The sequence below is a fragment of the Schistocerca cancellata genome, chromosome 9, assembly GCF_023864275.1.
Source record: "Schistocerca cancellata isolate TAMUIC-IGC-003103 chromosome 9, iqSchCanc2.1, whole genome shotgun sequence".
NCBI classification, from domain to species: Eukaryota; Metazoa; Arthropoda; class Insecta; order Orthoptera; family Acrididae; genus Schistocerca; species Schistocerca cancellata.
Window position 1 is genome coordinate 459,336,026 of NC_064634.1, and position 72,089 is coordinate 459,408,114.

Here is a 72,089-nt window from a genome sequence, read left to right on the forward strand (position 1 = left end):
CTATTGCTGCCTCGGGCACCTTATGGTCGTTCTCCTGTGAGTCTAGATTATCGAATCGGATGCAAAACTGATAGTTAATTGTAACTTTCAGGGCCTCCTAATGACGATGGAACACTCAAATTGTGTCGAGATTCAATACATCGTCCTCCAGCCGACTTTTCTCCATGGGTCTGTTGCCGCCTCGGTCACCTTATGGTCGTTCTCCTGTGAGTCTAGAATATTGAATCGGATGCAAATCTGATAGTTAATTGTAACGTTCAGGGCTTCCTAATGACGATGGAACACTCAAATTGCGTCCCGATTCAATACATCGTCCTCCAGCCGACTTGTCTCCATGGGTCTACTGCTGCCTCGGACACCTTATGGTCGCTCTCCTGTGAGTCTTGATTATCGAATCGGACGCAAAACTGATAGTTAATTGAAACGCTCATATCCTCCTAATGACGATGGAACACTGAAATTGCGTCGAGATTCAATACACCGTCCTCCAGCCGTCTTGTCTCCATGGGTCTATTGCTGCCTCGGGCACCTTATGGTCGTTCTCCTGTGAGTCTAGATTTTCGAATCGGACGCAAAACTGATAGTTAATTGTAACATTCAGGGCCTCCTAATGACGATGGAACACTCAAATTGCGTCGAGATTCAATACATCGTCCTCCAGGCGACTTGTCTCCATGGGTCTATTGCTGCCTCGGGCACCTTATGGTCGTTCTCCTGTGAGTATAGATTATCGAATCGGACGCAAGACTAATAGTTAATTGTGACGCTCTGGGCCTCCTAATGACGATGGAACACTCAAATTGCGTCCCGATTCAATGCATCTTCCTCCAGGCGACTTGTCTCCATGTGTCTATTGCTGCCTCTGGCACCTTATGGTCGTTCTCCTGTGAGTCTAGATTATCGAATCGGACGCGAAACTGATAGTTAATTGTAGCGTTCAGAGCCTCCTAATGACGATGGAACACTCAAATTGCGTCGAGATTCAATACATCGTCATCCAGCCGACTTGTGTCCATGGGTCTATTGCTGCCTCGGGCAGCTTATGGTCGTTCTCCTGTGAGTCTAGATTATCGAATCGGACGCAAAACTGATAGTTAATTGTTACGTTCAGGGCCTCCTAATTACGATGGAACACTCAAATTGCGTCGAGATTCAATACATCGTCCTCCAGCCGACTTGTCTCCATGGGTCTATTGCAGCCTCGGGCACCTTATTGTCGTTCTCCTGTGAGTCTTGATTATCGAATCGGACGCAAAATTGATAGTTCATTGTGACGTTCAGGTTCTCCTAATGACGATGGAAGACTCAAATTGCGTCCCGATTCAATACATCTTCCTCCAGCCGACTTGTCTCCATGGGTCTATTGCTGCCTCGGGCACCTTATGGTCGTTCTCCTGTGAGTCTAGATTATGGAATCGGACGCAAAACAGATAGTTAATTGTAGCGCTCAGGGCCTCCTAATGACGATGGAACACTCAAATTGCGTTGAGATTCAATACATCGTCCTGCAGCCGACTTGTCTTCATGGGACTATTGCTGCTTCGGGCACCATATTGTCGTTCTCTGTGAGTCTAGATTTTCGAATCGGACGCAAAACTGATAGTTAATTGTAACGTTCAGGGCCTCCTAATGACGATGGAACACTAAAATTCCGTTGAGATTCAATACATCGTCCTCCAGCCGACTTGTCTCCATGAGTCTATTGCTGCCTCGGGCACCTTATGGTCGTTCTCCTGTGAGTCTAGATTATCGTATCGGACGCAAACTGATAGATAATTGTAACGTTCAGGGCCTCCTAATGACGATGGAACACTCAAATTGCGTCCAGATTCAATACATCGTCCTCCAGCCGACTTGTCTCCATGAGTCTATTGCTGCCTCGGGCACCTTATGGTCGTTCTCCTGTGAGTCTAGATTATCGTATCGGACGCAAAACTGATAGATAATTGTAACGTTCAGGGCCTCCCAATGACGATGGAACACTCAAATTGCGTCGAGATTTAATACATCGTCCTCCAGGCGACTTGTCTCCATGGGTCTATTGCTGCCTCGGGCACCTTATGGTCGTTCTCCTGTGAGTATAGATTATCGAATCGGACGCAAGACTGATAGTTAATTGTGACGCTCTGGGCCTCCTAATGACGATGGAACACTCAAATAGCGTTGAGATTCAATACATCGTCCTCCAGCCGTCTTGTCTCCATGGGTCTATTGCTGCCTCGTTCACCTTATGGTCGTTCTCCTGTGAGTCTAGATTATCGAATCGGACGCAAAACTGATAGTTAATTGTAACATTCAGGGCCTCCTAATGACGATGGAACACTCAAATTGCGTCGAGATTCAATACATCGTCCTCCAGGCGACTTGTCTCCATTTGTCTGTTGCTGCCTCGGGCACCTTATGGTCGTTCTCCTGTGAGTATAGATTATCGAATCGGACGCATGACTGATAGTTAATTGTGACGCTCTGGGCCTCCTAATGACGATGGAACACTCAAATTGCGTCCCGATTCAATGCATCTTCCTCCAGCCGACTTGTCTCCATGGGTCTATTGCTGCCTTGGGCACCTTATGGTCGTTCTCTTGTGAGTCTAGATTATCGAATCGGACGCGAAACTGATAGTTAATTGTAACGTTCAGGGCCCCCTAATGACGATGGAACACTCAAATTGCGTCGAGATTCAATACATCGTCATCCAGCCGACTTGTGTCCATGGGTCTATTGCTGCCTCGGGCACCTTATGGTCGTTCTCCTGTGAGTCTAGATTATCGAATCGGACGCAAAACTTATAGTTAATTGTAACGTTCAGGGCCTCCTAATGACGATTGAACACTCAAATTGCGTCGAGATTCAATACATCGTCCTTCAGCCGACTTGTCTCCATGGGTCTGTTGCTGCCTTGGGCACCTTATTGTCGTTCTCCTGTGAGTCTAGATTATCGAATCGGACGCAAAACTGATAGTTAATTGCAACGTTCAGGGCCTCCTAATGACGATGGAACACTCAAATTGCGTCCCGATTCAATACATCGTCCTCCAGCCGGCTTGTCTCCATGGGTCTATTGCTGCCTCGGGCACCTTATGGTCGTTCTCCTGTGAGTCTAGATTATCGAATCGGACGCAAAACAGATAGTTAATTGTAACGCTCAGGGCCTCCTAATGACGATGGAACACTCAAATTGCGTTGAGATTCAATACATCGTCCTGCAGCCGACTTGTCTTCATGGGTCTATTGCTGCTTCGGGCACCATATTGTCGTTCTCTGTGGGTCTAGATTTTCGAATCGGACGCAAAACTGATAGTTAATTGTAACGTTCAGGGCCTCTTAATGACGATGGAACACTCAAATTGCGTCGAGATTCAATACATCGTCCTTCAGCCGACTTGTCTCCATGGGTCTGTTGCTGCCTCGGGCACCTTATGCTCGTTCTCCTGTGAGTCTAGATTATCGAATCGGACGCAATACTGATAGTTAACTGTAACGTTCAGGGCCTCCTAATGACGATGGAACACTCAAATTGCGTCCCGATTCAATACATCGTCCTCCAGCCGGCTTGTCTCCATGGGTCTATTGCTGCCTCGGGCACCTTATGGTCGTTCTCCTGTGAGTCTAGTATATCGAATCGGACGCAAAACTGATAGTTAATTGAAACGCTCAGGGCCTCCAAATGACGATGGAACACTCAAATTGCGTTGAGATTCAATACATCGTCCTGCAGCCGACTTGTCTTCATGGGTCTATTGCTGCTTCGGGCACCATATTGTCGTTCTCTGTGAGTCTAGATTATCGAATCGGACGCAAAACTGATAGTTAATTGTAACGTTCAGGGCCTCCTAATGTCGATTGAACACTCAAATTGCGTCCCGATTCTATACATCGTCCTCCAGCCGGCTTGTCTCCATGGGTCTATTGCTGCATCGGGCACCTTATGGTCGTTCTCCTGTGAGTCTAGATTATATAATCGGGCGCAAAACTGTTAGTTAATTGTAACGCTCAGGGCCTCCTAATGACGATGGAACACTCAAATTGCGTTGAGATTTAATACATCGTCCTGCAGCCGACTTGTCTTCATTGGTCTATTGCTGCTTCGGGCACCATATTGTCGTTCTCTGTGAGTCTAGATTTTCGAATCGGACGCAAAACTGATAGTTAATTGTAACGTTCAGGGCCTCCTAATGACGATTGAACACTCAAATTGCGTCGAGATTTAATACATCGTCCTTAAGCCGACTTGTCTCCATGGGTCTGTTGCTGCCTTGGGCACCTTATGGTCGTTCTCCTGTGAGTCTAGAATATCGAATCGCCCGCAATACTGATAGTTAATTGTAACGTTCAGGGCCTCCTAATGACGATGGAACACTCAAATCCTCCCGATTCAATACATCGTCCTCCAGCCGACTTGTCTCCATGAGTCTATTGCTGCCTCGGGCACCTTATGTTCGTTCTCCTGTGAGTCTAGATTATCGTATCGGACGCAAAACTGATAGATAATTGTAATGTTCAGGGCCTCCTAATGACGATGGAACACTCAAATTGCGTCGAGATTCAATACATCGTCCTCCAGGCGACTTGTCTCCATGGGTCTATTGCTGCCTCGGGCACCTTATGGTCGTCCTCCTGTGAGTATAGATTATCGAATCGGACGCAAAACTCATAGTTAATTGTGACGCTCTGGGCCTCCTAATGACGATGGAACACTCAAATAGCGTTGAGATTCAATACATCGTCCTCCAGCCGTCTTGTCTCCATGGGTCTATTGCTGCCTCGGGCACCTTATGTTCGTTCTCCTGTGAGTCTAGATTTTCGAATCGGACGCAAAACTGATAGTTAATTGTAACATTCAGGGCCTCCAAATGACGATGGAACACTCAAATTGCGTCGAGATTCAATACATCGTCCTCCAGGCGACTTGTCTCCATGGGTCTATTGCTGCCTCGGGCACCTTATGGTCGTTCTCCTGTGAGTATAGATTATCGAATCGGACGCAAGACTGATAGTTAATTGTGACGCTCTGGGCCTCCTAATGACGATGGAACACTCAAATTGCGTCCCGATTCAATGCATCTTCTTCCAGCTGACTTGTCTCCATGGGTCTATTGCTGCCTCGGGCACCTTATGGTCGTTCTCCTGTGAGTCTAGATTATCGAATCGGACGCGAAACTGATAGTTAATTGTAACGTTCAGGGCCCCCTAATGACGATGGAACACTCAAATTGCGTCCCGATTCAATACATCGCCATCCAGCCGACTTGTGTCCATGGGTCTATTGCTGCCTCGGACACCTTATGGTCGAACTCCTGTGAGTCTAGATTATCGAATCGGACGCAAAACTGATAGTTAATTGTAACGTTCAGGGCCTCCTAATGACGATGGAACACTCAAATTGCGTCCTGATTCAATACACCGCCCTCCAGCCGACTTGTCTCCAAGGGTCTATTGCTGCCTCGGGCACCTTATGGTCGTTCCCCTGTGAGTCTAGATTATCGAATCGGACGCAATACTGATAGTTAATTGTAACGTTCAGGGCTTCCTAATGACGATGGAACACTCAAATTGCGTCCCGATTCAATACCTCGTCCTCCAGCCGGCTTGTCTCCATGGGTCTATTGCTGCCTCGGGCACCTTATGGTCGTTCTCCTGTGAGTAGATTATCGAATCGGACGCAAAACTGATAGTTAATTGTAACGTTCAGGGCCTCCTAATGACGATGGAACACTCAAATTGCGTTGAGATTCAATACATCGTCCTGCAGCCGACTTGTCTTCATGCGTCTATTGCTGCTTCGGGCACCATATTGTCGTTCTCTGTGAGTCTAGATTTTCGAATCGGACGCAAAACTGATAGTTAATTGTAACGTTCAGGGCCTCTTAATGACGATGGAACACTCAAATTGCGTCGAGATTCAATACATCGTCCTCCAGCCTACTTGTCTCCTTGGGTCTATTGCTGCCTCGGGCACCTTATGGTCGTTCTCCTGTGAGTCTAGATTATCGAATCGGACGCAAAACTGATAGTTAATTGTAACGTTCAGGGCCTCCTAATGACGATTGAACACTCAAATTGCGTCGAGATTCAATACATCGTCCTTCAGCCGACTTGTCTCCATGGGTCTGTTGCTGCCTTGGGAACCTTATGGTCGTTCTCCTGTGAGTCTAGAATATCAAATCGCCCGCAAAACTGATAGTTAATTGTAACGTTCACAGCCTCCTAATGACGATGGAACACTCTAATTGCGTCCCGATTCAATACATCGTTCTCCAGCCGACTTGTCTCCATGGGTCTATTGCTGCCTCGGACACCTTAAGGTCGTTCTCCTGTGAGTCTAGATTATCAAATCGGACGCAAAACTGATAGTTTATTGTAACATTCAGGGCCTACTAATGACGATGGAACACTCAAATGGCGTCCCGATTCAAAACATCGTCCTCCAGCCGACTTCTCTCCATGGGTCTATTGCTGCCTCGGGCACCTTATGGTCGTTCTCCTGTGAGTCATTTCGAATCGGACGCAAAACTAATAGTTAATTGTAACGTTCAGGGCCTCCTAAAGACGATGGAGCACTCAAATTGCGTCGAGATTCAATACATTATCCTCCATCCGACTTGTCTCCATGGGTCTATTGCTGCCTCGGGCACGTTATGGTCGTTCTCCTGTGGGTCTAGATTTTCGAATCGGACGCAAAACTGATAGTTAATTGTAACGTTCAGGGCCTCCTAATGACGATGGAACACTGAAATTGCGTCGAGATTCAATACATCGTCCTCCAGTCGACTTGTCTTCGTGGGTCTATTGCTGCCTCGGGCACCTTATGGTCGTTCTCCTGTGAGTCTAGATTATCGAATCGGACGCAAAACTGATATTTAATTGTAACGTTCAGGGCCTCCTGTTGACGATGGACCACCCATATTACGTCCCGACTCAATACATTGTCCTCCAGCCGACTTGTCTCCATGGGTCTAATGCTGCAACGGGCACCTTATGGTCGTTCTCCTGTGAGTCTAGATTATCGAATCGGACGCAAACCTGATAGTTAATTGTAACGTTCAGGGCCTCCTAATGACGATGGAACACCCAAATTGCGTCGAGATTCAAGACATCATCATCCAGCCTACTTGTGTCCATGGGTCTATTGCTGCCTCGGGCACCTTATGGTCGTTCTCCTGTGAGTCTAGACTATCGAGACGGACGCAAAACTGATAGTTAATTGTATCCTTCAGGGCCTCCTAATTACGATGGGACACTCAAATTGCGTCGAGATCCATACATCTTCCTCCAGCATACTTGTCGCCATGGGTCTATTGCTGCCTCGGGCACCTTATGGTCGTTCTCCTGTGAGTCCACATTTTTGAATCGGACGCAAAACTGATAGTTAATTGTAACGTTCAGGGCCTCCTAATGACGATGGAACAATCAAATTGCGTCCCGATTCAATACATCTTCCTCCAGCCGACTTGGCTCCATGGGTCTATTGCTGCCTCGGGCACCTTATGGTCGTTCTCCTGTGAGTCTAGATTATCTAATCGGACGCGAAACTGATAGTTAATTGTAACGTTCAGGGCCCCCTAATGACGATGGAACACTCAAATTGCGTCGAGATTCAATACATCGTCATCCAGCCGACTTGTGTCCATGGGTCTATTGCTGCCACGGACACCTTATGGTCGTTCTCCTGTGAGTCTATATTATCGAATCGGACGCAAAACTGAAAGTTAATTGTAACTTTCAGGGCCTCCTAATGACGATGGAACACTCAAATTGCGTCCTGATTCAATACACCGTCCTCCAGCCGACTTGTCTCCTAGGGTCTATTGCTGCCTCGGGCACCTTATGGTCGTTCTCCCGTGAGCCTAGATTATCGAATCGGACGCAATACTGATAGTTAATTGTAACGTTCAGGGCCCCCTAATGACGGTGGAACACTGAAATTGCGTCCCGATTCAATACATCGTCCTCCAGCCGGCTTGTCTCCATGGGTCTATTGCTGCCTCGGGCACCTTATGGTCGTTCTCCTGTGAGTCTACATTATTGAATCTGACGCAAAACTGATAGTTAATTTAACGTTCATGGCCTCCTAATGACGATGGAACACTCAAATTGCGTTGAGATTCAATATATCGTCCTCCAGCCGACTTGTCTTCAGGGGTCTATTGCTGCTTCGGGCACCTTATTGTCGTTTTCTGTGAGTCTAGATTTTCGAATCGGACGCAAAACTGATAGTTAATTGTAACGTTCAGGGCCTCTTAATGACGATGGAACACTCAAATTGCGTCGAGATTCAATTCATCGTCCTCCAGCCGACTTGTCTCCATGGGTCTATTGCTGCCTCGGCCACCTTATGTTCGTTCTCCTGTGAGTCTAGATTATCGAATCGGACGCAAAAGTGATAGTTAATTGTAACGTTCCGGGCCTCCTAATGACGATGGAACACTCACATTGCGTCCCGATTCAATACATCGTCCTCCATCCGACTTGTCTCCATGGGTCTACCGCTGCCTCGGGCACCTTATGTTCGTTCTCCTGTGAGTCTAGATTATCGAATCGGACGCAAAACTGACAGTTAATTGTAACGTTCAGGGCCTCCTAATGACGATTGAACACTCAAATTGCGTCGAGATTCAATACATCGTCCTCTAGCCGACTTGTCTCCAAGGGTCTATTGCTGCCTCGGACACCCTATGGTCGTTCTCCTTTGAGTCTAGATTATCGAATCGGACGCAAAACTGAAAGTTAATTGTAACTTTCAGGGCCTCCTAATGACGATGGAACACTCTAATTGCGTCCAGATTCAATACATCGTCCTCCAGCCGGCTTGTCTCCATGGGTCTATTGCTGTCTCGGGCACCTTATGATCGTTCTCCTGTGAGTCTAGATTATCGAAACGGACGCAAAACTGATAGTTAATTGTTACGTTCAGGGCCTCCTAATTACGATGGAACACTCAAATTGCGTCGAGATACAATACATCGTCCTCCAGCCGTTTTGTCTCCATGGGTCTATTTCTGCCTCGGGCACCTTATGGTCGTTCTCCTGTGAGTCTACTTTTTCGAATCGGACGCAAAACTGATAGTTAATTGTAACTTTCAGGGCCTCCTAATGACGATGGAACACTCAAATTGCGTCCTGATTCAAAACACCGTCCTCCAGCCGACTTGTCTCCAAGGGTCTATTGCAGCCTCGCGCACCTTATGGTCGTTCTCCTGTGAGTCTAGATTATCGAATCGGACGCAAAACTGATCGTTCATTGTGACGGTCAGGGCCTCCTAATGACGATGGAACACTCAAATTGCGTCCCGATTCAATACATCTTCCTCCAGCCGACTTGACTCCATGGGTCTATTGCTGCCTCGGTCACCTTATGGTCGTTCTCCTGTGAGTCTAGATTATCGAATCGGACGCGAAACCGTAAGTTAATTGTAACGTTCAGGGCCCCCTAATGACGATGGAACACTCAAATTGCGTCGAGAATCAATACATCGTTATCCAGCCGACTTGTGTCCATGGGTCTATTGCTGCCTCGGGCACCTTATGGTCGTTCTCCTGTGAGTCTAGATTATCGAATCGGACGCAAAACTCATATTTAATTGTAACTTTCAGGGCCTCCTAATGACGATGGACCACCCAAATTACGTCCCGACTCAATACATCGTCCTCCAGCCGACTTATCTCCATGGGTCTAATGCTGCCTCGGGCACCGTATGGTCGTCCTCCTGTGAGTCTAGATTATCGAATCGGACGCAAAACTGATAGTTAATTGTAACGTTCAGGGCCCCCTAATGACGATGGAACACTCAAATTGCGTCGAGAGTCAATACATCATCATCCAGCCGACTTTTGTCCATGGGTCTATTGCTGCCTCGGGCACCTTATGATCGTTCTCCTGTGAGTCTAGATTATCGAAACGGACGCAAAACTGATAGTTAATTGTTACGTTCAGGGCCTCCTAATTATGATGGAACACTCAAATTGCGTCGAGATACAATACATCGTCCTCCAGCCGACTTGTCTCCATGGGTCTATTTCTGCCTCGGGCACCTTATGGTCGTTCTCCTGTGAGTCTACTTTTTCGAATCGGACGCAAAACTGATAGTTAATTGTAACGTTCAGGGCCTCCTAATGACGATGGAACACTCAAATTGCGTCCTGATTCAATACACCGTCCTCCAGCAGACTTGTCTCCAAGGGTCTATTGCAGCCTCGGGCACCGTATGGTCGTTCTCCTGTGAGTCTAGATTATCGAATCGGACACAAAACTGATCGTTAATTGTGACGTTCAGGGCCTCCTAATGACGATGGAACACTAAAATTGCGTTGAGATTCAATACATCGTCCTCCAGCCGACTTGTCTTCAGGGGTCTATTGCTGCTTCGCGCACCTTATTGTCGTTTTCTGTGAGTCTAGATTTTCGAATCGGACGCAAAACTGATAGTTAATTGTAACGTTCAGGGACTCTTAATGACGATGGAACACTCAAATTGCGTCGAGATTCAATACATCGTCCTCCAGCCGACTTGTCTCCATGGGTCTATTGCTGCCTCGGGCACCTTAAGTTCGTTCTCCTGTGAGTCTAGATTATCGAATCGGACGCCGAAGTGATAGTTAATTGTAACGTTCAGGGCCTCCTAATGACGATGGAACTCTCAAATTGCGTCGAGATTCAATACATCGTCCTCCAGCCGACTTGTCTCCGTGGGTCTACCGCTGCCTCGGGCACCTTATGGTCGTTCTCCTGTGAGTCTAGATTTTCGAATCGGACGCAAAACTGACAGTTAATTGTAACGTTCAGGGCCTCCTAATGACGATTGAACACTCAAATTGCGTCGAGATTCAATACATCGTCCTCTAGCCGACTTGTCTCCAAGGGTCTATTGCTGCCTCGGACACTCTATGGTCGTTCTCCTGTGAGTCTAGATTATCGAATCGGACGCAAAACTGAAAGTTAATTGTAACTTTCAGGGCCTCCTAATGACGATGGAACACTCTAATTGCGTCCCGATTCAATACATCGTCCTCCAGCCGGCTTGTCTCCAAGGGTCTATTGCTGCCTCGGGCACCTTATGGTCGTTCTCCTGTGAGTCTAGATTATCGAATCGGACGCAATACTGATAGTTAATTGTAACGTTCAGGGCCTCTTAATGACGATGGAACACTCAAATTGCGTCCCGATGCAATACATCGTCCTCCAGCCGGCTTGTCTCCAAGGGTCTATTGCTGCCTCGGGCACCTTATGGTCGTTCTCCTGTGAGTCTAGATTATCGAATCGGACGCAAAACTGACAGTTAATTGTAACGTTCAGGGCCTCCTAATGACGATTGAACACTCAAATTGCGTCGAGATTCAATACATCGTCCTCTAGCCGACTTGTCTCCAAGGGTCTAATGCTGCCTCGGACACCCTATGGTCGTTCTCCTGTGAGTCTAGATTATCGAATCGGACGCAAAACTGAAATTTAATTGTAACTTTCAGGGCCTCCTAATTACGATGTAACACTCAAATTGCGTCGAGGTACAATACATCGTCCTCCAGCCGACTTGTCTCCATGGGTCTATTTCTGCCTCGGGCACCTTATGGTCGTTCTCCTGTGAGTCTACTTTTTCGAATCGGACGCAAAACTGATAGTTAATTGTAACGTTCAGGGCCTCCTAATGACGATGGAACACTCAAATTGCGTCCTGATTCAATACACCATCCTCCTGCCGACTTGTCTCCAAGGGTCTATTGCAGCCTCGCGCACCTTATGGTCGTTCTCCTGTGAGTCTAGATTATCGAATCGGACGCAAAACTGATCGTTCATTGTGACGTTCAGGGCCTCCTAATGACGATGGAACACTCAAATTGCGTCCCGATTCAATACATCTTCCTCCAGCCGACTTGTCTCCATGGGTCTATTTCTGCCTCGGGCACCTTATGGTCGTTCTCCTGTGAGTCTACTTTTTCGAATCGGACGCAAAACTGATAGTTAATTGTAACGTTCAGGGCCTCCTAATGACGATGGAACACTCAAATTGCGTCCCGATTCAATACATCGTCCTCCAGCCGGCTTGTTTCCATGGGTCTATTGCTGCCTCGGGCACCTTATGGTCGTTCTCCTGTGAGTCTAGATTATCGAATCGGACGCAAAACTGACAGTTAATTGTAACGTTCAGGGCCTCCTAATGACGATTGAACACTCAAATTGCGTCGAGATTCAATACATCGTCCTCTAGCCGACTTGTCTCCAAGGGTCTATTGCTGCCTCGGACACCCTATGGTCGTTCTCCTGTGAGTCTAGATTATCGAATCGGACGCAAAACTGAAAGTTAATTGTAACTTTCAGGGCCTCCTAATGACGATAGAACACTCTAATTGCGTCCAGATTCAATACATCGTCCTCCAGCCGGCTTGTCTCCATGGGTCTATTGCTGTCTCGGGCACCTTATGATCGTTCTCCTGTGAGTCTAGATTATCGAAACGGACGCAAAACTGATAGTTAATTGTTACGTTCAGGGCCTCCTAATTACGATGGAACACTCAAATTGCGTCGAGATACAATACATCGTCCTCCAGCCGACTTGTCTCCATGGGTCTATTTCTGCCTCGGGCACCTTATGGTCGTTCTCCTGTGAGTCTACTTTTTCGAATCGGACGCAAAACTGATAGTTAATTGTAACGTTCAGGGCCTCCTAATGACGATGGAACACTCAAATTGCGTCCTGATTCAATACACCGTCCTCCAGCCGACTTGTCTCCAAGGGTCTATTGCAGCCTCGCGCACCTTATGGTCGTTCTCCTGTGAGTCTAGATTATCGAATCGGACGCAAAACTGATCGTTCATTGTGACGTTCAGGGCCTCCTAATGACGATGGAACACTCAAATTGCGTCCCGATTCAATACATCTTCCTCCAGCCGACTTGTCTCCATGGGTCTATTGCTGCCTCGGGCACCTTATGGTCGTTCTCCTGTGAGTCTATATTAGCGAATCGGACGCGAAACCGATAGTTAATTGTAACGTTCAGGGCCCCCTAATGACGATGGAACACTCAAATTGCGTCGAGATTCAATACATCGTCATCCAGCCGACTTGTGTCCATGGGTCTATTGCTGCCTCGGACACCTTATGGTCGTTCTCCTGTGAGTCTAGATTATCAAATCGGACGCAAAACTGAAAGTTAATTGTAACTTTCAGGGCCTCCTAATGACGATGGAACACTCAAATTGCGTCCTGATTCAATACACCGTCCTCCAGCCGACTTGTCTCCAAGGGTCTATTGCAGCCTCGGGCACCTTATGGTCGTTCTCCTGTGAGTCTAGATTATCGAATCGGACACAAAACTGATCGTTAATTGTAACGTTCAGGGACTCTTAATGACGATGGAACACTCAAATTGCGTCGAGATTCAACACATCGTCCTCCCGCCGGCTTGTCTCCAAGGGTCTATTGCTGCCTCGGGCACCTTATGTTCGTTCTCCTGTGAGTCTAGATTATCGAATCGGACGCAATACTGATAGTTAATTGTAACGTTCAGGGCCTCCTAATGACGATGGAACACTCAAATTGCGTCCCGATTCAATACATCGTCCTCCAGCCGGCTTGTCTCCAAGGGTCTATTGCTGCCTCGGGCACCTTATGGTCGTTCTCCTGTGAGTCTAGATTATCGAATCGGACGCAAAACTGACAGTTAATTGTAACGTTCAGGGCCTCCTAATGACGATTGAACACTCAAATTGCGTCGAGATTCAATACATCGTCCTCTAGCCGACTTGTCTCCAAGGGTCTAATGCTGCCTCGGACACCCTATGGTCGTTCTCCTGTGAGTCTAGATTATCGAATCGGACGCAAAACTGAAAGTTAATTGTAACTTTCAGGGCCTCCTAATGACGATGGAACACTCTAATTGCGTCCAGATTCAATACATCGTCCTCCAGCCGGCTTGTCTCCATGGGTCTATTGCTGCCTCGGGCACCTTTTGATCGTTCTCCTGTGAGTCTAGTTTATCGAAACGGACGCAAAACTGATAGTTAATAGTTACGTTCAGGGCCTCCTAATTACGATGGAACACTCAAATTGCGTCGAGATACAATACATCGTCCTCCAGCCGACTTGTCTCCATGGGTCTATTGCTGCCTCGGGCACCTTATGGTCGTTCTCCTGTGAGTCTACTTTTACGAATCAGACGCAAAACTGATAGTTAATTGTAACGTTCAGGGCCTCCTAATGACGATGGAACACTCAAATTGCGTCCTGATTCAATACACCATCCTCCAGCCGACTTGTCTCCAAGGGTCTATTGCAGCCTCGCGCACCTTATGGTCGTTCTCCTGTGAGTCTAGATTATCGAATCAGACGCAAAACTGATCGTTCATTGTGACGTTCATGGCCTCCTAATGACGATGGAACACTCAAATTGCGTCCCGATTCAATATATCTTCCTCCAGCCGACTTGCCTCCATGGGTCTATTGCTGCCTCGGGCACCTTATGGTCGTTCTCCTGTGAGTCTAGATTATCGAATCGGACGCGAAACCGATAGTTAATTGTAACGTTCAGGGCCCCCTAATGACGATGGAACACTCAAATTGCGTCGATATTCAATACATCATCATCTAGCCGACTTGTCTCCATGGGTCTATTGCTGCCTCGGGCACCTTTTGATCGTTCTCCTGTGAGTCTAGTTTATCGAAACGGACGCAAAACTGATAGTTAATTGTTACGTTCAGGGCCTCCTAATTACGATGGAACACTCAAATTGCGTCGAGATACAATACATCGTCCTCCAGCCGACTTGTCTCCATGGGTCTATTTCTGCCTCGGGCACCTTATGGTCGTTCTCCTGTGAGTCTACTTTTTCGAATCGGACGCAAAACTGATAGTTAATTGTAACGTTCAGGGCCTCCTAATGACGATGGAACACTCAAATTGCGTCCTGACTCAATACACCATCCTCCAGCCGACTTGTCTCCAAGGGTCTATTGCAGCCTCGCGCACCTTATGGTCGTTCTCCTGTGAGTCTAGATTATCGAATCGGACGCAAAACTGATCGTTCATTGTGACGTTCAGGGCCTCCTAATGACGATGGAACACTCAAATTGCGTCCCGATTCAATACATCTTCTTCCAGCCGACTTGACTCCATGGGTCTATTGCTGCCTCGGGCACCTTATGGTCGTTCTCCTGTGAGTCTAGATTATCGAATCGGATGCGAAACCGATAGTTAATTGTAACGTTCAGGGCCCCCTAATGACGATGGAACACTCAAATTGCGTCGAGATTCAATACATCATCATCTAGCCAGCTTGTGTCCTCGGGTCTATTGCTGCCTCGGGCACCTTATGATCGTTCTCCTGTGAGTCTAGATTATCGAAACGGACGCAAAACTGATAGTTAATTGTTACGTTCAGGGCCTCCTAATTACGATGGAACACTCAAATTGCGTCGATATACAATACATCGTCCTCCAGCCGACTTGTCTCCATGGGTCTATTTCTGCCTCGGGCACCTTATGGTCGTTCTCCTGTGAGTCTACTTTTTCGAATCGGACGCAAAACTGATAGTTAATTGTAACGTTCAGGGCCTCCTAATGACGATGGAACACTCAAATTGCGTCCTGATTCAATACACCGTCCTCCAGCCGACTTGTCTCCAAGGGTCTATTGCAGCCTCGCGCACCTTATGGTCGTTCTCCTGTGAGTCTAGATTATCGAATCGGACGCAAAACTGATCGTTCATTGTGACGTTCAGGGCCTCCTAATGACGATGGAACACTCAAATTGCGTCCCGATTCAATACATCTTCCTCCAGCCGACTTGTCTCCATGGGTCTATTGCTGCCTCGGGCACCTTATGGTCGTTCTCCTGTGAGTCTAGATTATCGAATCGGACGCGAAACCGATAGTTAATTGTAACGTTCAGGGCCCCCTAATGACGATGGAACACTCAAATTGCGTCGAGATTCAATACATCGTCATCCAGCAGACTTGTGTCCATGGGTCTACCGCTGCCTCGGGCACCTTATGGTCGTTCTCCTGTGAGTCTAGATTTTCGAATCGGACGCAAAACTGACAGTTAATTGTAACGTTCAGGGCCTCCTAATGACGATTGAACACTCAAATTGCGTCGAGATTCAATACATCGTCCTCTAGCCGACTTGTCTCCAAGGGTCTATTGCTGCCTCGGACACTCTATGGTCGTTCTCCTGTGAGTCTAGATTATCGAATCGGACGCAAAACTGAAAGTTAATTGTAACTTTCAGGGCCTCCTAATGACGATGGAACACTCTAATTGCGTCCCGATTCAATACATCGTCCTCCAGCCGGCTTGTCTCCAAGGGTCTATTGCTGCCTCGGGCACCTTATGGTCGTTCTCCTGTGAGTCTAGATTATCGAATCGGACGCAATACTGATAGTTAATTGTAACGTTCAGGGCCTCCTAATGACGATGGAACACTCAAATTGCGTCCCGATTCAATACATCGTCCTCCAGCCGGCTTGTCTCCAAGGGTCTATTGCTGCCTCGGGCACCTTATGGTCGTTCTCCTGTGAGTCTAGATTATCGAATCGGACGCAAAACTGACAGTTAATTGTAACGTTCAGGGCCTCCTAATGACGATTGAACACTCAAATTGCGTCGAGATTCAATACATCGTCCTCTAGCCGACTTGTCTCCAAGGGTCTATTGCTGCCTCGGGCACCTTTTGATCGTTCTCCTGTGAGTCTAGTTTATCGAAACGGACGCAAAACTGATAGTTAATTGTTACGTTCAGGGCCTCCTAATTACGATGGAACACTCAAATTGCGTCGAGATACAATACATCGTCCTCCAGCCGACTTGTCTCCATGGGTCTATTTCTGCCTCGGGCACCTTATGGTCGTTCTCTTGTGAGTCTACTTTTTCGAATCGGACGCAAAACTGATAGTTAATTGTAACGTTCAGGGCCTCCTAATGACGATGGAACACTCAAATTGCGTCCTGATTCAATACACCATCCTCCAGCCGACTTGTCTCCAAGGGTCTATTGCAGCCTCGCGCACCTTATGGTCGTTCTCCTGTGAGTCTAGATTATCGAATCGGACGCAAAACTGATCGTTCATTGTGACGTTCAGGGCCTCCTAATGACGATGGAACACTCAAATTGCGTCCCGATTCAATACATCTTCCTCCAGCCGACTTGACTCCATGGGTCTATTGCTGCCTCGGGCACCTTATGGTCGTTCTCCTGTGAGTCTAGATTATCGAATCGGACGCGAAACCGATAGTTAATTGTAACGTTCAGGGCCCCCTAATGACGATGGAACACTCAAATTGCGTCGAGATTCAATACATCATCATCTAGCCGACTTGTCTCCATGGGTCTATTGCTGCCTCGGGCACCTTTTGATCGTTCTCCTGTGAGTCTAGTTTATCGAAACGGACGCAAAACTGATAGTTAATTGTTACGTTCAGGGCCTCCTAATTACGATGGAACACTCAAATTGCGTCGAGATACAATACATCGTCCTCCAGCCGACTTGTCTCCATGGGTCTATTTCTGCCTCGGGCACCTTATGGTCGTTCTCCTGTGAGTCTACTTTTTCGAATCGGACGCAAAACTGATAGTTAATTGTAACGTTCAGGGCCTCCTAATGACGATGGAACACTCAAATTGCGTCCTGATTCAATACACCATCCTCCAGCCGACTTGTCTCCAAGGGTCTATTGCAGCCTCGCGCACCTTATGGTCGTTCTCCTGTGAGTCTAGATTATCGAATCGGACGCAAAACTGATCGTTCATTGTGACGTTCAGGGCCTCCTAATGACGATGGAACACTCAAATTGCGTCCCGATTCAATACATCTTCCTCCAGCCGACTTGTCTCCATGGGTCTATTGCTGCCTCGGGCACCTTATGGTCGTTCTCCTGTGAGTCTAGATTATCGAATCGGACGCGAAACCGATAGTTAATTGTAACGTTCAGGGCCCCCTAATGACGATGGAACACTCAAATTGCGTCAAGATTCAATACATCGTCATCCAGCCGACTTGTGTCCATGGGTCTACCGCTGCCTCGGGCACCTTATGATCGTTCTCCTGTGAGTCTAGATTATCGAAACGGACGCAAAACTGATAGTTAATTGTTACGTTCAGGGCCTCCTAATTACGATGGAACACTCAAATTGCGTCGAGATACAATACATCGTCCTCCAGCCGACTTGTCTCCATGGGTCTATTTCTGCCTCGGGCACCTTATGGTCGTTCTCCTGTGAGTCTACTTTTTCGAATCGGACGCCAAACTGATAGTTAATTGTAACGTTCAGGGCCTCCTAATGACGATGGAACACTCAAATTGCGTCCTGATTCAATACACCGTCCTCCAGCCGACTTGTCTCCAAGGGTCTATTGCAGCCTCGCGCACCTTATGGTCGTTCTCCTGTGAGTCTAGATTATCGAATCGGACGCAAAACTGATCGTTCATTGTGACGTTCAGGGCCTCCTAATGACGATGGAACACTCAAATTGCGTCCCGATTCAATACATCTTCCTCCAGCCGACTTGTCTCCATGGGTCTATTGCTGCCTCGGGCACCTTATGGTCGTTCTCCTGTGAGTCTAGATTATCGAATCGGACGCGAAACCGATAGTTAATTGTAACGTTCAGGGCCCCCTAATGACGATGGAACACTCAAATTGCGTCGTGATTCAATACATCGTCATCCAGCCGACTTGTGTCCATGGGTCTACCGCTGCCTCGGGCACCTTATGATAGTTCTCCTGTGAGTCTAGATTATCGAAACGGACGCAAAACTGATAGTTAATTGTTACGTTCAGGGCCTCCTAATTACGATGGAACACTCAAATTGCGTCGAGATACAATACATCGTCCTCCAGCCGACTTGTCTCCATGGGTCTATTTCTGCCTCGGGCACCTTATGGTCGTTCTCCTGTGAGTCTACTTTTTCGAATCGGACGCAAAACTGATAGTTAATTGTAACGTTCAGGGCCTCCTAATGACGATGGAACACTCAATTTGCGTCCTGATTCAATACACCGTCCTCCAGCCGACTTGTCTCCAAGGGTCTATTGCAGCCTCGCGCACCTTATGGTCGTTCTCCTGTGAGTCTAGATTATCGAATCGGACGCAAAACTGATCGTTCATTGTGACGTTCAGGGCCTCCTAATGACGATGGAACACTCAAATTGCGTCCCGATTCAATACATCTTCCTCCAGCCGACTTGTCTCCATGGGTCTATTGCTGCCTCGGGCCCCTTATGGTCGTTCTCCTGTGAGTCTACTTTTTCGAATCGGACGCAAAACTGATAGTTAATTGTAACGTTCAGGGCCTCCTAATGACGATGGAAGACTCAAATTGCGTCCTGATTCAATACACCGTCCTCCAGCCGACTTGTCTCCAAGGGTCTATTGCAGCCTCGCGCACCTTATGGTCGTTCTCCTGTGAGTCTAGATTATCGAATCGGACGCAAAACTGATCGTTCATTGTGACGTTCAGGGCCTCCTAATGACGATGGAACACTCAAATTGCGTCCCGATTCAATACATCTTCCTCCAGCCGACTTGTCTCCATGGGTCTATTGCTGCCTCGGGCACCTTATGGTCGTTCTCCTGTGAGTCTAGATTATCGAATCGGACGCGAAACCGATAGTTAATTGTAACGTTCAGGGCCCCCTAATGACGATGGAACACTCAAATTGCGTCGAGATTCAATACATCGTCATCCAGCCGACTTGTGTCCATGGGTCTACCGCTGCCTCGGGCACCTTATGGTCGTTCTCCTGTGAGTCTAGATTTTCGAATCGGACGCAAAACTGACAGTTAATTGTAACGTTCAGGGCCTCCTAATGACGATTGAACACTCAAATTGCGTCGAGATTCAATACATCGTCCTCTAGCCGACTTGTCTCCAAGGGTCTATTGCTGCCTCGGACACTCTATGGTCGTTCTCCTGTGAGTCTAGATTATCGAATCGGACGCAAAACTGAAAGTTAATTGTAACTTTCAGGGCCTCCTAATGACGATGGAACACTCTAATTGCGTCCCGATTCAATACATCGTCCTCCAGCCGGCTTGTCTCCAAGGGTCTATTGCTGCCTCGGGCACCTTATGGTCGTTCTCCTGTGAGTCTAGATTATCGAATCGGACGCAATACTGATAGTTAATTGTAACGTTCAGGGCCTCCTAATGACGATGGAACACTCAAATTGCGTCCCGATTCAATACATCGTCCTCCAGCCGGCTTGTCTCCAAGGGTCTATTGCTGCCTCGGGCACCTTATGGTCGTTCTCCTGTGAGTCTAGATTATCGAATCGGACGCAAAACTGACAGTTAATTGTTACGTTCAGGGCCTCCTAATGACGATTGAACACTCAAATTGCGTCGAGATTCAATACATCGTCCTCTAGCCGACTTGTCTCCAAGGGTCTAATGCTGCCTCGGACACCCTATGGTCGTTCACCTGTGAGTCTATATTATCGAATCGGACGCAAAACTGAAAGTTAATTGTAACTTTCAGGGCCTCCTAATGACGATGGAACACTCTAATTGCGTCCAGATTCAATACATCGTCCTCCAGCCGGCTTGTCTCCATGGGTCTATTGCTGCCTCGGGCACCTTTTGATCGTTCTCCTGTGAGTCTAGTTTATCGAAACGGACGCAAAACTGATAGTTAATTGTTACGTTCAGGGCCTCCTAATTACGATGGAACACTCAAATTGCGTCGAGATACAATACATCGTCCTCCAGCCGACTTGTCTCCATGGGTCTATTTCTGCCTCGGGCACCTTATGGTCGTTCTCCTGTGAGTCTACTTTTTCGAATCGGACGCAAATCTGATAGTTAATTGTAACGTTCAGGGCCTCCTAATGACGATGGAACACTCAAATTGCGTCCTGATTCAATACACCATCCTCCAGCCGACTTGTCTCCAAGGGTCTATTGCAGCCTCGCGCACCTTATGGTCGTTCTCCTGTGAGTCTAGATTATCGAATCGGACGCAAAACTGATCGTTTATTGTGACGTTCAGGGCCTCCTAATGACGATGGAACACTCAAATTGCGTCCCGATTCAATACATCTTCCTCCAGCCGACTTGACTCCATGGGTCTATTGCTGCCTCGGGCACCTTATGGTCGTTCTCCTGTGAGTCTAGATTATCGAATCGGACGCGAAACCGATAATTAATTGTAACGTTCAGGGCCCCCTAATGACGACGGAACACTCAAATTGCGTCGAGATTCAATACATCGTCATCCAGCCGACTTGTGTCCATGGGTCTATTGCTGCCTCGGGCACCTTATGGTCGTTCTCCTGTGAGTCTAGATTATCGAATCGGACGCAAAACTGATATTTAATTGTAACGTTCAGGGCCTCCTAATGACGATGGACCACCCACATTACGTCCCGACTCAATACATCGTCCTCCAGCCGACTTATCTCCATGGGTCTAATGCTGCCTCGGGCACCGTATGGTCGTCCTCCTGTGAGTCTAGATTATCGAATCGGACGCAAAACTGATAGTTAATTGTAACGTTCAGGGCCCCCTAATGACGATGGAACACTCAAATTGCGTCGAGATTCAATACATCATCATCTAGCCGACTTGTGTCCTCGGGTCTATTGCTGCCTCGTGCACCTTATGGTCGTTCTCCTGTGAGTCTAGATTATCGAAACGGACGCAAAACTGATAGTTAATTGTTACGTTCAGGGCCTCCTAATTACGATGGCACACTCAAATTGCGTCGAGATACAATACATCGTCCTCCAGCCGGCTTGTCTCCATGGGTCTATTGCTGCCTCGGGCACCTTTTGATCGTTCTTCTGTGAGTCTAGATTATCGAAACGGACGCAAAACTGATAGTTAATTGTTACGTTCAGGGCCTCCTAATTACGATGGCACACTCAAATTGCGTCGAGATACAATACATCGTCCTCCAGCCGACTTGTCTCCATGGGTCTATTTCTGCCTCGGGCACCTTATGGTCGTTCTCCTGTGAGTCTACTTTTTCGAATCGGACGCAAAACTGATAGTTAATTGTAACGTTCAGGGCCTCCTAATGACGATGGAACACTCAAATTGCGTCCTGATTCAATACACCGTCCTCCAGCCGACTTGTCTCCAAGGGTCTATAGCAGCCTCGCGCACCTTATGGTCGTTCTCCTGTGAGTCTAGATTATCGAATCGGACGCAAAACTGATCGTTCATTGTGACGTTCAGGGCCTCCGAATGACGATGGAACACTCAAATTGCGTCCCGATTCAATACATCTTCCTCCAGCCGACTTGTCTCCATGGGTCTATTGCTGCCTCGGGCACCTTATGGTCGTTCTCCTGTGAGTCTAGATTATCGAATCGGACGCGAAACCGATAGTTAATTGTAACGTTCAAGGCCCCCTAATGACGATGGATAACTCAAATTGCGTCGAGATTCAATACATCGTCATCCAGCCGACTTGTGTCCATGGGTCTATTGCTGCCTCGGACACCTTATGGTCGTTCTCCTGTGAGTCTAGATTATCGAATCGGACGCAAAACTGAAAGTTAATTGTAACTTTCAGGGCCTCCTAATGACGATGGAACACTCTAATTGCGTCCTGATGCAATACACCGTCCTCCAGCCGACTTGTCTCCAAGGGTCTATTGCAGCCTCGGGCACCTTATGGTCGTTCTCCTGTGAGTCTAGATTATCGAATCGGACACAAAACTGATCGTTAATTGTGACGTTCAGGGCCTCCTAATGACGATGGAACACTCAAATTGCGTCCCGATTCAATACATCTTCCTCCAGCCGACTTGTCTCCATGGGTCTATTTCTGCCTCGGGCACCTTATGGTCGTTCTCCTGTGAGTCTACTTTTTCGAATCGGACGCAAAACTGATAGTTAATTGTAACGTTCAGGGCCTCCTAATGACGATGGAACACTCAAATTGCGTCCCGATTCAATACATCGTCCTCCAGCCGACTTGTCTTCAGGGGTCTATTGCTGCTTCGCGCACCATATTGTCGTTCTCTGTGAGTCTAGATTTTCGAATCGGACGCAAAACTGATAGTTAATTGTAACGTTCAGGGACTCTTAATGACGATGGAACACTCAAATTGCGTCGAGATTCAATACATCGTCCTCCAGCCGACTTGTCTCCATGGGTCTATAGCTGCCTCGGGCACCTTATGTTCGTTCTCCTGTGAGTCTAGATTATCGAATCGGACGCAAAAGTGATAGTTAATTGTAACGTTCAGGGCCTCCTAATGACGATGGAACACTCAAATTGCGTCGAGATTCAATACATCGTCCTCCAGCCGACTTGTCTCCATGGGTCTACCGCTGCCTCGGGCACCTTATGGTCGTTCTCCTGTGAGTCTAGATTTTCGAATCGGACGCAAAACTGATAGTTAATTGTAACATTCAGGGCCTCCTAATGACGATGGAACACTCAAATTGCGTCCCGATTCAATGCATCTTCTTCCAGAAGACTTGTCTCCATGGGTCGATTGCTGCCTCGGGCACCTCATGGTCGTTCTCCTGTGAGTCTAGATTATCGAATCGGACGCGAAACTGATAGTTAATTGTAACGTTGAGGGCCCCCTAATGACGATGGAACACTCAAATTGCGTCGAAATTCAATACATCGTCATCCAGCCGACATGTGTCCATGGGTCTATTGCTGCCTCGGGCACCTTATGGTCGTTCTCCTGTGAGTCTAGATTATAGAATCGGACGCAAAACTGATAGTTAATTGTAACGTTCAGGGCCTCCTAATTACGATGGAACACTCAAATTGCGTGGAGATTCAATACATCGTCCTCCAGCCGACTTGTCTCCATGGGTCTATTGCTGCCTCGGGCACCTTATGGTCGTTCTCCTGTGAGTCTAGATTATCGAATCGGACACAAAACTGATCGTTAATTGTGACGTTCAGGGCCTCCTAATGACGATGGAACACTCAAATTGCGTCCCGATTCAATACATCTTCCTCCAGCCGACTTGTCTCCATGGGTCTATTTCTGCCTCGGGCACCTTATGGTCGTTCTCCTGTGAGTCTACTTTTTCGAATCGGACGCAAAACTGATAGTTAATTGTAACGTTCAGGGCCTCCTAATGACGATGGAACACTCAAATTGCGTCGAGATTCCATACACCATCCTCCAGCCGACTTGTCTCCAAGGGTCTATTGCTGCCTCGCGCACCTTATGGTCGTTCTCCTGTGAGTCTAGATTATCGAATCGGACGCAAAACTGATCGTTCATTGTGACGTTCAGGGCCTCCTAATGACGATGGAACACTCAAATTGCGTCCCGATTCAATACATCTTCCTCCAGCCGACTTGACTCCATGGGTCTATTGCTGCCTCGGGCACCTTATGGTCATTCTCCTGTGAGTCTAGATTATCGAAACGGACGCAAAACTGATAGTTAATTGTTACGTTAAGGGCCTCCTAATTACGATGGAACACTCAAATTGCGTCGAGATACAATACATCGTCCTCCAGCCGACTTGTCTCCATGGGTCTATTTCTGCCTCGGGCACCTTATGGTCGTTCTCCTGTGAGTCTACTTTTTCGAATCGGACGCAAAACTGATAGTTAATTGTAACGTTCAGGGCCTCCTAATGACGATGGAACACTCAAATTGCGTCCTGATTCAATACACCGTCCTCCAGCCGACTTGTCTCCAAGGGTCTATTGCAGCCTCGCGCACCTTATGGTCGTTCTCCTGTGAGTCTAGATTATCGAATCGGACGCAAAACTGATCGTTCATTGTGACGTTCAGGGCCTCCTAATGACGATGGAACACTCAAATTGCGTCCCGATTCAATACATCTTCCTCCAGCCGACTTGTCTCCATGGGTCTATTGCTGCCTCGGGCACCTTATGGTCGTTCTCCTGTGAGTCTAGATTATCGAATCGGACGCGAAACCGATAGTTAATTGTAACGTTCAGGGCCCCCTAATGACGATGGAACACTCAAATTGCGTCGAGATTCCATACACCATCCTCCAGCCGACTTGTCTCCAAGGGTCTATTGCTGCCTCGCGCACCTTATGGTCGTTCTCCTGTGAGTCTAGATTATCGAATCGGACGCAAAACTGATCGTTCATTGTGACGTTCAGGGCCTCCTAATGACGATGGAACACTCAAATTGCGTCCCGATTCAATACATCTTCCTCCAGCCGACTTGACTCCATGGGTCTATTGCTGCCTCGGGCACCTTATGGTCGTTCTCCTGTGAGTCTAGATTATCGAAACGGACGCAAAACTGATAGTTAATTGTTACGTTCAGGGCCTCCTAATGACGATAGAACACTCAAATTGCGTCCTGATTCAATACACCGTCCTCCAGCCGACTTGTCTCCAAGGGTCTATTGCAGCCTCGGGCACCTTATGGTCGTTCTCCTGTGAGTCTAGATTATCGAAACGGACGCAAAACTGATAGTTAATTGTTACGTTCAGGGCCTCCTAATTACGATGGAACACTCAAATTGCGTCGAGATACAATACATCGTCCTCCAGCCGACTTGTCTCCATGGGTCTATTTCTGCCTCGGGCACCTTATGGTCGTTCTCCTGTGAGTCTACTTTTTCGAATCGGACGCAAAACTGATAGTTAATTGTAACGTTCAGGGCCTCCTAATGACGATAGAACACTCAAATTGCGTCCTGATTCAATACACCGTCCTCCAGCCGACTTGTCTCCAAGGGTCTATTGCAGCCTCGCGCACCTTATGGTCGTTCTCCTGTGAGTCTAGATTATCGAATCGGACGCAAAACTGATCGTTCATTGTGACGTTCAGGGCCTCCTAATGACGATGGAACACTCAAATTGCGTCCCGATTCAATACATCTTCCTCCAGCCGACTTGACTTTATGGGTCTATTGCTGCCTCGGGCACCTTATGGTCGTTCTCCTGTGAGTCTAGATTATCGAATCGGACACAAAACTGATAGTTAATTGTTACGTTCAGGGCCTCCTAATTACGATGGAACACTCAAATTGCGTCGAGATACAATACATCGTCCTCCAGCCGACTTGTCTCCATGGGTCTATTTCTGCCTCGGGCACCTTATGGTCGTTCTCCTGTGAGTCTACTTTTTCGAATCGGACGCAAAACTGATCGTTCATTGTGACGTTCAGGGCCTCCTAATGACGATGGAACACTCAAATTGCGTCCTGATTCAATACACCATCCTCCAGTCGACTTGTCTCCAAGGGTCTATTGCAGCCTCGCGCACCTTATGGTCGTTCTCCTGTGAGTCTAGATTATCGAATCGGACGAAAAACTGATCGTTCATTGTGACGTTCAGGGCCTCCTAATGACGATGGAACACTCAAATTGCGTCCCGATTCAATACATCTTCCTCCAGCCGACTTGTCTCCATGGGTCTATTTCTGCCTCGGGCACCTTATGGTCGTTCTCCTGTGAGTCTACTTTTTCGAATCGGACGCAAAACTGATAGTTAATTGTAACGTTCAGGGCCTCCTAATGACGATGGAACACTCAAATTGCGTCCTGATTCAATACACCATCCTCCAGCCGACTTGTCTCCAAGGGTCTATTGCAGCCTCGCGCACCTTATGGTCGTTCTCCTGTGAGTCTAGATTATCGAATCGGACGCAAAACTGATCGTTCATTGTGACGTTCAGGGCCTCCTAATGACGATGGAACACTCAAATTGCGTCCCGATTCAATACATCTTCCTCCAGCCGACTTGACTCCATGGGTCTATTGCTGCCTCGGGCACCTTATGGTCGTTCTCCTGTGAGTCTAGATTATCAAATCGGACGCAAAACTGATACTTAATTGTTACGTTCAGGGCCTCCTAATTACGATGGAACACTCAAATTGCGTCGAGATTCCATACACCATCCTCCAGCCGACTTGTCTCCAAGGGTCTATTGCTGCCTCGCGCACCTTATGGTCGTTCTCCTGTGAGTCTAGATTATCGAATCGGACGAAAAACTGATCGTTCATTGTGACGTTCAGGGCCTCCTAATGACGATGGAACACTCAAATTGCGTCCCGATTCAATACATCTTCCTCCAGCCGACTTGACTCCATGGGTCTATTGCTGCCTCGGGCACCTTATGGTCGTTCTCCTGTGAGTCTAGATTATCGAAACGGACGCAAAACTGATAGTTAATTGTTACGTTCAGGGCCTCCTAATTACGATGGAACACTCAAATTGCGTCGAGATACAATACATCGTCCTCCAGCCGACTTGTCTCCATGGGTCTATTTCTGCCTCGGGCACCTTATGGTCGTTCTCCTGTGAGTCTACTTTTTCGAATCGGACGCAAAACTGATAGTTAATTGTAACGTTCAGGGCCTCCTAATGACGATGGAACACTCAAATTGCGTCCTGATTCAATACACCGTCCTCCAGCCGACTTGTCTCCAAGGGTCTATTGCAGCCTCGGGCACCTTATGGTCGTTCTCCTGTGAGTCTAGATTATCGAATCGGACGCAAAACTGATCGTTCATTGTGACGTTCAGGGCCTCCTAATGACGATGGAACACTCAAATTGCGTCCCGATTCAATACATCTTCCTCCAGCCGACTTGTCTCCATGGGTCTATTGCTGCCTCGGGCACCTTATGGTCGTTCTCCTGTGAGTCTAGATTATCGAATCGGACGCGAAACCGATAGTTAATTGTAACGTTCAGGGCCCCCTAATGACGATGGAACACTCAAATTGCGTCGAGATTCCATACACCATCCTCCAGCCGACTTGTCTCCAAGGGTCTATTGCTGCCTCGCGCACCTTATGGTCGTTCTCCTGTGAGTCTAGATTATCGAATCGGACGCAAAACTGATCGTTCATTGTGACGTTCAGGGCCTCCTAATGACGATGGGACACTCAAATTGCGTCCCGATTCAATACATCTTCCTCCAGCCGACTTGACTCCATGGGTCTATTGCTGCCTCGGGCACCTTATGGTCGTTCTCCTGTGAGTCTAGATTATCGAAACGGACGCAAAACTGATAGTTAATTGTTACGTTCAGGGCCTCCTAATTACGATGGAACACTCAAATTGCGTCGAGATACAATACATCGTCCTCCAGCCGACTTGTCTCCATGGGTCTATTTCTGCCTCGGGCACCTTATGGTCGTTCTCCTGTGAGTCTACTTTTTCGAATCGGACGCAAAACTGATAGTTAATTGTAACGTTCAGGGCCTCCTAATGACGATGGAACACTCAAATTGCGTCCTGATTCAATACACCGTCCTCCAGCCGACTTGTCTCCAAGGGTCTATTGCAGCCTCGGGCACCTTATGGTCGTTCTCCTGTGAGTCTAGATTATCGAATCGGACGCAAAACTGATCGTTCATTGTGACGTTCAGGGCCTCCTAATGACGATGGAACACTCAAATTGCGTCCCGATTCAATACATCTTCCTCCAGCCGACTTGTCTCCATGGGTCTATTGCTGCCTCGGGCACCTTATGGTCGTTCTCCTGTGAGTCTAGATTATCGAATCGGACGCGAAACCGATAGTTAATTGTAACGTTCAGGGCCTCCTAATTACGATGGAACACTCAAATTGCGTCGAGATTCCATACACCATCCTCCAGCCGACTTGTCTCCAAGGGTCTATTGCTGCCTCGCGCACCTTATGGTCGTTCTCCTGTGAGTCTAGATTATCGAATCGGACGCAAAACTGATCGTTCATTGTGACGTTCAGGGCCTCCTAATGACGATGGGACACTCAAATTGCGTCCCGATTCAATACATCTTCCTCCAGCCGACTTGACTCCATGGGTCTATTGCTGCCTCGGGCACCTTATGGTCGTTCTCCTGTGAGTCTAGATTATCGAAACGGACGCAAAACTGATAGTTAATTGTTACGTTCAGGGCCTCCTAATTACGATGGAACACTCAAATTGCGTCGAGATACAATACATCGTCCTCCAGCCGACTTGTCTCCATGGGTCTATTTCTGCCTCGGGCACCTTATGGTCGTTCTCCTGTGAGTCTACTTTTTCGAATCGGACGCTAAACTGATAGTTAATTGTAACGTTCAGGGCCTCCTAATGACGATGGAACACTCAAATTGCGTCGAGATTCCATACACCATCCTCCAGCCGACTTGTCTCCAAGGGTCTATTGCTGCCTCGCGCACCTTATGGTCGTTCTCCTGTGAGTCTAGATTATCGAATCGGACGCAAAACTGATCGTTCATTGTGACGTTCAGGGCCTCCTAATGACGATGGAACACTCAAATTGCGTCCCGATTCAATACATCTTCCTCCAGCCGACTTGACTCCATGGGTCTATTGCTGCCTCGCGCACCTTATGGTCGTTCTCCTGTGAGTCTAGATTATCGAAACGGACGCAAAACTGATAGTTAATTGTTACGTTCAGGGCCTCCTAATTACGATGGAACACTCAAATTGCGTCGAGATACAATACATCGTCCTCCAGCCGACTTGTCTCCATGGGTCTATTTCTGCCTCGGGCACCTTATGGTCGTTCTCCTGTGAGTCTACTTTTTCGAATCGGACGCAAAACTGATAGTTAATTGTAACGTTCAGGGCCTCCTAATGACGATAGAACACTCAAATTGCGTCCTGATTCAATACACCGTCCTCCAGCCGACTTGTCTCCAAGGGTCTATTGCAGCCTCGCGCACCTTATGGTCGTTCTCCTGTGAGTCTAGATTATCGAATCGGACGCAAAACTGATCGTTCATTGTGACGTTCAGGGCCTCCTAATGACGATGGAACACTCAAATTGCGTCCCGATTCAATACATCTTCCTCCAGCCGACTTGACTTTATGGGTCTATTGCTGCCTCGGGCACCTTATGGTCGTTCTCCTGTGAGTCTAGATTATCGAATCGGACACAAAACTGATAGTTAATTGTTACGTTCAGGGCCTCCTAATTACGATGGAACACTCAAATTGCGTCGAGATACAATACATCGTCCTCCAGCCGACTTGTCTCCATGGGTCTATTTCTGCCTCGGGCACCTTATGGTCGTTCTCCTGTGAGTCTACTTTTTCGAATCGGACGCAAAACTGATAGTTAATTGTAACGTTCAGGGCCTCCTAATGACGATGGAACACTCAAATTGCGTCCTGATTCAATACACCATCCTCCAGCCGACTTGTCTCCAAGGGTCTATTGCAGCCTCGCGCACCTTATGGTCGTTCTCCTGTGAGTCTAGATTATCGAATCGGACGAAAAACTGATGGTTCATTGTGACGTTCAGGGCCTCCTAATGACGATGGAACACTCAAATTGCGTCCCGATTCAATACATCTTCCTCCAGCCGACTTGTCTCCATGGGTCTATTTCTGCCTCGGGCACCTTATGGTCGTTCTCCTGTGAGTCTACTTTTTCGAATCGGACGCTAAACTGATAGTTAATTGTAACGTTCAGGGCCTCCTAATGACGATGGAACACTCAAATTGCGTACTGATTCAATACACCATCCTCCAGCCGACTTGTCTCCAAGGGTCTATTGCAGCCTCGCGCACCTTATGGTCGTTCTCCTGTGAGTCTAGATTATCGAATCGGACGCAAAACTGATCGTTCATTGTGACGTTCAGGGCCTCCTAATGACGATGGAACACTCAAATTGCGTCCCGATTCAATACATCTTCCTCCAGCCGACTTGACTCCATGGGTCTATTGCTGCCTCGGGCACCTTATGGTCGTTCTCCTGTGAGTCTAGATTATCAAATCGGACGCAAAACTGATAGTTAATTGTTACGTTCAGGGCCTCCTAATTACGATGGAACACTCAAATTGCGTCGAGATACAATACATCGTCCTCCAGCCGACTTGTCTCCATGGGTCTATTTCTGCCTCGGGCACCTTATGGTCGTTCTCCTGTGAGTCTACTTTTTCGAATCGGACGCAAAACTGATAGTTAATTGTAACGTTCAGGGCCTCCTAATGACGATGGAACACTCAAATTGCGTCCTGATTCAATACACCGTCCTCCAGCCGACTTGTCTCCAAGGGTCTATTGCAGCCTCGCGCACCTTATGGTCGTTCTCCTGTGAGTCTAGATTATCGAATCGGACGCAAAACTGATCGTTCATTGTGACGTTCAGGGCCTCCTAATGACGATGGAACACTCAAATTGCGTCGAGATTCAATACATCATCATCTAGCCGACTTGTGTCCTCGGGTCTATTGCTGCCTCGGGCACCTTATGGTCGTTCTCCTGTGAGTCTAGATTATCGAAACGGACGCAAAACTGATAGTTAATTGTTACGTTCAGGGCCTCCTAATTACGATGGAACACTCAAATTGCGTCGAGATTCAATACATCATCATCTAGCCGACTTGTGTCCTCGGGTCTATTGCTGCCTCGGGCACCTTATGATCGTTCTCCTGTGAGTCTAGATTATCGAAACGGACGCAAAACTGATAGTTAATTGTTACGTTCAGGGCCCCCTAATGACGATGGAACACTCAAATTGCGTCGAGATTCAATACATCATCATCTAGCCGACTTGTGTCCTCGGGTCTATTGCAGCCTCGCGCACCTTATGGTCGTTCTCCTGTGAGTCTAGATTATCGAATCGGACGCAAAACTGATCGTTCATTGTGACGTTCAGGGCCTCCTAATGACAATGGAACACTCAAATTGCGTCCCGATTCAATACATCTTCCTCCAGCCGACTTGACTCCATGGGTCTATTGCTGCCTCGGGCACCTTATGGTCGTTCTCCTGTGAGTCTAGATTATCGAATCGGACGCAAAACTGATAGTTAATTGTTACGTTCAGGGCCTCCTAATTACGATGGAACACTCAAATTGCGTCGAGATACAATACATCGTCCTCCAGCCGACTTGTCTCCATGGGTCTATTTCTGCCTCGGGCACCTTATGGTCGTTCTCCTGTGAGTCTACTTTTTCGAATCGGACGCAAAACTGATAGTTAATTGTAACGTTCAGGGCCTCCTAATGACGATGGAACACTCAAATTGCGTCCTGATTCAATACACCGTCCTCTAGCCGACTTGTCTCCAAGGGTCTATTGCAGCCTCGCGCACCTTATGGTCGTTCTCCTGTGAGTCTAGATTATCGAATCGGACGCAAAACTGATCGTTCATTGTGACGTTCAGGGCCTCCTAATGACGATGGAACACTCAAATTGCGTCCCGATTCAATACATCTTCCTCCAGCCGACTTGACTCCATGGGTCTATTGCTGCCTCGGGCACCTTATGGTCGTTCTCCTGTGAGTCTAGATTATCGAATCGGACGCAAAACTGATAGTTAATTGTTACGTTCAGGGCCTCCTAATTACGATGGAACAGTCAAATTGCGTCGAGATACAATACATCGTCCTCCAGCCGACTTGTCTCCATGGGTCTATTTCTGCCTCGGGCACCTTATGGTCGTTCTCCTGTGAGTCTACTTTTTCGAATCGGACGCAAAACTGATAGTTAATTGTGACGTTCAGGGCCTCCTAATGACGATGGAACACTCAAATTGCGTCCTGATTCAATACACCGTCCTCCAGCCGACTTGTCTCCAAGGGTCTATTGCAGCCTCGCGCACCTTATGGTCGTTCTCCTGTGAGTCTAGATTATCGAATCGGACGCAAAACTGATAGTTAATTGTGACGTTCAGGGCCTCCTAATGACGATGGAACACTCAAATTGCGTCCCGATTCAATACATCTTCCTCCAGCCGACTTGACTCCATGGGTCTATTGCTGCCTCGGGCACCTTATGGTGTTTCTCCTGTGAGTCTAGATTATCGAAACGGACGCAAAACTGATAGTTAATTGTTACGTTCAGGGCCTCCTAATTACGATGGAACACTCAAATTGCGTCGAGATACAATACATCGTCCTCCAGCCGACTTGTCTCCATGGGTCTATTTCTGCCTCGGGCACCTTATGGTCGTTCTCCTGTGAGTCTACTTTTTCGAATCGGACGCAAAACTGATAGTTAATTGTAACGTTCAGGGCCTCCTAATGACGATAGAACACTCAAATTGCGTCCTGATTCAATACACCGTCCTCCAGCCGACTTGTCTCCAAGTGTCTATTGCTGCCTCGGGCACCTTATGGTCGTTCTCCTGTGAGTCTAGATTATCGAATCGGACGCAAAACTGATCGTTCATTGTGACGTTCAGGGCCTCCTAATGACGATGGAACACTCATATTGCGTCCCGATTCAATACATCTTCCTCCAGCCGACTTGTCTCCATGGGTCTATTTCTGCCTCGGGCACCTTATGGTCGTTCTCCTGTGAGTCTACTTTTTCGAATCGGACGCAAAACTGATAGTTAATTGTAACGTTCAGGGCCTCCTAATGACGATGGAACACTCAAATTGCGTCCTGATTCAATACACCGTCCTCCAGCCGACTTGTCTCCAAGGGTCTATTGCTGCCTCGGGCACCTTATGGTCGTTCTCCTGTGAGTCTAGATTATCGAATCGGACGCAAAACTGATCGTTCATTGTGACGTTCAGGGCCTCCTAATGACGATGGAACACTCAAATTGCGTCCCGATTCAATACATCTTCCTCCAGCCGACTTGTCTCCATGGGTCTATTTCTGCCTCGGGCACCTTATGGTCGTTCTCCTGTGAGTCTACTTTTTCGGATCGGACGCAAAACTGATAGTTAATTGTAACGTTCAGGGCCTCCTAATGACGATGGAACACTCAAATTGCGTCCTGATTCAATACACCGTCCTCCAGCCGACTTGTCTCCAAGGGTCTATTGCAGCCTCGCGCACCTTATGGTCGTTCTCCTGTGAGTCTAGATTATCGAATCGGACGCGAAACCGATAGTTAATTGTAACGTTCAGGGCCCCCTAATGACGATGGAACACTCAAATTGCGTCGAGATACAATACATCGTCCTCCAGCCGACTTGTCTCCATGGGTCTATTTCTGCCTCGGGCACCTTATGGTCGTTCTCCTGTGAGTCTACTTTTTCGAATCGGACGCAAAACTGATAGTTAATTGTAACGTTCAGGGCCTCCTAATGACGATAGAACACTCAAATTGCGTCCTGATTCAATACACCGTCCTCCAGCCGACTTGTCTCCAAGTGTCTATTGCTGCCTCGGGCACCTTATGGTCGTTCTCCTGTGAGTCTAGATTATCGAATCGGACGCAAAACTGATCGTTCATTGTGACGTTCAGGGCCTCCTAATGACGATGGAACACTCAAATTGCGTCCCGATTCAATACATCTTCCTCCAGCCGACTTGTCTCCATGGGTCTATTGCTGCCTCGGGCTCCTTATGGTCGTTCTCCTGTGAGTCTAGATTATCGAATCGGACGCGAAACCGATAGTTAATTGTAACGTTCAGGGCCCCCTAATGACGATGGAACACTCAAATTGCGTCGAGATTCAATACATCGTCATCCAGCCGACTTGTGTCCATGGGTCTACCGCTGCCTCGGGCACCTTATGGTCGTTCTCCTGTGAGTCTAGATTTTCGAATCGGACGCAAAACTGACAGTTAATTGTAACGTTCAGGGCCTCCTAATGACGATTGAACACTCAAATTGCGTCGAGATTCAATACATCGTCCTCTAGCCGACTTGTCTCCAAGGGTCTATTGCTGCCTCGGACACTCTATGGTCGTTCTCCTGTGAGTCTAGATTATCGAATCGGACGCAAAACTGAAAGTTAATTGTAACTTTCAGGGCCTCCTAATGACGATGGAACACTCTAATTGCGTCCCGATTCAATACATCGTCCTCCAGCCGGCTTGTCTCCAAGGGTCTATTGCTGCCTCGGGCACCTTATGGTCGTTCTCCTGTGAGTCTAGATTATCGAATCGGACGCAATACTGATAGTTAATTGTAACGTTCAGGGCCTCCTAATGACGATGGAACACTCAAATTGCGTCCCGATTCAATACATCGTCCTCCAGCCGGCTTGTCTCCAAGGGTCTATTGCTGCCTCGGGCACCTTATGATCGTTCTCCTGTGAGTCTAGATTATCGAATCGGACGCAAAACTGACAGTTAATTGTAACGTTCAGGGCCTCCTAATGACGATTGAACACTCAAATTGCGTCGAGATTCAATACATCGTCCTCTAGCCGACTTGTCTCCAAGGGTCTAATGCTGCCTCGGACACCCTATGGTCGTTCTCCTGTGAGTCTAGATTATCGAATCGGACGCAAAACTGAAAGTTAATTGTAACTTTCAGGGCCTCCTAATGACGATGGAACACTCTAATTGCGTCCAGATTCAATACATCGTCCTCCAGCCGGCTTGTCTCCATGGGTCTATTGCTGCCTCGGGCACCTTTTGATCGTTCTCCTGTGAGTCTAGTTTATCGAAACGGACGCAAAACTGATAGTTAATTGTTACGTTCAGGGCCTCCTAATTACGATGGAACACTCAAATTGCGTCGAGATACAATACATCGTCCTCCAGCCGACTTGTCTCCATGGGTCTATTTCTGCCTCGGGCACCTTATGGTCGTTCTCCTGTGAGTCTACTTTTTCGAATCGGACGCAAATCTGATAGTTAATTGTAACGTTCAGGGCCTCCTAATGACGATGGAACACTCAAATTGCGTCCTGATTCAATACACCATCCTCCAGCCGACTTGTCTCCAAGAGTCTATTGCAGCCTCGCGCACCTTATGGTCGTTCTCCTGTGAGTCTAGATTATCGAATCGGACGCAAAACTGATCGTTAATTGTGACGTTCAGGGCCTCCTAATGACGATGGAACACTCAAATTGCGTCCCGATTCAATACATCTTCCTCCAGCCGACTTGACTCCATGGGTCTATTGCTGCCTCGGTCACCTTATGGTCGTTCTCCTGTGAGTCTAGATTATCGAATCGGACGCGAAACCGATAATTAATTGTAACGTTCAGGGCCCCCTAATGACGACGGAACACTCAAATTGCGTCGAGATTCAATACATCGTCATCCAGCCGACTTGTGTCCATGGGTCTATTGCTGCCTCGGGCACCTTATGGTCGTTCTCCTGTGAGTCTAGATTATCGAATCGGACGCAAAACTGATATTTAATTGTAACGTTCAGGGCCTCCTAATGACGATGGACCACCCAAATTACGTCCCGACTCAATACATCGTCCTCCAGCCGACTTATCTCCATGGGTCTAATGCTGCCTCGGGCACCGTATGGTCGTCCTCCTGTGAGTCTAGATTATCGAATCAGACGCGAAACCGATAATTAATTGTAACGTTCAGGGCCCCATAATGACGACGGAACACTCAAATTGCGTCGAGATTCAATACATCATCATCTAGCCGACTTGTGTCCTCGGGTCTATTGCTGCCTCGGGCACCTTATGATCGTTCTTCTGTGAGTCTAGATTATCGAAACGGACGCAAAACTGATAATTAATTGTAACGTTCAGGGCCCCTAATGACGACGGAACACTCAAATTGCGTCGAGATTCAATACATCTTCCTCCAGCCGACTTGTCTCCATGGGTCTATTTCTGCCTCGGGCACCTTATGGTCGTTCTCCTGTGAGTCTACTTTTTCGAATCGGACGCAAAACTGATAGTTAATTGTAACGTTCAGGGCCTCCTAATGACGATGGAACACTCAAATTGCGTCCTGATTCAATACACCGTCCTCCAGCCGACTTGTCTCCAAGGGTCTATTGCAGCCTCGCGCACCTTATGGTCGTTCTCCTGTGAGTCTACATTATCGAATCGGACGCAAAACTGATCGTTCATTGTGACGTTCAGGGCCTCCTAATGACGATGGAACACTCAAATTGCGTCCCGATTCAATACATCTTCCTCCAGCCGACTTGACTCCATGGGTCTATTGCTGCCTCGGGCACCTTATGGTCGTTCTCCTGTGAGTCTAGATTATCGAATCGGACGCGAAACCGATAGTTAATTGTAACGTTCAGGGCCCCCTAAAGACGATGGAACACTCAAATTGCGTCGAGATTCAATACATCGTCATCCAGCCGACTTGTGTCCATGGGTCTACCGCTGCCTCGGGCACCTTATGGTCGTTCTCCTGTGAGTCTAGATTATCGAAACGGACGCAAAACTGATAGTTAATTGTTACGTTCAGGGCCTCCTAATTACGATGGAACACTCAAATTGCGTCGAGATACAATACATCGTCCTCCAGCCGACTTGTCTCCGTGGGTCTATTTCTGCCTCGGGCACCTTATGGTCGTTCTCCTGTGAGTCTACTTTTTCGAATCGGACGCAAAACTGATAGTTAATTGTAACGTTCAGGGCCTCCTAATGACGATGGAACACTCAAATTGCGTCCTGATTCAATACACCGTCCTCCAGCCGACTTGTCTCCAAGGGTCTATTGCAGCCTCGCGCACCTTATGGTCGTTCTCCTGTGAGTCTAGATTATCGAATCGGACGCAAAACTGATCGTTCATTGTGACGTTCAGGGCCTCCTAATGACGATGGAACACTCAAATTGCGTCCCGATTCAATACATCTTCCTCCAGCCGACTTGTCTCCATGGGTCTATTGCTGCCTCGGGCTCCTTATGGTCGTTCTCCTGTGAGTCTAGATTATCGAATCGGACGCGAAACCGATAGTTAATTGTAACGTTCAGGGCCCCCTAATGACGATGGAACACTCAAATTGCGTCGAGATTCAATACATCGTCATCCAGCCGACTTGTGTCCATGGGTCTACCGCTGCCTCGGGCACCTTATGGTCGTTCTCCTGTGAGTATAGATTTTCGAATCGGACGCAAAACTGACAGTTAATTGTAACGTTCAGGGCCTCCTAATGACGATTGAACACTCAAATTGCGTCGAGATTCAATACATCGTCCTCTAGCCGACTTGTCTCCAAGGGTCTATTGCTGCCTCGGACACTCTATGGTCGTTCTCCTGTGAGTCTAGATTATCGAATCGGACGCAAAACTGAAAGTTAATTGTAACTTTCAGGGCCTCCTAATGACGATGGAACACTCTAATTGCGTCCCGATTCAATACATCGTCCTCCAGCCGGCTTGTCTCCAAGGGTCTATTGCTGCCTCGGGCACCTTATGGTCGTTCTCCTGTGAGTCTAGATTATCGAATCGGACGCAATACTGATAGTTAATTGTAACGTTCAGGGCCTCCTAATGACGATGGAACACTCAAATTGCGTCCCGATTCAATACATCGTCCTCCAGCCGGCTTGTCTCCAAGGGTCTATTGCTGCCTCGGGCACCTTATGGTCGTTCTCCTGTGAGTCTAGATTATCGAATCGGACGCAAAACTGACAGTTAATTGTAACGTTCAGGGCCTCCTAATGACGATTGAACACTCAAATTGCGTCGAGATTCAATACATCGTCCTCTAGCCGACTTGTCTCCAAGGGTCTAATGCTGCCTCGGACACCCTATGGTCGTTCTCCTGTGAGTCTAGATTATCGAATCGGACGCAAAACTGAAAGTTAATTGTAACTTTCAGGGCCTCCTAATGACGATGGAACACTCTAATTGCGTCCAGATTCAATACATCGTCCTCCAGCCGGCTTGTCTCCATGGGTCTATTGCTGCCTCGGGCACCTTTTGATCGTTCTCCTGTGAGTCTAGTTTATCGAAACGGACGCAAAACTGATAGTTAATTGTTACGTTCAGGGCCTCCTAATTACGATGGAACACTCAAATTGCGTCGAGATACAATACATCGTCCTCCAGCCGACTTGTCTCCATGGGTCTATTTCTGCCTCGGGCACCTTATGGTCGTTCTCCTGTGAGTCTACTTTTTCGAATCGGACGCAAATCTGATAGTTAATTGTAACGTTCAGGGCCTCCTAATGACGATGGAACACTCAAATTGCGTCCTGATTCAATACACCATCCTCCAGCCGACTTGTCTCCAAGAGTCTATTGCAGCCTCGCGCACCTTATGGTCGTTCTCCTGTGAGTCTAGATTATCGAATCGGACGCAAAACTGATCGTTAATTGTGACGTTCAGGGCCTCCTAATGACGATGGAACACTCAAATTGCGTCCCGATTCAATACATCTTCCTCCAGCCGACTTGACTCCATGGGTCTATTGCTGCCTCGGTCACCTTATGGTCGTTCTCCTGTGAGTCTAGATTATCGAATCGGACGCGAAACCGATAATTAATTGTAACGTTCAGGGCCCCCTAATGACGACGGAACACTCAAATTGCGTCGAGATTCAATACATCGTCATCCAGCCGACTTGTGTCCATGGGTCTATTGCTGCCTCGGGCACCTTATGGTCGTTCTCCTGTGAGTCTAGATTATCGAATCGGACGCAAAACTGATATTTAATTGTAACGTTCAGGGCCTCCTAATGACGATGGACCACCCAAATTACGTCCCGACTCAATACATCGTCCTCCAGCCGACTTATCTCCATGGGTCTAATGCTGCCTCGGGCACCGTATGGTCGTCCTCCAAGAAGTCTAGATTATCGAATCGGACGCGAAACCGATAATTAATTGTAACGTTCAGGGCCCCCTAATGACGACGGAACACTCAAATTGCGTCGAGATTCAATACATCATCATCTAGCCGACTTGTGTCCTCGGGTCTATTGCTGCCTCGGGCACCTTATGATCGTTCTTCTGTGAGTCTAGATTATCGAAACGGACGCAAAACTGATAATTAATTGTAACGTTCAGGGCCCCTAATGACGACGGAACACTCAAATTGCGTCGAGAATCAATACATCTTCCTCCAGCCGACTTGTCTCCATGGGTCTATTTCTGCCTCGGGCACCTTATGGTCGTTCTCCTGTGAGTCTACTTTTTCGAATCGGACGCAAAACTGATAGTTAATTGTAACGTTCAGGGCCTCCTAATGTCGATGGAACACTCAAATTGCGTCCTGATTCAATACACCGTCCTCCAGCCGACTTGTCTCCAAGGGTCTATTGCAGCCTCGCGCACCTTATGGTCGTTCTCCTGTGAGTCTAGATTATCGAATCGGACGCGAAACCGATAGTTAATTGTAACGTTCAGGGCCCCCTAATGACGATGGAACACTCAAATTGCGTCGAGATACAATACATCGTCATCCAGCCGACTTGTGTCCATGGGTCTATTGCTGCCTCGGGCACCTTATGGTCGTTTTCCTGTGAGTCTAGATTATCGAATCGGACGCAAAACTGATATTTAATTGTAACGTTCAGGGCCTCCTAATGACGATGGACCACCCAAATTACGTCCCGACTCAATACATCGTCCTCCAGCCGACTTATCTCCATGGGTCTAATGCTGCCTCGGGCACCGTATGGTCGTCCTCCTGTGAGTCTAGATTATCGAATCGGACGCAAAACTGATAGTTAATTGTAACGTTCAGGGCCCCCTAATGACGATGGAACACTCAAATTGCGTCGAGATTCAATACATCATCATCTAGCCGACTTGTGTCCTCGGGTCTATTGCTGCCTCGGGCACCTTATGATCGTTCTTCTGTGAGTCTAGATTATCGAAACGGACGCAAAACTGATAGTTAATTGTTACGTTCAGGGCCTCCTAATTACGATGGCACACTCAAATTGCGTCGAGATACAATACATCGTCCTCCAGCCGACTTGTCTCCATGGGTCTATTTCTGCCTCGGGCACCTTATGGTCGTTCTCCTGTGAGTCTACTTTTTCGAATCGGACGCAAAACTGATAGTTAATTGTAACGTTCAGGGCCTCCTAATGACGATGGAACACTCAAATTGCGTCCTGATTCAATACACCGTCCTCCAGCCGACTTGTCTCCAAGGGTCTATTGCTGCCTCGGGCACCTTATGGTCGTTCTCCTGTGAGTCTAGATTATCGAATCGGACGCAAAACTGATCGTTCATTGTGACGTTCAGGGCCTCCTAATGACGATGGAACACTCAAATTGCGTCCCGATTCAATACATCTTCCTCCAGCCGACTTGTCTCCATGGGTCTATTTCTGCCTCGGGCACCTTATGGTCGTTCTCCTGTGAGTCTACTTTTTCGAATCGGACGCAAAACTGATAGTTAATTGTAACGTTCAGGGCCTCCTAATGACGATGGAACACTCAAATTGCGTCCTGATTCAATACACCGTCCTCCAGCCGACTTGTCTCCAAGGGTCTATTGCTGCCTCGGGCACCTTATGGTCGTTCTCCTGTGAGTCTAGATTATTGAATCGGACACAAAACTGATCGTTAATTGTGACGTTCAGGGCCTCCTAATGACGATGGAACACTCAAATTGCGTCCCGATTCAATACATCTTCCTCCAGCCGACTTGTCTCCATGGGTCTATTTCTGCCTCGGGCACCTTATGGTCGTTCTCCTGTGAGACTACTTTTTCGAATCGGACGCAAAACTGATAGTTAATTGTAACGTTCAGGGCCTCCTAATGACGATGGAACACTCAAATTGCGTCCTGATTCAATACACCGTCCTCCAGCCGACTTGTCTCCAAGGGTCTATTGCAGCCTCGCGCACCTTATGGTCGTTCTCCTGTGAGTCTAGATTATCGAATCGGACGCGAAACCGATAGTTAATTGTAACGTTCAGGGCCCCCTAATGACGATGGAACACTCAAATTGCGTCGAGATACAATACATCGTCCTCCAGCCGACTTGTCTCCATGGGTCTATTTCTGCCTCGGGCACCTTATGGTCGTTCTCCTGTGAGTCTACTTTTTCGAATCGGACGCAAAACTGATAGTTAATTGTAACGTTCAGGGCCTCCTAATGACGATGGAACACTCAAATTGCGTCCTGATTCAATACACCGTCCTCCAGCCGACTTGTCTCCAAGGGTCTATTGCAGCCTCGCGCACCTTATGGTCGTTCTCCTGTGAGTCTAGATTATCGAATCGGACGCAAAACTGATCGTTCATTGTGACGTTCAGGGCCTCCTAATGACGATGGAACACTCAAATTGCGTCCCGATTCAATACATCTTCCTCCAGCCGACTTGACTCCATGGGTCTATTGCTGCCTCGGGCACCTTATGATCGTTCTCCTGTGAGTCTAGATTATCGAAACGGACGCAAAACTGATAGTTAATTGGTACGTTCAGGGCCTCCTAATTACGATGGAACACTCAAATTGCGTCGAGATACAATACATCGTCCTCCAGCCGACTTGTCTCCATGGGTCTATTTCTGCCTCGGGCACCTTATGGTCGTTCTCCTGTGAGTCTACTTTTTCGAATCGGACGCAAAACTGATAGTTAATTGTAACGTTCAGGGCCTCCTAATGACGATGGAACACTCAAATTGCGTCCTGATTCAATACACCGTCCTCCAGCCGACTTGTCTCCAAGGGTCTATTGCAGCCTCGCGCACCTTATGGTCGTTCTCCTGTGAGTCTAGATTATCGAATCGGACGCAAAACTGATCGTTCATTGTGACGTTCAGGGCCTCCTAATGACGATGGAACACTCAAATTGCGTCCCGATTCAATACATCTTCCTCCAGCCGACTTGTCTCCATGGGTCTATTGCTGCCCCGGGCTCCTTATGGTCGTTCTCCTGTGAGTCTAGATTATCGAATCGGACGCGAAACCGATAGTTAATTGTAACGTTCAGGGCCCCCTAATGACGATGGAACACTCAAATTGCGTCGAGATTCAATACATCGTCATCCAGCCGACTTGTGTCCATGGGTCTACCGCTGCCTCGGGCACCTTATGGTCGTTCTCCTGTGAGTCTAGATTTTCGAAGTGGACGCAAAACTGACAGTTAATTGTAACGTTCAGGGCCTCCTAATGACGATTGAACACTCAAATTGCGTCGAGATTCAATACATCGTCCTCTAGCCGACTTGTCTCCAAGGGTCTATTGCTGCCTCGGACACTCTATGGTCGTTCTCCTGTGAGTCTAGATTATCGAATCGGACGCAAAACTGAAAGTTAATTGTCACTTTCAGGGCCTCCTAATGACGATGGAACACTCTAATTGCGTCCCGATTCAATACATCGTCCTCCAGCCGGCTTGTCTCCAAGGGTCTATTGCTGCCTCGGGCACCTTATGGTCGTTCTCCTGTGAGTCTAGATTATCGAATCGGACGCAATACTGATAGTTAATTGTAACGTTCAGGGCCTCCTAATGACGATGGAACACTCAAATTGCGTCCCGATTCAATACATCGTCCTCCAGCCGGCTTGTCTCCAAGGGTCTATTGCTGCCTCGGGCACCTTATGGTCGTTCTCCTGTGAGTCTAGATTATCGAATCGGACGCAAAACTGACAGTTAATTGTAACGTTCAGGGCCTCCTAATGACGATTGAACACTCAAATTGCGTCGAGATTCAATACATCGTCCTCTAGCCGACTTGTCTCCAAGGGTCTAATGCTGCCTCGGACACCCTATGGTCGTTCTCCTGTGAGTCTAGATTATCGAATCGGACGCAAAACTGAAAGTTAATTGTAACTTTCAGGGCCTCCTAATGACGATGGAACACTCTAATTGCGTCCAGATTCAATACATCGTCCTCCAGCCGGCTTGTCTCCATGGGTCTATTGCTGCCTCGGGCACCTTTTGATCGTTCTCCTGTGAGTCTAGTTTATCGAAACGGACGCAAAACTGATAGTTAATTGTTACGTTCAGGGCCTCCTAATTACGATGGAACACTCAAATTGCGTCCAGATTCAATACATCGTCCTCCAGCCGGCTTGTCTCCATGGGTCTATTGCTGCCTCGGGCACCTTTTGATCGTTCTCCTGTGAGTCTAGTTTATCGAAACGGACGCAAAACTGATAGTTAATTGTTACGTTCAGGGCCTCCTAATTACGATGGAACACTCAAATTGCGTCGAGATACAATACATTGTCCTCCAGCCGACTTGTCCCCATGGGTCTATTTCTGCCTCGGGCACCTTATGGTCGTTCTCCTGTGAGTCTACTTTTTCGAATCGGACGCAAATCTGATAGTTAATTGTAACGTTCAGGGCCTCCTAATGACGATGGAACACTCAAATTGCGTCCTGATTCAATACACCATCCTCCAGCCGACTTGTCTCCAAGGGTTATTGCAGCCTCGCGCACCTTATGGTCGTTCTCCTGTGAGTCTAGATTATCGAATCGGACGCAAAACTGATCGTTCATTGTGAAGTTCAGGGCCTCCTAATGACGATGGAACACTCAAATTGCGTCCCGATTCAATACATCTTCCTCCAGCCGACTTGACTCCATGGGTCTATTGCTGCCTCGGGCACCTTATGGTCGTTCTCCTGTGAGTCTAGATTATCGAATCGGACGCGAAACCGATAATTAATTGTAACGTTCAGGGCCCCCTAATGACGACGGAACACTCAAATTGCGTCGAGATTCAATACATCGTCATCCAGCCGACTTGTGTCCATGGGTCTATTGCTGCCTCGGGCACCTTATTGTCGTTCTCCTGTGAGTCTAGATTATCGAATCGGACGCAAAACTGATATTTAATTGTAACGTTCAGGGCCTCCTAATGACGATGGACCACCCAAATTACGTCCCGACTCAATACATCGTCCTCCAGCCGACTTATCTCCATGGGTCTAATGCTGCCTCGGGCACCGTATGGTCGTCCTCCTGTGAGTCTAGATTATCGAATCGGACGCAAAACTGATAGTTAATTGTAACGTTCAGGGCCCCCTAATGACGACGGAACACTCAAATTGCGTCGAGATTCAATACATCGTCCTCTAGCCGACTTGTCTCCAAGGGTCTAATGCTGCCTCGGACACCCTATGGTCGTTCTCCTGTGAGTCTAGATTATCGAATCGGACGCAAAACTGAAAGTTAATTGTAACTTTCAGGGCCTCCTAATGACGATGGAACACTCTAATTGCGTCCAGATTCAATACATCGTCCTCCAGCCGGCTTGTCTCCATGGGTCTATTGCTGCCTCGGGCACCTTTTGATCGTTCTTCTGTGAGTCTAGATTATCGAAACGGACGCAAAACTGATAGTTAATTGTTACGTTCAGGGCCTCCTAATTACGATGACACACTCAAATTGCGTCGAGATACAATACATCGTCCTCCAGCCGACTTGTCTCCATGGGTCTATTTCTGCCTCGGGCACCTTATGGTCGTTCTCCTGTGAGTCTACTTTTTCGAATCGGACGCAAAACTGATAGTTAATTGTAACGTTCAGGGCCTCCTAATGACGATGGAACACTCAAATTGCGTCCTGATTCAATACACCGTCCTCCAGCCGACTTGTCTCCAAGGGTCTATTGCAGCCTCGCGCACCTTATGGTCGTTCTCCTGTGAGTCTAGATTATCGAATCGGACGCAAAACTGATCGTTCATTGTGACGTTCAGGGCCTCCGAATGACGATGGAACACTCAAATTGCGTCCCGATTCAATACATCTTCCTCCAGCCGACTTGTCTCCATGGGTCTATTGCTGCCTCGGGCACCTTATGGTCGTTCTCCTGTGAGTCTAGATTATCGAATCGGACGCGAAACCGATAGTTAATTGAAACGTTCAGGGCCCCCTAATGACGATGGAACACTCAAATTGCGTCGAGATTCAATACATCGTCATCCAGCCGACTTGTGTCCATGGGTCTATTGCTGCCTCGGACACCTTATGGTCGTTCTCCTGTGAGTCTAGATTATCGAATCGGACGCAAAACTGAAAGTTAATTGTAACTTTCAGGGCCTCCTAATGACGATGGAACACTCTAATTGCGTCCTGATTCAATACACCGTCCTCCAGCCGACTTGTCTCCAAGGGTCTATTGCAGCCTCGGGCACCTTATGGTCGTTCTCCTGTGAGTCTAGATTATCGAATCGGACACAAAACTGATCGTTAATTGTGACGTTCAGGGCCTCCTAATGACGATGTAACACTCAAATTGCGTCCCGATTCAATACATCTTCCTCCAGCCGACTTGTCTCCATGGGTCTATTTCTGCCTCGGGCACCTTATGGTCGTTCTCCTGTGAGTCTACTTTTTCGAATCGGACGCAAAACTGATAGTTAATTGTAACGTTCAGGGCCTCCTAATGACGATGGAACACTCAAATTGCGTCCCGATTCAATACATCGTCCTCCAGCCGGCTTGTTTCCATGGGTCTATTGCTGCCTCGGGCACCTTATGGTCGTTCTCCTGTGAGTCTACATTATCGAATCGGACGCAAAACTTATAGTTAATTGAACGTTCAGGTCCTCCTAATGACGATGGAACACTCAAATTGCGTTGAGATTCAATACATCGTCCTCCAGCCGACTTGTCTTCAGGGGTCTATTGCTGCTTCGCGCACCTTATTGTCGTTCTCTGTGAGTCTAGATTATCGAATCGGACGCAAAACTGATAGTTAATTGTAACGTTCAGGGACTCTTAATGACGATGGAACACTCAAATTGCGTCGAGATTCAATACATCGTCCTCCAGCCGACTTGTCTCCATGGGTCTATTGCTGCCTCGGGCACCTTATGTTCGTTCTCCTGTGAGTCTAGATTATCGAATCGGACGCAAAAGTGATAGTTAATTGTAACGTTCAGGGCCTCCTAATGACGATGGAACACTCAAATTGCGTCCCGATTCAATACATCGTCCTCCAGCCGACTTGTCTCCATGGGTCTACCGCTGCCTCGGGCACCTTATGGTCGTTCTCCTGTGAGTCTAGATTTTCGAATCGGACGCAAAACTGATAGTTAATTGTAACATTCAGGGCCTCCTAATGACGATGGAACACTCAAATTGCGTCCCGATTCAATGCATCTTCTTCCAGCCGACTTGTCTCCATGGGTCTATTGCTGCCTCGGGCACCTCATGGTCGTTCTCCTGTGAGTCTAGATTATCGAATCGGACGCGAAACTGATAGTTAATTGTAACGTTCAGGGCCCCCTAATGACGATGGAACACTCAAATTGCGTCGAAATTCAATACATCGTCATCCAGCCGACATGTGTCCATGGGTCTATTGCTGCCTCGGGCACCTTATGGTCGTTCTCCTGTGAGTCTAGATTATAGAATCGGACGCAAAACTGATAGTTAATTGTAACGTTCAGGGCCTCCTAATTACGATGGAACACTCAAATTGCGTGGAGATTCAATACATCGTCCTCCAGCCGACTTGTCTCCATGGGTCTATTGCTGCCTCGGACATCTTATGGTCGTTCTACTGTGAGTCTAGATTATCGAATCGGACGCAAAACTGATAGTTAATTGAAACTCTCAGGGCCTCCTAATGACGATGGAACAGTCAAGTTGCGTCGAGATTCCATACATCGTCCTCCAGCCGACTTGTCTCCATGGGTCTATTGCTGCCTCGGGCACCTTATGTTCGTTCTCCTGTGAGTCTAGATTATCGAATCGCACGCAAAACTGATAGTTAATTGTAACGTTCAGGGCCTCCTAATGACGATGGAACATTCAAATTGCGTCCTGATTCAATACACCGTCCTCCGGCCGACTTGTCTCCAATGATCTATTGCTGCCTCGGGCACCTTATGGTCGTTCTCCTGTGAGTCTAGATTATCGAATCGGACGCGAAATTGATAGTTCATTGTGACGTTCAGGTTCTCCTAATGACGATGGAACACTCAAATTGCGTCCCGATTCAATACATCTTCCTCCAGCCGACTTGTCTCCATGGGTCTATTGCTTCCTCGGGCACCTTATGGTCGTTCTCCTGTGAGTCTAGATTATCGAATCGGACGCAAAACTGATAGTTAATTGTAACGTTCAGGGCCTCCTAATGACGATGGAACACTCAAATTGCGTCCTGATTCAATACACCGCCCTCCAGCCGACTTGTCTCCAAGGGTCTATTGCTGCCTCGGGCACCTTATGGTCGTTCTCCTGTGAGTCTAGATTATCGAATCGGACGCAATACTGATAGTTAATTGTAACGTTCAGGGCCTCTTAATGACGATGGAACACTCAAATTGCGTCCCGATTCAATACCTCGTCCTCCAGCCGGCTTGTCTCCATGGGTCTATTGCTGCCTCGGGCACCTTATGGTCGTTCTCCTGTGAGTCTAGATTATCGAATCGGACGCAAAACTGGTAGTTAATTGTAACGTTCAGGGCCTCCTAATGACGATGGAACACTCAAATTGCGTTGAGATTCAATACATCGTCCTGCAGCCGACTTGTCTTCATGGGTCTATTGCTGCTTCGGGCACCATATTGTCGTTCTCTGTGAGTATAGATTTTCGAATCGGACGCAAAACTGATAGTTAATTGTAACGTTCAGGGCCTCTTAATGACGATGGAACACTCAAATTGCGTCGAGATTCAATACATCGTTCTCCAGCCGACTTGTCTCCATGGGTCTATTGCTGCCTCGGACACCTTATGGTCGTTCTCCTGTGAGTCTAGATTATCAAATCGGACGCAAAACTGATAGTTTATTGTAACGTTCAGGGCCTACTAATGACGATGGAACACTCAAATGGCGTCCCGATTCAAAACATCGTCCTCCAGCCGACTTCTCTCCATGGGTCTATTGCTGCCTCGGGCACCTTATGGTCGTTCTCCTGTGAGTCATTTCGAATCGGACGCAAAACTAATAGCTAATTGTAACGTTCAGGGCCTCCTAAAGACGATGGAGCACTCAAATTGCGTCGAGATTCAATACATTATCCTCCAGCCGACTTGTCTCCATGGGTCTATTGCTGCCTCGGGCACCTTATGGTCGTTCTCCTGTGGGTCTAGATTTTCGAATCGGACGCAAAACTGATAGTTAACTGTAACGTTCAGGGCCTCCTAATGACGATGGAACACTGAAATTGCGTCGAGATTCAATACATCGTCCTCCAGCCGACTTGTCTCCATGGGTCTATTGCTGCCTCGGGCACCTTATGGTCGTTCTCCTGTGGGTCTAGATTATCGAATCGGACGCAAAACTGATATTTAATTGTAACGTTCAGGGCCTCCTATTGACGATGGACCACCCATATTACGTCGCGACTCAATACATTGTCCTCCAGCCGACTTGTCTCCATGGGTCTAATGCTGCATCGGGCACCTTATGGTCGTTCTCCTGTGGGTCTAGATTTTCGAATCGGACGCGAAACCGATAGTTAATTGAAACGTTCAGGGCCCCCTAATGACGATGGAACACTCAAATTGCGTCGAGATTCAATACATCGTCATCCAGCCGACTTGTGTCCATGGGTCTATTGCTGCCTCGGACACCTTATGGTCGTTCTCCTGTGAGTCTAGATTATCGAATCGGACGCAAAACTGATAGTTAATTGTAACGTTCAGGGCCTCCTAATGACGATGGAACACCCAAATTTCGTCGAGATTCAAGACATCATCATCCAGCCGACTTGTGTCCATGGGTCTATTGCTGCCTCGGACACCTTATGGTCGTTCTCCTGTGAGTCTAGATTATCGAATCGGACGCAAAACTGATAGTTAATTGTAACGTTCAGGGCCTCCTAATGACGATGGAACACCCAAATTTCGTCGAGATTCAAGACATCATCATCCAGCCGACTTGTGTCCATGGGTCTATTGCTGCCTCGGGCGTCTTATGGTCGTTCTCCTGTGAGTCTAGATTATCGAGACGGACGCAAAACTGATAGTTAATTGTAACCTTCAGGGCCTCCTAATTACGATGGGACACTCAAATTGCGTCGAGATACAATACATCTTCCTCCAGCATACTTGTCGCCATGGGTCTATTGCTGCCTCGGGCACCTTATGGTCGTTCTCCTGTGAGTCCACATTTTCGAATCGGACGCAAAACTGATAGTTAATTGTAACGTTCAGGGCCTCCTAATGACGATGGAACACTCAAATTGCGTCCTGATTCAATACACCGTCCTCCAGCCGAATTGTCTCCAGCCTCTGGCACCTTATGGTCGTTCTCCCGTGAGTCTAGATTATCGAATCGGACGCAAAACTGATCGTTCATTGTGACGTTCAGGGCCTCCTAATGACGATGGAACAATCAAATTGCGTCCCGATTCAATACATCTTCCTCCAGCCGACTTGTCTCCATGGGTCTATTGCTGCCTCGGGCACCTTATGGTCGTTCTCCTGTAAGTCTAGATCATCGAATCGGACGCGAAACTGATAGTTAATTGTAACGTTCAGGGCCCCCTAATGACGATGGAACACTCAAATTGCGTCGAGATTCAATACATCGTCATCCAGCCGACTTGTGTTCATGGGTCTATTGCTGCCTCGGACACCTTATGGTCGTTCTCCTGTGAGTCTAGATTATGGAATCGGACGCAAAACTGAAAGTTAATTGTAACTTTCAGGGCCTCCTAATGACGATGGAACACTCAAATTGCGTCCTGATTCAATACACCGTCCTCCAGCCGACTTGTCTCCAAGGGTCTATTGCTGCCTCGGGCACCTTATGGTCGTTCTCCCGTGAGCCTAGATTATCGAATCGCTCCCAATACTGATAGTTAATTGTAACGTTCAGGGCCCCCTAATGACGATGGAACACTGAAATTGCGTCCCGATTCAATACATCGTCCTCCAGCCGGCTTGTCTCCATGGGTCTATTGCTGCCTCGGCCACCTTATGTTCGTTCTCCTGTGAGTCTAGATTATCGAATCGGACGCAAAAGTGATAGTTAATTGTAACGTTCCGGGCCTCCTAATGACGATGGAACACTCAAATTGCGTCCCGATTCAATACATCGTCCTCCATCCGACTTGTCTCCATGGGTCTACCGCTGCCTCGGGCACCTTATGGTCATTCTCCTGTGAGTCTAGATTATCGAATCGGACGCAAAACTGACAGTTAATTGTAACGTTCAGGGCCTCCTAATGACGATTGAACACTCAAATTGCGTCGAGATTCAATACAACGTCCTCTAGCCGACTTGTCTCCAAGGGTCTATTGCTGCCTCGGACACCCTATGGTCGTTCTCCTGTGAGTCTAGATTATCGAATCGGACGCAAAACTGAAAGTTAATTGTAACTTTCAGGGCCTCCTAATGACGATGGAACACTCTAATTGCGTCCAGATTCAATACATCGTCCTCCAGCCGGCTTGCCTCCATGGGTCTATTGCTGTCTCGGGCACCTTATGATCGTTCTCCTGTGAGTCTAGATTATCGAAACGGACGCAAAACTGATAGTTAATTGTTACGTTCAGGGCCTCCTAATTACGATGGAACACTCAAATTGCGTCGAGATACAATACATCGTCCTCCAGCCGACTTGTCTCCATGGGTCTATTTCTGCCTCGGGCACCTTATGGTCGTTCTCCTGTGAGTCTACTTTTTCGAATCGGACGCAAAACTGATAGTTAATTGTAACGTTCAGGGCCTCCTAATGACGATGGAACACTCAAATTGCGTCCTGATTCAATACACCGTCCTCCAGCCGACTTGTCTCCAAGGGTCTATTGCAGCATCGCGCACCTTATGGTCGTTCTCCTGTGAGTCTAGATTATCGAATCGGACGCAAAACTGATCGTTCATTGTGACGTTCAGGGCCTCCTAATGACGATGGAACACTCAAATTGCGTCCCGATTCAATACATCTTCCTCCAGCCGACTTGACTCCATGGGTCTATTGCTGCCTCGGGCACCTTATGGTCGTTCTCCTGTGAGTCTAGATTATCGAATCGGACGCGAAGCCGATAGTTAATTGTAACGTTCATGGCCCCCTAATGACGATGGAACACTCAAATTGCGTCGAGATTCAATACATCGACATCCAGCCGACTTGTGTCCATGGGTCTATTGCTGCCTCGGGCACCTTATGGTCGTTCTCCTGTGAGTCTAGATTATCGAATCGGACGCAAATCTGATATTTAATTGTAACGTTCAGGGCCTCCTAATGACGATGGACCACCCAAATTACGTCCCGACTCAATACATCGTCCTCCAGCCGACTTATCTCCATGGGTCTAATGCTGCCTCGGGCACCGTATGGTCGTCCTCCTGTGAGTCTAGATTATCGAATCGGACGCAAAACTGATAGTTAATTGTAACGTTCAGGGCCCCCTAATGACGATGGAACACTCAAATTGCGTCGAGATTCAATACATCATCATCCAGCCGACTTGTGTCCATGGGTTTATTGCTGCCTCGGGCACCTTATGATCGTTCTCCTGTGAGTCTAGATTATCGAAACGGACGCAAAACTGATAGTTAATTGTTACGTTCAGGGCCTCCTAATTATGATGGAACACTCAAATTGCATCGAGATACAATACATCGTCCTCCAGCCGACTTGTCTCCATGGGTCTATTTCTGCCTCGGGCACATTATGGTCGTTCTCCTGTGAGTCTACTTTTTCGAACCGGACGCAAAACTGATAGTTAATTGTAACGCTCGGGGCCTCCTAATGACGATGGAACACTCAAATTGCGTCCTGATTCAATACACCGTCCTCCAGCCGACTTGTCTCCAAGGGTCTATTGCAGCCTCGCGCACCTAATGGTCGTTCTCCTGTGAGTCTAGATTATCGAATCGGACGCAAAACTGGTCGTTCATTGTGACGTTCAGGACCTCCTAATGACGATGGAACACTCAAATTGCGTCCCGATTCAATACATCTTCCTCCAGCCGACTTGTCTCCATGGGTCTATTGCTGCCTCGGGCACCTTATGGTCGTTCTCCTGTGAGTCTACAGTAGCGAATCGGACGCGAAACCGATAGTTAATTGTAACGTTCAGGGCCCCCTAATGACGATGGAACACTCAAATTGCGTCGAGATTCAATACATCGTCATCCAGCCGACTTGTGTCCATGGGTCTATTGCTGCCTCGGACACCTTATGGTCGTTCTCCTGTGAGTCTAGATTATCAAATCGGACGCAAAACTGAAAGTTAATTGTAACTTTCAGGGCCTCCTAATGACGATGGAACACTCAAATTGCGTCCTGATTCAATACACCGTCCTCCAGCCGACTTGTCTCCAAGGGTCTATTGCAGCCTCGGGCACCTTATGGTCGTTCTCCTGTGAGTCTAGATTATCGAATCGGACACAAAACTGATCGTTAATTGTGACGTTCAGGGCCTCCTAATGACGATGGAACACTCAAATTGCGTTGAGATTCAATACATCGTCCTCCAGCCGACTTGTCTTCATGGGTCTACCGCTGCCTCGGGCACCTTATGGTCGTTCTCCTGTGAGTCTAGATTTTCGAATCGGACGCAAAACTGACAGTTAATTGAAACGTTCAGGGCCTCCTAATGACGATTGAACACTCAAATTGCGTCGAGATTCAATACATCGTCCTCTAGCCGACTTGTCTCCAAGGGTCTATTGCTGCCTCGGACACTCTATGGTCGTTCTCCTGTGAGTCTAGATTATCGAATCGGACGCAAAACTGAAAGTTAATTGTAACTTTCAGGGCCTCCTAATGACGATGGAACACTCTAATTGCGTCCCGATTCAATACATCGTCCTCCAGCCGGCTTGTCTCCAAGGGTCTATTGCTGCCTCGGGCACCTTATGGTCGTTCTCCTGTGAGTCTAGATTATCGAATCGGACGCAATACTGATAGTTAATTGTAACGTTCAGGGCCTCCTAATGACGATGGAACACTCAAATTGCGTCCCGATTCAATACATCGTCCTCCAGCCGGCTTGTCTCCAAGGGTCTATTGCTGCCTCGGGCACCTTATGGTCGTTCTCCTGTGAGTCTAGATTATCGAATCGGACGCAAAACTGACAGTTAATTGTAACGTTCAGGGCCTCCTAATGACGATTGAACACTCAAATTGCGTCGAGATTCAATACATCGTCCTCTAGCCGACTTGTCTCCAAGGGTCTAATGCTGCCTCGGACACCCTATGGTCGTTCTCCTGTGAGTCTAGATTATCGAATCGGACGCAAAACTGAAAGTTAATTGTAACTTTCAGGGCCTCCTAATGACGATGGAACACTCTAATTGCGTCCAGATTCAATACATCGTCCTCCAGCCGGCTTGTCTCCATGCGTCTATTGCTGCCTCGGGCACCTTATGATCGTTCTCCTGTGAGTCTAGTTTATCGAAACGGACGCAAAACTGATAGTTAATTGTTACGTTCAGGGCCTCCTAATTACGATGGAACACTCAAATTGCGTCGAGATACAATACATCGTCCTCCAGCCGACTTGTCTCCATGGGTCTATTTCTGCCTCGGGCACATTATGGTCGTTCTCCTGTGAGTCTACTTTTTCGAATCGGACGCAAAACTGATAGTTAATTGTAACGTTCAGGGCCTCCTAATGACGATGGAACACTCAAATTGCGTCCTGATTCAATACACCATCAGCCAGCCGACTTGTCTCCAAGGGTCTATTGCAGCCTCGCGCACCTTATGGTCGTTCTCCTGTGAGTCTAGATTATCAAATCGGACGCGAAACCGATAGTTAATTGTAACGTTCAGGGCCCCCTAATGACGACGGAACACTCAAATTGCGTCGAGATTCAATACATCTTCATCCAGCCGACTTGTGTCCATGGGTCTATTGCTGCCTCGGGCACCTTATGGTCGTTCTCCTGTGAGTCTAGATCATCGAATCGGACGCAAAACTGATATTTAATTGTAACGTTCAGGGCCTCCTAATGACGATGGACCACCCAAATTACGTCCCGACTCAATACATCGTCCTCCAGCCGACTTATCTCCATGGGTCTAGTGCTGCCTCGGGCACCGTATGGTCGTCCTCCTGTGAGTCTAGATTATCGAATCGGACGCAAAACTGATAGTTAATTGTAACGTTCAGGGCCCCCTAATGACGATGGAACACTCAAATTGCGTCGAGATTCAATACATCATCATCCAGCCGACTTGTGTCCTTGGGTCTATTGCTGCCTCGGGCACCTTATGATCGTTCTCCTGTGAGTCTAGATTATCGAAACGGACGCAAAACTGATAGTTAATTGTTACGTTCAGGGCCTCCTAATTACGATGGAACACTCAAATTGCGTCGAGATACAATACATCGTCCTCCAGCCAACTTGTCTCCATGGGTCTATTTCTGCCTCGGGCACCTTATGGTCGTTCTCCTGTGAGTCTACTTTTTCGAATCGGACGCAAAACTGATAGTTAATTGTAACGTTCAGGGCCTCCTAATGACGATGGAACACTCAAATTGCGTCCTGATTCAATACACCGTCCTCCAGCCGACTTGTCTCCAAGGGTCTATTGCAGCCTCGCGCACCTTATAATCGTTCTCCTGTGAGTCTAGATTATCGAATCGGACGCAAAACTGATCGTTCATTGTGACGTTCAGGGCCTCCTAATGACGATGGAACACTCAAATTGCGTCCCGATTCAATACATCTTCCTCCAGCCGACTTGTCTCCATGGGTCTATTGCTGCCTCGGGCACCTTATGGTCGTTCTCCTGTGAGTCTAGATTATCGAATCGGACGCGAAACCGATAGTTAATTGTAACGTTCAGGGCCCCCTAATGACGATGGAACACTCAAATTGCGTCGAGATTCAATACATCGTCATCCAGCCGACTTGTGTCCATGGGTCTATTGCTGCCTCGGACACCTTATGGTCGTTCTCCTGAGAGTCTAGATTATCGAATCGGACGCAAAACTGAAAGTTAATTGTAACTTTCAGGGCCTCCTAATGACGATGGAACACTCAAATTGCGTCCTGATTCAATACACCATCCTCCAGCCGACTTGTCTCCAAGGGTCTATTGCAGCCTCGGGCACCTTATGGTCGTTCTCCTGTGAGTCTAGATTATCGAATCGGACACAAAACTGATCGTTAATTGTGACGTTCAGGGACTCCTAATGACGATGGAACACTCAAATTGCGTCCCGATTCAATACATCTTCCTCCAGCCGACTTGTCTCCATGGGTCTATTTCTGCCTCGGGCAACTTATGGTCGTTCTCCTGTGAGTCTACTTTTTCGAATCGGACGCAGAACTGACAGTTAATTGTAACGTTCAGGGCCTCCTAATGACGATTGTACACTCAAATTGCGTCGAGATTCAATACATCGTCCTCTAGCCGACTTGTCTCCAAGGGTCTATTGCTGCCTCGGACACTCTATGGTCGTTCTCCTGTGAGTCTAGATTATCGAATCGGATGCAAAACTGAAAGTTAATTGTAACTTTCAGGGCCTCCTAATGACGATGGAACACTCTAATTGCGTCCCGATTCAATAAATCGTCCTCCAGCCGGCTTGTCTCCAAGGGTCTATTGCTGCCTCGGGCACCTTATGGTCGTTCTCCTGTGAGTCTAGATTATCGAATCGGACGCAATACTGATAGTTAATTGTAACGTTCAGGGCCTCCTAATGACGATGGAACACTCAAATTGCGTCCCGATTCAATACATCGTCCTCCAGCCGGCTTGTCTCCAAGGGTCTATTGCTGCCTCGGGCACCTTATGGTCGTTCTCCTGTGAGTCTAGATTATCAAATCGGACGCAAAACTGACAGTTAATTGTAACGTTCAGGGCCTCCTAATGACGATTGAACACTCAAATTGCGTCGAGATTCAATACATCGTCCTCCAGCCGACTTATCTCCATGGGTCTAATGCTGCCTCGGGCACCGTATGGTCATCCTCCTGTGAGTCTAGATTATCGAATCGGACGCAAAACTGATAGTTAATTGTAACGTTCAGGGCCACCTAATGACGATGGAACACTCAAATTGCGTCGAGATTCAATACATCATCATCCAGCCGACTTGTGTCCTTGGGTCTATTGCTGCCTCGGGCACCTTATGATCGTTCTCCTGTGAGTCTAGATTATCGAAACGGACGCAAAACTGATAGTTAATTGTTACGTTCAGGGCCTCCTAATTACGATGGAACACTCAAATTGCGTCGAGATACAATACATCGTCCTCCAGCCAACTTGTCTCCATGGGTCTATTTCTGCCTCGGGCACCTTATGGTCGTTCTCCTGTGAGTCTACTTTTTCGAATCGGACGCAAAACTGATAGTTAATTGTAACGTTCAGGGCCTCCTAATGACGATGGAACACTCAAATTGCGTCCTGATTCAATACACCGTCCTCCAGCCGACTTGTCTCCAAGGGTCTATTGCAGCCTCGCGCACCTTATGGTCGTTCTCCTGTGAGTCTAGATTATCGAATCGGACGCAAAACTGATCGTTCATTGTGACATTCAGGGCCTCCTAATGACGATGGAACACTCAAATTGCGTCCCGATTCAATACATCTTCCTCCAGCCGACTTGTCTCCATGGGTCTATTGCTGCCTCGGGCACCTTATGGTCGTTCTCCTGTGAGTCTAGATTATCGAATCGGACGCGAAACCGATAGTTAATTGTAACGTTCAGGGCCCCCTAATGACGATGGAACACTCAAATTGCGTCGAGATTCAATACATCGTCATCCAGCCGACTTGTGTCCATGGGTCTATTGCTGCCTCGGACACCTTATGGTCGTTCTCCTGTGAGTCTAGATTATCGAATCGGACGCAAAACTGAAAGTTAATTGTAACTTTCAGGGCCTCCTAATGACGATGGAACACTCAAATTGCGTCCTGATTCAATACACCGTCCTCCAGCCGGCTTGTCTCCAAGGGTCTATTGCAGCCTCGGGCACCTTATGGTCGTTCTCCTGTGAGTCTAGATTATCGAATCGGACACAAAACTGATCGTTAATTGTGACGTTCAGGGCCTCCTAATGACGATGGAACACTCAAATTGCGTCCCGATTCAATACATCTTCCTCCAGCCGACACGTCTCCATGGGTCTATTTCTGCCTCGGGCACCTTATGGTCGTTCTCCTGTGAGTCTACTTTTTCGAATCGGACGCAAAACTGATAGTTAATTGTAACGTTCAGGGCCTCCTAATGACGATGGAACACTCAAATTGCGTCCCGATTCAATACATCGTCCTCCAGCCGGCTTGTTTCCATGGGTCTATTGCTGATTGGGGCACCTTATGGTCGTTCTCCTGTGAGTCTACATTATCGAATCGGACGCAAAACTGATAGTTAATTGAACGTTCAGGTCCTCCTAATGACGATGGAACACTCAAATTGCGTTGAGATTCAATACATCGTCCTCCAGCCGACTTGTCTTCAGGGGTCTATTGCTGCTTCGCGCACCTTATTGTCGTTCTCTGTGAGTCTAGATTTTCGAATCGGACGCAAAACTGATAGTTAATTGTAACGTTCAGGGACTCTTAATGACGATGGAACACTCAAATTGCGTCGAGATTCAATACATCGTCCTCCAGCCGACTTGTCTCCATGGGTCTATTGCTGCCTCGGGCACCTTATGTTCGTTCTCCTGTGAGTCTAGATTATCGAATCGGACACAAAAGTGATAGTTAATTGTAACGTTCAGGGCCTCCTAATGACGATGTAACACTCAAATTGCGTCGAGATTCAATACATCGTCCTCCAGCCGACTTGTCTCCATGGGTCTACCGCTGCCTCGGGCACCTTATGGTCGTTCTCCTGTGAGTCTAGATTTTCGAATCGGACGCAAAACTGACAGTTAATTGTAACGTTCAGGGCCTCCTAATGACGATTGAACACTCAAATTGCGTCGAGATTCAATACATCGTCCTCTAGCCGACTTTTCTCCAAGGGTCTATTGCTGCCTCGGACACCCTATGGTCGTTCTCCTGTGAGTCTAGATGATCGAATCGGACGCAAAACTGAAAGTTAATTGTAACTTTCAGGGCCTCCTAATGACGATGGAACACTCTAATTGCGTCCCGATTCAATACATCGTCCTCCAGCCGGCTTGTCTCCAAGGGTCTATTGCTGCCTCGGGCACCTTATGGTCGTTCTCCTGTGAGTCTAGATTATCGAATCGGACGCAATACTGATAGTTAATTGTAACGTTCAGGGCCTCCTAATGTCGATGGAACACTCAAATTGCGTCCCGAATCAATACATCGTCCTCCAGTCGGCTTGTCTCCATGGGTCTATTGCTGCCTCGGGCACCTTATGGTCGTTCTCCTGTGAGTCTACATAATCGAATCGGACGCAAAACTGATAGTTAATTGTAGCGTTCAGGGCCTCGTAATGACGATGGAACACTCAAATTGCGTTGAGATTCAATACATCGTCCTCCAGCCGACTTGTCTTCAGGGGTCTATTGCTGCTTCGGGCACCTTATTGTCGTTCTCTGTGAGTCTAGATTTTCGAATCGGACGCAAAACTGATAGTTAATTGTAACGTTCAGGGCCCCCTAATGACGATGGAACACTCAAATTGCGTCGAGATTCAATACATCGTCATCCAGCCGACTTGTGTCCATGGGTCTATTGCTGCCTCGGACACCTTATGGTCGTTCTGCTGTGAGTCTAGATTATCGAATCGGACGCAAAACTGAAAGTTAATTGTAACTATCAGGGCCTCTTAATGACGATGGAACACTCAAATTGCGTCCTGATTCAATACACCGTCCTCCAGCCGACTTGTCTCCAAGGGTCTATTGCAGCCTCGGGCACCTTATGGTCGTTCTCCTGTGAGTCTAGATTATCGAATCGGACACAAAACTGATCGTTAATTGTGACGTTCAGGGCCTCCTAATGACGATGAAACACTCAAATTGCGTCCCGATTCAATACATCTTCCTCCAGCCGACTTGTCTCCATGGGTCTATTTCTGCCTTGGGCACCTTATGGTCGTTCTCCTGTGAGTCTAATTTTTCGAATCGGACGCAAAACTGATAGTTAATTGTAACGTTCAGTGCCTCCTAATGACGATGGAACACTCAAATTGCGTCCCGATTCAATACATCGTCCTCCAGCCGACTTGTCTTCAGGGGTCTATTGCTGCTTCGCGCACCTTATTGTCGTTCTCCTGTGAGTCTAGATTATCGAATCGGACGCTAAAGTGATAGTTAATTGTAACGTTCAGGGCCTCCTAATGACGATGGAACACTCAAATTGCGTCGAGATTCAATACATCGTCCTCTAGCCGACTTGTCTTCAAGGGTCTATTGCTGCCTCGGACACCCTATGGTCGTTCTCCTGTGAGTCTAGATTATCGAATCGGACGCAAAACTGAAAGTTAATTGTAACTTTCAGGGCCTCCTAATGACGATGGAACACTCAAATTGCGTCCCGATTCAATACATCGTCCTCCAGCCGGCTTGTCTCCATGGGTCTATTGCTGCCTCGGGCACCTTATGGTCGTTTTCCTGTGAGTCTAGATTATCGAATCGGACGCAATACTGATAGTTAATTGTAACGTTCAGGGCCTCCTAATGACGATGGAACACTCAAATTGCGTCCCGATTCAATACATCGTCCTCCAGTCGGCTTGTCTCCATGGGTCTATTGCTGCCTCGGGAACCTTATGGTCGTTCTCCTGTGAGTCTACATTATCGAATCGGACGCAAAACTGATAGTTAATTGTAGCGTTCAGGGCCTCCTAATGACGATGGAACACTCAAATTGCGTTGAGATTCAATACATCGTCCTCCAGCCGACTTGTCTCCATGGGTCTACCGCTGCCTCGGGCACCTTATGGTCGTTCTCCTGTGAGTCTAGATTATCGAATCGGACGCAAAACTGACAGTTAATTGTAACGTTCAGGGCCTCCTAATGACGATTGAACACTCAAATTGCGTCAAGATTCAATACATCGTCCTCTAGCCTACTTGGCCCCAAGGGTCTATTGCTGCCTCGGACATCTTATGGTCGTTCTCCTGTGAGTCTAGATTATCGAATCGGACGCAAAACTGAAAGTTAATTATAACTTTCAGGGCCTCCTAATGACGATGGAACACTCTAATTGCGTCCCGATTCAATACATCGTCCTCCAGCCGGCTTGTCTCCATGGGTATATTGCTGCCTCCGGCACCTTATGGTCGTTCTCCTGTGAGTCTAGATTATCGAATCGGACGCAAAACTGACAGTTAATTGTAACGTTCAGGGCCTCCTAATGACGATTGAACACTCAAATTGCGTCGAGATTCAATACATCGTCCTCTAGCCTACTTGTCTCCAAGGGTCTATTGCTGCCTCGGACATCTTATGGTCGTTCTCCTGTGAGTCTAGATTATCGAATCGGACGCAAAACTGACAGTTAATTGTATCGTTCAGGGCCTCCTAATGACGATTGAACACTGAAATTGCGTCGAGATTCAATACATCGTCCTTCAGACGACTTGTCTCCATGGGTCTGTTGCTGCCTTGGGCACCTTATGGTCGTTCTCCTGTGAGTCTAGAATATCGAATCGAACGCAAAACTGATAGTTAATTGTAACGTTCAGGGACTCCTAATGACGATGGAACACTCTAATTGCGTCCCGATTCAATACATCGTTCCTCAGCCGACTTGTCTCCATGGGTCTATTGCTGCCTCGGACACCTTATGGTCGTTGTCCTGTGAGTCTAGATTATCAAATCGGACGCAAAACTGATAGTTTATTGTAACGTTCAGGGCCTCCTAATGACGATGGAACACTCAAATTGCGTCCCGATTCAGTACATCGTCCTCCAGCCGGCTTGTCTTCATGGGTCTATTGCTGCCTCGGGCACCTTATGGTCGTTCTCTTGTGAGTATAGATTATCGAATCGGACGCACAACTGATAGTTAATTGTAACGTTCAGGGCCTCTTAATGACGATGGAACACTCAAATTGCGTTGAGATTCAATACATCGTCCTCCAGCCGGCTTGTTTTCTTGGGTCTATTGCTGCTTCGGGCACCTAATTGTCGTTCCCTGTGAGTCTAGATTTTCGAATCGGACGCAAAACTGATAGTTAATTGTAACGTTCAGGGCCTCTTAATGACGATGGAACACTCAAATTGCGTCAAGATTCAATACATCGTCCTCCAGCCGACTTGTCTCCATGGGTCTATTTCTTCCTCGGGCACCTTATGTTCGTTCTCCTATGAGTCTAGATTATCGAATCGGACGCAAAAGTGATAGTTATTTATAACGTTCAGAGCCTCCTAATGACGATGGAACACTCAAATTGCGTCCCGATTCAATACATCGTCCTCCAGCCGACTTGTCTCCATGGGTCTACCGCTGCCTCGGGCACATTATGGTCGTTCTCCTGTGAGTCTAGATTATCTAAACGGACGCAAAACTGACAGTTCATTGTATCGTTCAGGGTCTCCTAATGACGATTGAACACTGAAATTGCGTCGAGATTCAATTCATCGTCCTTCAGACGACTTGTCTCCATGGGTCTGTTGCTGCCTTGGGCACCTTATGGTCGTTCTCCTGTGAGTCTAGAATATCGAATCGAACGCAAAACTGCTAGTTAATTGTAACGTTCAGGGACTCCTAATGACGATGGAACACTCTAATTGCGTCCCGATTCAATACATCGTTCCTCAGCCGACTTGTCTCCATGGGTCTATTGCTGCCTCGGACCCCTTATGGTCGTTGTCCTGTGAGTCTAGATTATCAAATCGGACGCAAAACTGACAGTTTATTGTAACGTTCAGGGCCTCCTAATGACGATGGAAAACTCAAATGGCGTCCCGATTCATTACATCGTCCTCCAGCCGACTTCTCTCCATCGGTCTATTGCTGCCTTGGGCACCTTATGGTCGTTCTCCTGTGAGTCTACATTTTCGAATCGTACGCAAAACTGATAGTTAATTGTAACGTTCAGGGCCTCCTAAAGACGATGGAACACTCAAATTGCGTCGAGATTCAATACATTGTCCTCCATCCGACTTGTCTCCATGGGTCTATTGCTGCCTCGGGCACATTATGGTCGTTCTCCTGTGAGTCTAGATTTTCGAATCGGACGCAAAACTGATAGTTAATTGTAACGTTCAGGCCCTCCTAATTACGATGGAACACTCAAATTGCGTCGAGATTCAATACATCGTCCTCCAGCCGACTTGTCTTCGTGGGTCTATTGCTGCCTCGGGCACCTTATGGTCGTTCTCCTGTGAGTCTAGATTATCGAATCGGACGCAAAACTGATATTTAATTGTAACGGTGAGGGCCTCCTAATGACGATGGAACACTCAAATTACGTCCCGACTCAATACATCGTCCTCCAGCCGACTTGTCTCCATGGGTCTAATGCTGCCTCGGGCACCTTATGGTCGTTCTCCTGTGAGTCTAGATTATCGAATCGGACGCAAAACTGATAGTTAATTGTAATTTTCAGGGCCTCCTAAAGACGATGGAAAACTCAAATTGCGTCGAGATTCAATACATCGTCCTCCAGCCGACTTGTCCCCATGGGTCTTTTGCTGCCTCGGGCACCTTATGGTCGTCCTCATGTGAGTCTAGATTATCGAATCGGACGCAAAACTGATAGTTAATTGTAACGTTCAGGGCCTCCTAATTACGATGGAACACTCAAATTGCGTCGAGATACAATACATCGGCCTCCAGCCGACTTGTCTCCATGGGTCTATTTCTGCCTCGGGCACCTTTTGGTCGTTCTCCTGTGAGTCTAGATTTTCGAATCGGACGCATAACTGATAGTTAATTGTAATGTTCAGGCCCTCCTAAAGACGATGGAACACTCAAATTGCGTCGAGATTCAATACATTGTCGTCCATACGACATGTCTCCATGCGTCTATTGCTGCCTCGGGCACCTTCTGGTCGTTCTCCTGTGAGTCTAGATTTTCGAATCGGACGCAAAACTGATAGTTAATTGTAACGTTCAGGGCCTCCTGATGACGATGGAACACTCAAATTGCGTCCCGATTCAATACATCGTCCTCCAGCCGACTTGTCTTCGTGGGTCTATTGCTGCCTCGGGCAGCTTATTGTCATTCTCCTGTGAGTCTAGATTATCGAATCGGACGCAAAACTGATAGTTCATTGTGACGTTCAGGGCCTCCTAATGACGATGGAACCCTCAAATTGCGTCCCGATTCAATACATCTTGCTCCAGCCGACTTGACTCCATGGGACTATTGCTGCCCCGGGCACCTTATGGTCGTTCTCCTGTGAGTCTAGATTATCGAATCGGACGCGAAACTGATAGTTAATTGTAACGATCAGGGCCCCCTAATGACGATGGAACACTCAAATTGCGTCGAGATTCAAAACATCGTCATCCAGCCGACTTGTGTCCATGGGTCTATTGCTGCCTCGGACACCTTATGGTCGTTCTCCTGTGAGTCTAGATTATCGAATCGGACGCAAAACTGAAGGTTAATTGTAACTTTCAGGACCTCCTAATGACGATGGAACACTCAAATTGCGTCCTGATTCAATACACCGTCCTCCAGCCCACTTGTCTCCAAGGGTCTATTGCTGCCTCGGGCACCTTATTGTCGTTTTCCTGTGAGTCTAGATTATCGAATCGGACGCAATACTGATAGTTAATTGTAACGTTCAGGGCCTCCTAATGACGATGGAACATTCAAATTGCGTCCCGATTCAATACATCGTCCTCCAGCCGGCTTGTCTCCATGGGTCTATTGCTGCCTCAGGCACCTTATGGTCGTTCTCCTGTGAGTCTACATTATCGAATCGGACGCAAAACTGATAGTTAATTGTACCGTTCAGGGCCTCCTAATGACGATGGAACACTCAAATTGCGTTGAGATTCAATACATCGTCCTCCAGCCGACTTGTCTTCAGGGGTCTATTGCTGCTTCGGGCACCTTATTGTCGTTCTCTGTCAGTCTAGATTTTCGAATCGGACGCAAAACTGATAGGTAATTGTAACGTTCAGGGCCTCTTAATGACGATGGAACACTCAAATTGCGTCGAGATTCAATACATCGTCCTCCAGCCGACTTGTCTCCATGGGTCTACCGCTGCCTCGGGCACCTTATGGTCGTTCTCCTGTGAGTCTAGATTTTCGAATCGGACGCAAAACTGATAGTTAATTGTAACGTTCAGGGCCTCCTAATGACGATTGAACACTCAAATTGCGTCGAGATTCAATACATCGTCCTCCAGCCGCCTTGTCTCCAAGGGTCTATTGCTGCCTCGGACACCCTATGGTCGTTCTCCTGTGAGTCTAGATTATCGAATCGGACGCAAAACTGAAAGTTAATTGTAACTTTCAGGGCCTCCTAATGACGATGGAACACTCTAATTGCGTTCAGATTCAATACATCGTCCTCCAGCCGGCTTGTCTCCATGGGTCTATTGCTGCCTCGGGCACCTTATGGTCGTTCTCCTGTGAGTCTAGATTATCAAATCGGACGCAAAACTGATATTTAATTGTAACGTTCAGGGCCTCCTAATGACGATGGACCACCCAAATTACGTCCCGACTCAATACATCGTCATCCAGCCGGCTTGTGTCCATGGGTCTCTTGCTGCCTCGGACACCTTATGGTCGTTCTCCTGTGAGTCTAGATTATCGAATCGGACGCAAAACTGAAAGTTAATTGTAACTTTCAGGGCCTCCTAATGACGATGGAACACTCAAATGCGTCCTGATTCAATACACCGTCCTCCAGCCGACTTGTCTCCAAGGGTCTATTGCAGCCTCGGGCACCTTATGGTCGTTCTCCTGTGAGTCTAGATTATCGAATTGGACGCAAAACTGATCGTTCATTGTGACGTTCAGGGCCTCCTAATGACGATGGAACACTCAAATTGCGTCCCGATTCAATACATCTTCCTCCAGCCGACTTGTCTCCATGGGTCTATTTCTGATTCGGGCACCTTATGGTCGTTCTCCTGTGAGTCTACTTTTTCGAATCGGACGCAAAACTGATAGTTAATTGTAACGTTCAGGGCCTCCTAATGACGATGGAACACTCAAATTGCGTCCCGATTCAATACATCGTCCTCCAGCCGGCTTGTTTCCATGGGTCTATTGCTGCCTCGGGCACCTAATGGTCGTTCTCCTGTGAGTCTACATTATCGACTCGGACGCAAAACTGATAGTTAATTGAACGTTCAGGGCCTCCTAATGACGATGGAACACTCAAATTGCGTTGAGATTCAATACATCATCCTCCAGCCGACTTGTCTTCAGGGGTCTATTGCTGCTTCGGGCACCTTATTGTCGTTCTCTGTGGGTCTAGATTTTCGAATCGGACGCAAAACTGATACTTAATTGTAACGTTCAGGGACTCTTAATGACGATGGAACACTCAAATTGCGTCGAGATTCAATACATCATCCTCCAGGCGACTTGTCTCCATGGGTCTATTGCTGTCTCGGGCACCTTATGTTCGTTCTTCTGTGAGTCTAGATTATCGAATCGGACGCAAAAGTGATAGTTAATTGTAACGTTCAGGGCCTCCTAATGACGATGGAACACTAAAATTGCGTCCCGATTCAATACATCGTCCTCCAGCCGACTTGTCTCCATGTTTCTACCGCTGCCTCGGACACCCTATGGTCGTTCTCCTGTGAGTCTAGATTATCGAATCGGACGCAAAACTGAAAGTTAATTGTAACTTTCAGGGCCTCCTAATGACGATGGAACATTCTAATTGCGTCCCGATTCAATACATCGTCCTCCAGCCGGCTTGTGTTCAAGGGTCTATTGCTGCCTCGGGCACCTTATGGTCGTTCTCCTGTGAGTCTAGATTATCGAATCGGACGCAAAACTGACAGTTAATTGTAACGTTCAGGGCCTCCTAATGACGATTGAACACTCAAATTGCGTCGAGATTCAATACATCGTCCTCTAGCCGACTTGTCTCCAAGGGTCTATTGCTGCCTCGGACATCTTATGGTCGTTCTCCTGTGAGTCTAGATTATCGAATCGGACGCAAAACTGAAAGTTAATTGTAACTTTCAGGGCCTCCTAATGACGATGGAACACTCTAATTGCGTCCCGAATCAATACATCGTCCTCCAGCCGGCTTGTCTCCATGGGTCTATTGCTGCCTCGGGCACCTTATGGTCGTTCTCCTGTGAGTCTACATTATCGACTCGGACGCAAAACTGATAATTAATTGTAACGTTCAGGGCCTCCTAATGACGATGGAACACTCAAATTGCGTTGAGATTCAATACCTCGTCCTCCAGCCGACTTGTTTTCATGGGTCTATTGCTGCTTCGGGCACCTTATTGTCGTTCTCTGTGAGTCTAGATTTTCGAATCGGACGCAAAACTGATAGTTAATTGTAACGTTCAGGGCCTCTTAATGACGATGGAACACTCAAATTGCGTCGAGATTCAATACATCGTCCTCCAGCCGACTTGTCTCCATGGGTCTATTGCTTCCTCGGGCACCTTATGTTCGTTCTCCTATGAGTCTAGATTATCGAATCGGACGCAAAAGTGATAGTTAATTGTAACGTTCAGGGCCTCCTAATGACGATGGAACACTCAAATTGCGTCCCGATTCAATACATCGTCCTCCAGCCGACTTGTCTCCATGGGTCTACCGCTGCCTCGGGCACCTTATGGTCGTTCTCCTGTGAGTCTAGATTATCGAAACGGACGCAAAACTGACAGTTAATTGTATCGTTCAGGGCCTCCTAATGACGATTGAACACTCAAATTGCGACGAGATTCAATACATCGTCCTTCAGACGAGTTGTCTCCATGGGTCTGTTGCTGCCTTGGGCACCTTATGGTCGTTCTCCTGTGAGTCTAGAATATCGAATCGAACGCAAAACTGATAGTTAATTGTAACGTTCAGGGACTCCTAATGCCGATGGAACACTCTAATTGCGTCCCGATTCAATACATCGTTCCTCAGCCGACTTGTCTCCATGGGTCTATTGCTGCCTCGGACACCTTATGGTCGTTGTCCTGTGAGTCTAGATTATAAAATCGGACGCATAATTGATAGTTTATTGTAACGTTCAGGGCCTCCTAATGACGATGGAACAATCAAATGGCGTCCCGATTCATTACATCGTCCTCCAGCAGACTTCTCTCCATGGGTCTATTGCTGCCTCGGGCACCTTATGGTCGTTCTCCTGTGAGTCTACATTTTCGAATCGGACGCAAAACTGATAGTTAATTGTAACTTTCAGGGCCTCGTGCAGACGATGGAACACCCAAATTACGTCCTGACTCAATACATCGTCCTCCAGCCGACTTGTCTCCATGGGTCTAATGCTGCCTCGGGCACCTTATGGTCGTTCTCCTGTGAGTCTAGATTATCGAATCGGACGCAAAACTGATAGTTAATTGTAACGTTCAGGGCCTCCTAATGATAGTTAATTGTAACGTTCAGGGCTTCCTAATGACGATGGAACACTCAAATTGCGTTGAGATTCAATACATCGTGCTCCAGCCGTCTTGTCTCCATGGGTGTATTGCTGCCTCGGGCACCTTATTGTCGTTCTCCTGAGTGTCTAGAGTTTCGAATCGGACGCAAAACTGATAGTTAATTATAACATTCAGGGCCTCCTAATGACGATGGAACACTCAAATTGCGTCCCGATTCAATACGTCGTCCTCCAGCCGACTTGTCTCCATGGGTCTATTGCTGCCTCGGGCACCTTATGGTCGTTCTCCTCTGAGTCTAGATTATCGAATCGGACGCAAGACTGATAGTTAATTGTAACGTTCAGGGCCTCCTAATGACGATGGAACACTCAAATTGCGTCCCGATTCAATACATCTTCCTCCAGCCGACTTGTCTCCATGGGTCTATTGCGGCCTCGGGCACCTTATGGTCGTTCTCCTGTGAGTCTAGATTATCGTATCGGACGCGACACTGATAGTTAATTGTAACGTTCAGGGCCCCCTAATGACGATGGAACACTCAAATTGCGTCGAGATTCAATACATCGTCATCCAGCCGACTTGTGTCCATGGGTCTATTGCTGCCTCGGGCACCTTATTGTCGTTCTCCTGTGAGTCTAGTGTTTCGAATCGGACGCAAAACAGATAGTTAATTGTAATGTTCAGGGCCTCCTAAAGACGATGGAACACTCAAATTGCGTCGAGATTCAATACATCGTCCTCCAGCCGACTTGTCTTCGTGGGTCTATTGCTGCCTCGGGCACCTTATGGTCATTCTCCTGTGAGTCTAGATTATCGAATCGGACGCAAAACTCATAGTCAATTGAAACGTTCAGGGGCTCCTAATGACGATGGAACACCCAAATTGCGTCCCGACTCAATACATCGTCCTCCAGCCGACTTGTCTCCATGGGTCTATTGCTGCCTCGGGCACCTTATGGTCGTACTCCTGTGAGTCTAGATTATCAAATCGGACGCAAAACTGATAGTTGATTGAAACGCTCAGGGCCTCCTAATGTCGATGGAACACTCAAATTGCGTTGAGATTCATTACATCGTCCTCCAGCCGACTTGTCTCCATGGGTCTATTGCGGCCTCGGGCACCTTATGGTCGTTGCCCTGTGAGTCTAGATTATCGAATCGGACGCAAAACTTATAGTTAATTGTAACGTTCAGGGCATCCTAATTACGATGGAACACTCAAATTGCGTCCCGATTCAATACATCGTCCTCCAGACGAATTGTTTTCATGGGTCTAATGCTGCCTCGGGCACCTTATGGTCGTTCTCCTGTGAGTCTAGATTATCGATTCGGAAGCAAAACTGATAGATAATTGTAATGTTCAGGGTCTCCTAATGACGATGGAACACTCAAAATTGCGTCCCGATTCAATACATAGTCCTCCAGCCGACTTGTCTCCATGGGTCTATTGCTGCCTCGGGCACCTTATTGTCGTTCTCCTGTGAGTCTAGATTATCGAATCGGATGCAAGACTGATAGTTAATTGTGACGTTCAGGGCCTCCTAATGACGATGGAACACACAAATTGCGTCCCGATTCAATACATCTTCCTCCAGCCAACTTGTCTCCGTGGGTCTATTGCTGCCTCGGGCACCTTATGGTCGTTCTCCTGTGAGTCTAGATTATCGAATCGGACGCGACACTGATAGTTAATTGTAACGTTCAGGGCCCCCTAATGACGATGGAACACTCAAATTGCGTAGAGATTCAATTCATCGTCATCCAGCCGACTTGTGTCCATGGGTCTATTGCTGCCTCGGGCACCTTATGGTCGTTCTCCTGTGTGTCTAGTTTATCGAATCGGACGCAAAACTGATAGTTAATTGTAACGTTCAGGGCCTCCTAATTACGATGGAACACTCAAATTGCGTTGAGATACAATACATCGGCCTCCAGCCGACTTGTCTCCATGGGTCTATTTCTGCCTCGGGCACCTTATGGTCGTTCTCCTGTGAGTCTACATTTTCGAATCGGACGCATAACTGATAGTTAATTGTAATGTTCAGGGCCTCCTAAAGACGATGGAACACTCAGATTGCGTCGAGATTCAATACATTGTCGTCCATCCGACATCTCTCCATGGGTCTATTGCTGCCTCGGGCACCTTCTGTTCGTTCTCCTGTGAGTCTAGATTTTCGAATCGGACGCAAAACTGATAGTTAATTGTAACGTTCAGGGCCTCCTAATGACGATGGAACACACAAATTGCGTCGAGATTCAATACATCTTCCTCCAGCCGACTTGTCTTCGTGGGTCTATTGCTGCCTCGGGCACCTTATGGTCATTCTCCTGTGAGTCTAGATTATCGAATCGGACGCAAAACTGATAGTTCATTGTGACGTTCAGGGCCTCCTAATGACGATGGAACACTCAAATTGCGTCCCGATTCAATACATCTTCCTCCAGCCGACTTGTCTCCATGGGTCTATTGCTTCCTCGGACACCTTATGGTCGTTCTCCTGTGAGTCTAGATTATCGAATCGGGCGCAAAACTGTAACTTTCAGGACCTCCTAATGACGATGGGACACTCAAATTGCGTCCTGATTCAATACACCGTCCTCCAGCCGACTTGTCTCCAAGGGTCTATTGCTGCCTCGGGCACCTTATGGTCGTTCTCCTGTGAGTCTAGATTATCGAATCGGACGCAATACTGATAGTTAATTGTAACGTTCAGGGCCTCCTATGACGATGGAACATTCAAATTGCGTCCCGATTCAATACATCGTCCTCCAGCCGGCTTGTCTCCATGGGTCTATTGCTGCCTCGGGCACCTTATGGTCGTTCTCCTGTGAGTCTACATTATCGAATCGGACGCAAAACTGATAGTTAATTGTAACGTTCAGGGCCTCCTAATGACGATGGAACACTCAAATTGCGTTGAGATTCAATACATCGTCCTCCAGCCGACTTGTCTTCAGGGGTCTATTGCTGCTTCGGGCACCTTATTGTCGTTCTCTGTGAGTCTAGATTTTCGAATCGGACGCAAAACTGATAGTTAATTGTAACGTTCAGGGCCTCTTAATGACGATGGAACACTCAAATTGCGTCGAGATTCAATACATCGTCCTCCAGCCGACTTGTCTCCATGGGTCTATTGCTGCCTCGGGCACCTATGTTCGTTCTCCTGTGAGTCTAGATTATCGAATCGGACGCAAAAGTGATAGTTAATTGTAACGTTCAGGACCTCCTAATGACGATGGAACACTCAAATTGCGTCCCGATTTAATACATCGTCCTCCAGCCGACTTGTCTCCATGGGTCTAAAGCTGCCTCGGGCACCTTATGGTCGTTCTCCTGTGAGTCTAGATTATCGAATCGGACGCAAGACTGACAGTTAATTGTAACGTTCAGGGCCTCCTAATGACGATTGAACACTCAAATTGCGTCCCGATTCAATACATCGACCTCCAGCCGGCTTGTCTCCATGGGTCTATTGCTGCCTCGGGCACCTTATGGTCGTTCTCCTGTGAGTCTAGATTATCGAATCGGACGCAATACTGATAGTTAATTGTAACGTTGAGGGCCTCCTAATGACGATGGAACACTCAAATTGCGTCGCGATTCAATACATCGTCCTCCAGCCGGATTGTCTCCATGGGTCTATTGCTGCCTCGGGCACCTTATGGTCGTTCTCCTGTGAGTCTAGATTATCGAATCGGACGCAAAACTGACAGTTAATTGTAACGTTCAGGGCCTCCTAATGACGATTGAACACTCAAATTGCGTCGAGATTCAATACATCGTACTTCAGACGACTTGTCTCCATGGGTCTGTTGCTGTCTTGGGCACCTTATGGTCGTTCTCCTGTGAGTCTAGAATATCGAATCGGACGCAAAACTGATAGTTAATTGTAACGTTCAGGGCCTCCTAATGACGATGGAACACTCTAATTGCGTCCCGATTCAATACATCGTTCCTCAGCCGACTTGTCTCCATGGGTCTATTGCTGCCTCGGATACCTTATGGTCGTTGTCCTGTGAGTCTAGATTATCAAATCGGACGCAAAACTGATAGTTTATTGGAACGTTCAGGGACTCCTATTGAAGATGGACACCCAAATGGCGTCCCGATTCAATACATCGTCCTCCAGCCGACTTGTGTCCATGGGTCTATTGCTGCCTCGGGCACCTTATGGTCGTTCTCCTGTGAGTTCAGATTTTCGAATCGGACGCAAAACTGATAGTTAATTGTAACGTTCAGGGCCTCCTAATGACGATGGAACAGTCAAATTGCGTCGAGATTCAATACATCATCCTCCAGCCGACTTGTCTCCATGGGTCTATTGCTGCCTCGGGCACCTTATGGTCGTTCTCCTGTGAG